Below are 70629 nucleotides of genomic sequence, written 5' to 3' on the forward strand. Positions count from 1 at the left end.
CCCCACTACGCCGGGGCCCCCACCACGCGGGCACACCTCCCACGCGGGGCGCCCCACTACGCCGGGGCCCCCACCACGCGGGCACACCTCCCCACGCGGGGCGTCCCACTACGCCGGGGCCCCCACCACGCGGGCACACCTCCCACGCGGGGCGCCCCACTATGCCGGGGCCCCACCACGAGGGCACACCTCCCCACGCGGGGCGCCCCACTACGCCGGGGCCCCCACCACGCGGGCACACCTCCCCACGCGGGGCGCCCCACTACGCCGGGGCCCCCACCACGAGGGCACACCTCCCCACGCGGGGCGCCCCACTACGCCGGGGCCCCCACCACGCGGGCACACCTCAGCGCTTGCTCACCTCAGGACACCGGCGCACCTCAGGACGCGGCCCACGGGCGTCTTTACAGAGCGCCCTCACACGCAGGCCTCAGCACGCGGGCACGCCTCACTGCGCACGCGCGCCTCACCATGCCGGGACGCCCCACGACGGGGCCACACCTCACCACGCGGGCACACCTCAACGCGCACGCGCCTCACCACGCGGGCACGCCCCACCACGCCAGGGCGCCTCACCACACGGGCACGCCTCACTGCGCACGCGCGCCTCACTAGGACGGCCGTCCCCATGACGCCGGTGCCTCACCACACGGGCACACCTGAACGCGCATGCGCCTCACCACGCGGGCACGCCTCACTGCGCACGCGCGCCTCACTAGGACGGCCGTCCTCACGACGCCGGTGCCGCACCACACGGGCACACCTGAACGCGCATGCGCCTCACCACGCGGGCACGCCCCACCACGCCGGGGTGCCCCACCATGCGGGCACGCCTCAGCGCTTGCTCACCTCAGGACACCGGCGCACCTCAGGACGCGGCCCACGGGCGTCTTTACAGAGCGCCCTCACACGCAGGCCTCAGCACGCGGGCACGCCTCACTGCGCACGCGCGCCTCACCATGCCGGGACGCCCCACGACGGGGCCACACCTCACCACGCGGGCACACCTCAACGCGCACGCGCCTCACCACGCGGGCACGCCCCACCACGCCGGGGCGCCTCACCACACGGGCACGCCTCACTGCGCACGCGCGCCTCACTAGGACAGCAGTCCCCACGACGCCGGTGCCTCACCTCGCGGGCACGCCCCACCACGCCGGGGCGCCGCACCACACGGGCACGCCTCAGCGCTTGCTCACCTCAGGACACCGGCGCACCTCAGGACGCGGCCCACGGGCGTCTTTATAGAGCGCCCTCACACGCAGGCCTCACCACGCGGGCACGCCTCCCCACGCGGGGCGCCCCACTACGCCGGGGCCCCCACCACGCGGGCACACCTCCCACGCGGGGCGCCCCACTACGCCGGGGCCCCCACCACGCGGGCACACCTCCCACGCGGGGCGCCCCACTACGCCGGGGCCCCCACCACGCGGGCACACCTCCCCACGCGGGGCGCCCCACTACGCCGGGGCCCCCACCACGCGGGCACACCTCCCACGCGGGGCGCCCCACTACGCCGGGGCCCCCACCACGCGGGCACACCTCCCACGCGGGGCGCCCCACTACGCCGGGGCCCCCACCACGCGGGCACACCTCAAAGCGCACGCACGCCTCAGCGCTTGCTCACCTCAGGACACCGGCGCACCTCAGGACGCGGCCCACGGGCGTCTACAGAGCGCCCTCACACGCAGGCCTGCACGGCAGTCAGGCTCCCGCTGCGTCCCTTCACCTCCGGCCGGCCCAGTGGCATCGCTGTCTCCGGATCCGTAGCTGGACTCCCACGTGGAGTTCACCTGTGTGTGCCTGTGTGCACTGACACGCACACGCAGTCGGCCTCTCCTGCGGACAGGCCTTGTGGCGCAGTGGTAATGCTCGCGGTGCTGCCATCACATGGGAGCCCAGGTTCACGGCCTGGCCGTTTGGTGGCTCCAGCTCCCTGTTAACACGCCTGGAAAGGCAGCCGATGAGCAGGTGGGCCCCTGCCACGCTCGTGGGAGACCGGCATGGAGTTCCTGGCTTCTGGCTTTGGCCTGGCCCAGCCCAGGTTGTTCCAGCCACCTGGGGGTGAATCAGCGATAGAAGCTCCTGATCTCTGTTTCTCCTTCGCTCCGGCACTCTGCCTTTCAAGCAAATACATTAACAACAACAACAAAAACCGGGAACTTTTCAGCACACACTCCAAGTGCCACATGCGTCTGTCTTCCCGCACCTGGGTGACCCTGGAACTCAGAGACTGACCTTCTTGTGCTTATGGGTTGGAAGCATCGTCCGGCAGGAGCTGCCGTGCGGCGCTCGAGGCCCTGTGTGTGCCATCCATCCCATGGGGGATGGCCGGTCCCCTGCGGTGGCTCCAGTTGGTAGAGCAGGCCCTGGGGAAGCTGCCAGGCAGGCGGCTTCCCACACAGGAAGTAACGCCGGGGCCTCCTGGGTGCCAAGCGCGCTTCCTGCTCTGTGCTGAGCCCAAGCTGCGGCTGCCTCCCCTACTCTGGTCCTGGGGACAGCGGAGCTGGATGTGTGTGGCCTTCACGGTCCACTGCTTCAGCTCCGGCAATGAGCGGCGGCCCCTCCTGGCTCTGCCCTCCCCACCGAGCTGCTTGCATTGTCCCGTAGAAGGAGTCAGGAGGGCGAGGGTCTTCCTCCCACCCTGAAGGGGCAGCAGCATTCAGGGTGGGCCCTGCACCACAGCACAGTGCCAACGCTCATCCTGCAAGCCAGGACCTGCGGTGCGGTCCACACTTCACGCTCCTTCCAGCCCAGCAAAGGCAGAAGTCGGTGCCCGGGACACGTGAAATCCGCTGCGCACCTCACGGGCAAAAGGGAAAGTCCTCTTCCAGGAAAGAACTCTTGGGACAGCGTGTAGTTCCTACCCATGTGGACCTTTCAGACACCAGTGTCTTTTCCCCACTTTGGGTCGATTTTTTTAAATGTCACAAAACATTGCTTGTTCCATTCATTTCTCTTCCTTGAAAACGTTCTTAAAATATGAAGAAAATGTTGGATTCGGTTTCATTTTAGAAAATGGAAACTTGGGAGCACATCAAAATGAAAAGTTTAAGGCCACTGAGAAGTGTGCGACGCTGACTCATGGGAGTTGGGATCATACGGGCAGGTGAGGAAGGCCCCTCACACCTGCTCGGACGGCCTACTGCTGTCCAACTGACCCACGTTTCCCGTGGGAGGAGCCTGCTCCCAACTGTCTGAGGAACACAAAGACTGGCTTTCCCGTTACCAAAAAAATGACCAGACTCAGCACCAGCAAGTCCAAAGTTGGCAGGCACACCCCTTGTTCATGCAACAAGCATCTATTGAGCACTTACTATTTGCCACACAGGGAGACACCTATTGAGCACCTACTATTGGCCAGTCACCGAGGATCACCTGCCCGACTCAGGGGGAGCTTGCCCTTCCTGTCCCCACCTCCACCTTTCTCATTCACTCTGTCTTGGCCTCTGCAGTGTCATGCGCCCTGCCTGTCCTCAGCCTGCCTGGCCCCTACTGTGTCCCTGGCCAGCTCCTCCTGCCCCCGAGCACCAGCTGCAGGCCCTCTGTCCTACCCTGGCCCCACGATCACCCTAAACACCATGGCTGACCGCCACACGGGAGCCAGCAGCTCTTCACCTGCACACCAGAGCACAGTGCACGCCCACCTCCTCCACGTGCGTGTCTGAGAGCACAGCCAGTGAGCGCTCCACAGGGCCTTCTCCCAGTCACACCTCTGGCACACGGCACATCAGCTTGACCGAAGATCTACACGCCAGAGACTGTGTGGCTGCGTGTAACAGAACTCGGCTCAGCTGTCATCTTTTTCATGTAACAAGGTCAGAGGCCAGCGGCCAGGGCTGGTCAATAACCAGTGCAGACTTCCTATGTCTTTTTTCCTCCACCATCCTCATGGCTGCAACACGGCTGTCCCACCTCCCGCCTTGTATCCACATCCAAAGGATGGAAAAGGCATTTACAAGGTATAAGGCACACAGCCTTCCACTATGTGGAAAGAGCAAAACATTCTGGAAATTCCTAGTAGATTTTGTGTCTCCCTCACAGTTCAGAACTGTGGTAAAAGCCTCCCCCACCCCACCCCACCCCACCCCTGCAGAGCTGGGAAATGTAGATTCTCAGCTGGGCACACTGCTACCCTGCACAATCAGGGTTCTGAGAAGCACAGAGCAGACACCGGACAGGCACACACTTCCGTGCCAGCCCTGGCAGTGCCCACTGCCTCCAAGTCCCTCCCTCCACCTCAGCTGCTTCTCGTCTCCATCGCTGGGACCCTGGTCTGGCACACCTGGACCGTCGCCGCAGGCCCCTAAGCGGTCTCCGTCCTCGGCAGTGAGAGTGGTCACGGAACAGCGTGAGTGACTCGTGCCATGCCCTTCCCTGAAATTCTCCAGACGATCTACCCTAGCTGGTTCCCCAGAAGCAGACCCTGAGACAAGGATTCACAAGCAAGTCATTTATTTGCGAGGGGCAGGAAGCAGGGGCTGTGTGGGGAGACAAGGCAGCGAAGGGGGCCCTGGGGCTGCTGAGCCTTCCAGAGGGAAGCTCCAGGTGACGGCAGGACGGCTTGTTGGGAATTCTCCTCTGCAGAAGGGAGGCTGTTCAGACCCAGGGCCCTGTGTTTCCGGCATCAGCTCCTGGCCATGAGCCTGCCCCTCCCCAGCCTGGCCCACTCCGTGACTGCTCTGCCATCCTGCGCTCAGCCGCACCCGCTGCCCCACGGGAAGGAGGACCACAGAGCGCCAGGGCACTCGGCAACAGGGCGGACGTTTAGAATATAACTTACGATGACAGCATCTGTCTCAGACATTTGCCTGGTGCCGGCCTCATTTCCAAGTAGCTAACTTCTCGTGACGCTCTCTTTCTGACAGACAAAAAGGACATGCAAGAAACATGTGTGATAATACGGGCAGATTCTAGGTGGGGCACAGGGAACCTGGAGTAGTTCTGTGAAGTCAGGACATGAAGGCACACATAACGTAACAGCACTAGCAAGCAGCGGCCTGTCTAGCGTATCTACAGGTGATTTCGCTGGTCTACAGACCTGAGCGGCCAGCCGAGGCCTTGGGCCAGGCGTGTGCCCGTGCGGAAGGTGGCCGCCTGTCTTCACTTGCCTTTCTTCTTCAGCTGCTCTACAAAGTAATCGTTACAAGCCACAGTCAGGGCTGCCACCATGACCACGAATTCGTTGAAGTCCACTTCGTTGTCCTTGTTGGCATCCAGGTCGTGCATGATCTTGTCAACCAACTGGGGGTCCTTCTGGCACTAGAAGCAGAGAGAGAGCGTCCAACAACTGCAGGTGCCTCTCCCTGTGACTGCCAGCCACGCCCACTGCAGCCGCTCATTTCCAAGAGCCTGTGTGCAGGTAGGTCTGGACCAGGCACAAAGCTCAAAGGAGCCCACCACCCTGGCCAGCGTCCACTTGATGCTGACTCACCCCGAGGAGCAGGCCAAGCCAACCGGCCACTCAGCCAAGTGAGTCTGGGAGCTAAAATTGCACTGAGAGTGGGGCCAAGACACTGGGAAGCTCCACCCTCTACAACAGAACTGAGCAAATCTCTCAACATGTGAGGTTCCGTATTTAAAAATGAGGAGCGTTGTATCTACCACACATTCTGAGGATCCCACCACACACTTTCCAAAGGCCCAGCGCCAGGGTTGCTGGACTGATCCAGGAGGAATCAGGGCCCAGGGAACTGGACTTCCAGGTCCACAGTGCAGCCTGGGCATAAGTGTGCACCTGGGACTACACAGGGCACAGAAAGAACAGGACACAGATCGCTGTATCCAGCGGCTTCCTCAGCCCACGACAGGATGAGCACAAGAGGCGGCCGACACAGAACGGGCCTGAGGTTGGGAGGCCCCCCAGGCACCCCGGCCTCTGGGGTCAGAGGCTGCCCAGAGTTTCCAGAGCATCCTCCAGGGCCTTGTCACTGGCTGCTGCCAGTCATGTCCTGCATGGAAACTTTGACTCAAATCACTGTGGGCCAACAATTACCAACAATTACCGAGTACCTGAACAGATGCAAGTATTACCCTGAACTTCCTGTTATAAGCATCACACAACAAGGCAGCCCAACCAAACCTTTAGAAATTCCTGAACCACCACCCCTACGCCCCCCAACCCCCCTCACCGGCTGCAGAGTACCAGGCCAGGACGCCTGCAGATGCCCCAAAGTCACTGCACTCTGTCCTGGTTTCCACAAGACAACGCTATGCAGATGTAGACGGCGTACGTGCACCTCGTGGTAACCCCTAATCTGAGCTGAGTCTTAGCTGTGCCTCGGTGTCCATGGCAGGTGACACAGGGCGCCCGCCTGTGTGCGGCTCTGTGCTGGCCTCCCTGTGCAGTGCATCTCGCACAACGCACCATGTTCCTGAGCGGAAGCTGCTCGTCCAGCACCCTGGACGGAACAGGGGCAGGCGGCGCGCACTCACCGACAGGAACTCCGTGAGCTCGCGCTGCAGCAGCAGCTTCAGCTCCCGCTTGCTCAGCTTGAATCTGTCTCCTTCCTTGCACGAGTACCGGTGGAAGATCCTGATCATGGTGTCCATGGCCATCTCCAGCTGGGTGGGCATCTCGGCCGCAGCACCGACCTCTCCAGGGGCAGGAGCCCAACCCAAGGCGAAGACACTGGCTTGAAGGAAGCAGACAGGAGCCCCTGGCAGCCTTGGGAACCCGCAAGGTCCCCCCCCACTGCCCCCTCCCAGGGCACGCTGCTCAGGTGCTGACACGCCCCCTTCATGGTGGTCCCCTCCTCCCCAGTCCTGGCTCCCCGGGATGCAGCAGGCAGCTCATTCCCAGGCCAGCGGACAGGCAGGCACCGGGTCCTGGGAGCGGGAAGCGAGGGTCAGGACAGGAGGAAAGGACCGACTGTACCTGCTCAGCCTGCACTCGCTCTGCCGCGCTGTTTACAGCTCGGCTGGAGCGTTTATACCCAGGTCCCACCTGGCACACCTGTTCCCAACAAGGGGAAATTGCCAGAGACAAGAGACTCCGAGGGCGGTGCCTTGGTCTGTTTTTAATCACCAGAAGGCACAGGTGTGAGCCGCTGCCCCCAGGGCTGCCAAGCGGGGCTGCCCGGGCGTGGACGTGCCAGGGGAGGGGGCTTGGCCATCCCCGGATGGAGGCTCCCACTGGGGCCCGACTGGTTGCTAGGGAGCTGATGGCTGGAAGAACTCTAAAAACAGAGGGGCCAGGAGGGAGACACTCGGCAGGGTGGCGGACTGGACAGCTATGCCGCTGGGAACCACGGAGAGAGGACGCGCAAGGGCCACTGAGAAATAAAAACCGTGCAGGTGCCTAAGGAATTACAGACAGGAGGTACTCACGGAGCAGGAGGGGTGTGTGGCCTGGGGGTGGAGGCCCGCGTCCCACATCAGTGCCTGGGGTGGGTTCCCAGCTCCAGCCTCCTGCAGACGCCAACCTGGGGGGAGGCAGCCGATGACCGGGCTCCGGCCTCCCACATGGGAGCCCTCTACTGAGGTCGAGTTCCAGGCCCTGGCCCCAGCCTGGGCCCAGCCACTGGGGCAGTGACTAGTGGATGGCCCTGCTCGCTCTCTCTCTCAAATAGGTAAATTTTTTAAAGTAATAAATTGGTAAAATAAGGAGCAGGGGCATTAACAGGTGGTTGGGAGTGCAACTTCTGAAGCTACACTTTTTAAACTGATTTTCTAACTTTTCAGTGATCGGAACATGCTACCCAGTCACAAACCTGAAATGGGGCGGCGCTGTGGTGCAGCGAGAGAGGCTGCTGCTTCCGAGGCCAGCGCCCTGTACAGGTGCCAGTCCGGTGGCTGCTCCGCAGCTCCCTGCGAATACGTCTGGGAAAGCAGCAGAAGATGGCTCAAGGTCGTGGGTCCCTGCACCCACATGGGAGACCTGGATGGGGTTCCTGGCTCCTCTTTGGCCTGGCCCAGCCCTGGCTGTTGTGGGCATTGGGAGAGTCAACAGGTGGGTGGGGGATTTCTTCCTCACTCTGTCACTCGACCTGTCAGACAAGTCAATGACTTCTGCAAACTGAAAGAGAACAAGCACAGAGCAGCTGTGTGTGCAGGAGCTCACAGCCGGGCACCTCGGGGAAGAAGACTTCGTAGAGAAAGTGCTCCCTTCTGGACAATCGAGGCCGGAGTCAGCCAGCGTATGGCTGCCACCGCCTGTCCTGCACAGGGCCTCCTCTCCATCCTCTCAGCCAGCCCGGGCACCCCCACGCCCAGGCCTGGGCTCATGGCGGTGCTGTGCTGCCACATGTGTAGAGGGCAGGGAGAATGTTCCCGATGCCAGAGAGCATGGCATACAAACAGACTCCCCTCTGCCAAACCCCAGTCCAGAGCCCATACTTGGTGTCTTCCAGAGTGAGACACGGAGCCGGGCAGGTTAAAGGTGCCTGCACGGCCTCACCCCTAACCAGTCTCCCACCACTCAAGCCTCAGTTTCCCGGGCAGGGTCAATGGGGGGAACTCCCCAGAAGGAGGGGCCAGAGGGTAAGATGTGACTGTCCTTACAGCAAGAACTCACATACGCACACGTCTGTATCATTTACAGTCACGTACAAACCACACACGCACCTGCGGGTGTACACGAACACACACACCCTCACGTGTGCGCCGTCCTCTCTCCACGTCCTGTGTCTCCGTGGTCTTCCTGCATCCACCCACCCAGACGCACCTGCCCATTATGCCACCGGAGACGGCCCCCACGCCTGCCAAGGAACGCTGCCCAGGCTCGTGTGCTCTGCCGGCCCCTGTGGGAACCCGACACGAGAATCAGCCCTTGCGGCCAATCCCACTCCTGTTTTTCTTGGGGTCGTGTCAAGTGGGCGGGAAGCAGGAGCGCAGACGTCTCTTTGGCCCTGGGGCTCCCATCCAAGCTCTCCTCTGTGCCTCCGTGGCCCCCTCGCCCCCTGGTTCTGGGTGCACTCGGGGCTGTGGCCTGGGGTGCCAATTCCGCCTTCTCCTTGACTCAGTTCCGCACCATCTCCTCTCCAGCTCCTCCCAGAGGCTCCCGGCCTTTCCTACACGTGTGACGGTGACTACCTGGGACCCATCCCCTTACCAGTGCACTTGTCATGCATCCCCACTGGGGTTGGCTGGGTGCTCCCCACTCCACGCACCTGCCCGAGCTCCGGATGTCAGGGCTGGGGTCTGCCGGACGCCCCCCACTCCGCGCACCTGCCCGAGCTCCGGATGTCAGGGCTGAGGTCTGCCGGACGCCCCCCACTCCGCGCACCTGCCCGAGCTCCGGATGTCAGGGCTGGGGTCTGCCGGGCGCTCCCCACTCCGCGCACCTGCCCGAGCTCCGGATGTCAGGGCTGGGGTCTGCCGGACGCTCCCCACTCCGCGCACCTGCCCAAGCTCCGGATGTCAGGGCTGGGGTCTGCCGGACGCCCCCCACTCCGCGCACCTGCCCGAGCTCCGGATGTCAGGGCTGGGGTCTGCCGGACGCCCCCCACTCCGCGCACCTGCCCGAGCTCCGGATGTCAGGGCTGGGGTCTGCCGGACGCCCCCCACTCCGCGCACCTGCCCGAGCTCCGGATGTCAGGGCTGGGGTCTGCCGGGCGCCCCCCACTCCGCGCACCTGCCCGAGCTCCGGATGTCAGGGCTGGGGTCTGCCGGGCGCTCCCCACTCCGCGCACCTGCCCGAGCTCCGGATGTCAGGGCTGGGGTCTGCCGGACGCCCCCCACTCCGCGTACCTGCCCGAGCTCCGGATGTCAGGGCTGGGGTCTGCCGGACGCCCCCCACTCCGCGCACCTGCCCGAGCTCCGGATGTCAGGGCTGGGGTCTGCCGGACGCCCCCCACTCCGCGCACCTGCCCGAGCTCCGGATGTCAGGGCTGGGGTCTGCCGGACGCCCCCCACTCCGCGCACCTGCCCGAGCTCCGGATGTCAGGGCTGGGGTCTGCCGGACGCCCCCCACTCCGCGCACCTGCCCGAGCTCCGGATGTCAGGGCTGGGGTCTGCCGGACGCCCCCCACTCCGCGCACCTGCCCGAGCTCCGGATGTCAGGGCTGGGGTCTGCCGGGCGCTCCCCACTCCGCGCACCTGCCCGAGCTCCTGATGTCAGGGCTGGGGTCTGCCGGACGCTCCCCACTCCGCGCACCTGCCCGAGCTCCGGATGTCAGGGCTGGGGTCTGCCGGGCGCTCCCCACTCCGCGCACCTGCCCGAGCTCCGGATGTCAGGGCTGGGGTCTGGGCCAGCTCGGCCCCACAGCGCTGGGCACAGGCCCAGGCACGCATGCCTTCTTGCTGGGGAACACGGGATGGGCTCCCAACGCTGTGGCGTTTAGCTGTCCTACCGATCACCCGACCGCCAGTATCTCACACACAGGCTGTGCATGATCACGCACAGTCAGACGAGAGCCCCGTCAGCGCACGCACAGGGGCGACAGCACAGCCAGTGCGATGCGGCCTCCAGGCTGACGCTCCGGGCGCGTGAACACGGGGGATCACCCAAAGCGCGTGGGCCTCAGTAGTGTCAGCCACAAATGGAATCACTCAGCTACGCCGACAGGGGAGACCTAACAGAGAGGACACTGAAGACGCCCACGCGTGACTGCCGAGGGAAATCAGTCTCGATTCTCCATCCCAGGCCTCGGGCGGAGGAGCAAGGTCTGGGTCCTCTGGTCCCTGCTGCCACCTAGAGCCAGGCCCCAGCACTGCACCTGGGAGCCCAAGTTCCAGAAATCGTGTTAAATAAGGCACCTACCTGGCCCTTCTTCAAGCTCTTATCTAGATTTTTTGGGGAAAAAAAAAGACATTCATTTACTTATTTTTTTTTTTGACAGGCAGAGTTAGACAGTGAGAGAGACAGAGAGAAAGGTCTTCCTTCCGTTGGTTCACTCCCCAAATGGCTGCTACGGCCGGCGTGCTTTCTCCTGGTCTCCCATGCAGGTGCGGGGCCAAAGCACTTGGGCCATCCTCCACTGCCTTCCCAGGCCACAGCAGAGAGCTGGACTGGAAGAGGGGCAACTGGGACTGAATCCGGCGCCCCGACCGGGACTAGAACCCAGGGTGCTGGCACTGCAGGCGGAGGATTAGCCTAGTGAGTGCAGTGCCGGCCCATTTACTTATTTGAAAGGCCGAGTGACAGAGGGAGAGACAAAGAGATCTTCTATCTGCTAATTCACTCCCCAGATGGCCGCAGTACCCAGAGCTGGGCCAGGCCAAAGCCATCCAGGTCTCCCACATGGGGGCAGGACCCCAGGCACTCAGCCCTCCTCTGCTGCTTTCCCAGGTGCATTAGCAGGGAGCTGGATCCAGAGTGGAGCAGCCGGGACTCAAACCAGTGATCATCTGGGTTGCCGGATGGCAGTCAGTTGCTTAACCGCTGTGCCACAGCGTGGACCTGTCTTATCTAGAAGCCAGCTGGGCCCCGCCCGGCCCCCAGGAGCCTTTCAGGAACACAGCTCAGCAGCACCGGCCAGGCTGCAGACAGGCGAATGGAGGACACAGTGGGCGTGCCCCAGTCCCGAGCACCTCGCCTCGCTCCACTCTCTGCCCCACTGCACGTTCCTGTTGTCGGCAGGGTCGACCTGAGGACGAACAGGTCGGCCTGCCCGGCCAGGACGGGGCACAGAGAAGGAGGGGAGCGGCAGGCCCAGCTCTGGAAGGTTAAGACAAGGAGGCAGAGATCTACGAGGGCGGAACAGGCAGAGGGTTGAAGGCGAAGCTGCCAGAGAGGAGCCGTGGGGAAAGGCCCCGCATTCACTGAGCCGCACGGGCACCCACCTCCAGCCGGGCTCTGCCTGTCCTAGGGGTGGCCCCGGGGCTAAGACAGAAGCCTTGGGGAGCCCAGCCCCATCGCCGCCTCCCAAGTCTCCAGGTCTCTTCTTTCCTGATCCAGGCTCGTTCCCGTGGCAGGGCCGCGGCTGGGTCTGCACAGCTACAGGGAGGGGAGAAGCGGGAAGCAGCTCGGGGGAGCCAGGGCGTGCTCCCCATCTCCACAGGAGCATGGTTCTGTCTCTCAGGCGGGGGCTGGGGTCCCCAGAGTGAATACTTCAAGGGCGTGCAGTGCACGGGTCATAGGGGAAAACTCAAAGCTACGCCAAAGAAGGAAGAAACTTTCCCAGAGTCACTCAAATACAAGCAAGCAGCCGTTTCAAATCAGAGCTACAGGCACAGGCATTTGGGCACTTAAGACCCTGCTAAGGATGCCCACGTACCTGCGGAGCGTCTGGGCGTGAGTCCGGCTCTGCTTCCATGCCAGCGTCCTCTTAACGCACCCACTGGGGGCCCCGGCTGAGTTCCTGGCTCCCAGCTTTGGCCTGGCCCCGTCCCGGCTGTTGGAGGCATTTGTCGAGTGAACTATGTCTCTGCCTTTCAAATAATTAAGTAAATAATGCTAAATGAGAACTCCAGGGGGCGGGGTGGAGCAGGATAGCGGACAGCACTTTGAGCTGGTGTCACAGAGCTGGGGGCCCCGGGAGGAGCTCACAGGGCCTGGCTGTACTGTAGTCATGGGAAATCAGGCACTGCAGACGCAGGACAGACAGACTCGGCGTCACCGCTGCTCCAGCTCCAACCTGAGCTCCATGGCTCCCGCCGTGGGGAGGGAGAAGGAACCAAGTCCAGACCGTAGGCTTGAAACCCCGAGCAGGCCGGCACCGGACCCCTCACCCCACCCCCGCCCCAACCCCCAGCCTCTGGGGACAGGGTGGGGAGTCAGTTCAGCTCTGCACTGGAGCTCAGTGCCTGGCTTGCCTGGAGAGACCCAGCACCCGACAGCGCCCAAAGCCCTCTGTCTGAGGCCAGCACTGTCTCAACAACCCACTATGGATGTGGGATGGGGCCCCCTCTGGTGCTGACACCGAGCCGACTGTGACTTGGGGCGCCCTCTAGTGCTAGAATGATGGCAGTGTCACGGGCCCGAAGGCAGGCACTAGTCCAGATCCGGAAGACTGGGAAAACGTCCTAGTCCCTCCAAGGGTGGACAATGCCACGCGGCAGCAGGCACCAAGAACGCACAGAGAACCACGACCTCACTGGTGAACAAAGTGAGGCGGCAGAATCAGGCCAGGATGTAACTGTCGGACACGAACGCTCGGAAGGGAATTTCAAACTGCGGTTTTAAGGAAACTATGAGATTCAGAAAACTGCAGAGAAGTAACTCGCTCCTCTAGCACAGAAACTGAACAGAGCGGCAGAAGTACTTTTCAGACGTCAATATAGCAATGCTTTGGTGCGGCAGGCTAGCCTGCACGGGCCAGCTGCAGCCCACACCAGAGCGCCTGGTTCAAGTCCCGGCTTCTCTGCTCTTCTGATCCAGCTTCCTGTTAACGCGCCTGGGAGGCAGCAGGTGATGGCCCAGGTGCTTGGGTTCCTGACACCCACGTAGGCATTCCTGGCTCCTGACTTCAGCCTGGCCCAGGCCCAGCTGTTGTGGGCATTTAGGGAGTGAACCAGAGGATAGAAGATCTGTGTGTGTGTCTGTGTGTCTGTGTGACTTGCTTTCAAAAAACTAAAAAAAAAAAAAAAAAAAAAAAAAAGCTTTTAAAAAAATATCAAGTAGAAGGCTTTGAGTATAAAACACATTGAGTGAAATTAAAAATGTGATAGAAGGCATCAAAAGTACAGGAGAGGAGCCAGCGATGTGACGCAGTGGGTTAATGCCCTGGCCTGAGCGCCGGCATCCCATATGGGCGCCAGTTCTGGTCCCAGCTGCTCCTCTTCTGATCCAGCTCTCTGCTGAGGCCTTGGAAAGCAGTGGAGGATGGCCCAAGTGCTTGGGCCCCTGCACCCGCGTGGGAGACCCAGAAGAAGCTCCTGGCTCCTGGATTCAAATCGGCCCAGCTCCGGCCGTTGTGGCTATTTGGAGAGTGAACCAGCAGACGGAAGACCTCTCTCTGTCTCTCCCTCTCACTGTCTGTAACTCTACCTCTCAAATAAATACATAAATAATGAATTATTATTCTTTGAGAGGCAGAGGGAGAGCGATCTGTCACCTGCTGGCTCACTCCCCAAATGCCTGCGATGACTGGGTGGGCCCGGCGGAAGCCAGGAATCCAGTCTGGCTCTCCCATGTGGGTGGAAGGGACCCCTCTACCACAGCCATCACTGCTGACTCCCTAGCCCTCGCCTCGGCAGGAGCTGGAACAGGGCGCAGGGCTGGGACGTGAACGCAGCCATTGGGATACGGAATGTGGGTGCCACAGCTGTTCCACCAAACGCGCCCCTCCCCCAACAGGGGCTTAGGAGAATGAGCACGCAGCACCTCCAAGACAGAACCGAAAACGTCCCCAAGCTACAGACAGACCCATCCAGGGCTGGGCAGGCGAGACTCAACCCAGCCCAGCCAAGTCTACCCCACGCCATGAGCCCAAGCTCGCCAAGGTCAGCCGTCACCAGCGGATCCTCACCAAGGCAGGAGACGGGAAGCGACGGCACCAGGATGTCCCAGCTGGCCAGACCGCAGGCTTCCCGGCAGCGCCGGCGGCACAGGCGGACAAACGTGGCAGCCAAGGGCGCTGTGCACCAGAGCTCCCCTTCAGCTGCAAAGGAGAAAGGCATCGCTGGCCCACAGCAGCTGAGGGGCCGGCGCAGCCTCCGCCCGAGACACCCACATTCCACACCGGAGAGCCGGTGCCCGTCTGACCCGGCTTCCTGCGGGACGCTCAGGCCACAGGCCCTGCGGCCCACAGGGAGAGCCCAGGAGTTCCCGGCTCCTGACTGCTCTGGCTCAGAGCAGGCTGCGGCAGGTATGTGGGGAGTGAGCCAGCAGCAGAGGGGAGCTGCATCTCGCTCTCGCCCTCTCCTCTATTTCTTTGTCGCTTTGCCTGTCAAATAAATGAAAAAAAACTTTAAAAAATGCACGGGAACCACGGCACTGTCAGAGGACGTGTGTGCGCAGCGCTGGCAGAAGAGGGCGCTGTTTCCCACGTCCTCAGCACCCGTGGAGGAAACGCAGGAGCCCGCAACAGCTCCCAGTGACCTCCAGGGGTCTTCAAGGACCAGACCTGGGCTTTCGACTTTTCACACCTGGCCAGGGGGCGCGGGCTCCGTTCTGACTCGGAGCCCGGGGCCACCGTGTCACCCGCGGGCACTGCAGCGAACTGGGGCTGGAGTCCTGGAGGCGCAGGCGGCGGTCTACTCCAGGCCCTCAGTGACAAGCACCCAGGGCTGGCAGCGGCGCCCTGCCCTCGGCACGGCCTCCGCTCCGGGACTGGATTTGCTGGCTCTGGGTCAGCCGCCACCCGCTTTACCCAGCCACGGTGATGTTGCTGCTCCTTCCACACACGGGGTCCCCGGGGGCCAGGGCCCCTCACTCGGGCAGAGGCAGACACGTGCTGGCCTGAGGATTCTGCACCCCTCGTTTGCCTGTGGGCTGTAGGACAGGGCGTCTCCAAATGCCCGGACCCCAGCAGACGTTCTGTTTCCTCCTGCTATCGCCTCCTTCTTGAGAGGTTTATGAAGATTCGTGGTGGCCAAAGAGGCTCAAAACCCCGCACCTAAGTCAACGCTGAATCCCAAAGTCCCTGTCACCCTAAGGGCTGCTTCTTTCATGTCATCCCTATGACTACAGTCACGAGATAAAAGTCCATCGGCGGGGCCGGCGCTGTGACGTAGCGGGTGAAGCCGCCACCTGCAGCGCTGGCGTCCATGTGGGCTCTGGTTCGAGTCCCGGCTGCTCCACTTCCGATCCAGCTCTCTGCTATGTCCTGGGAAAGCAGTGGAAGATGGCCCAAGCCCTTGGTCCCCTGTACCTGCGTGGAAGACCTGGGGGAAGCTCCTGGCTTCGGATCGGCACAGCTCCAGCTGTTGCAGCCAATCTGGGGAGTGAACCAGCAGATGGAAGCCCTCTCTCTCTCTCTTTTTAAAGATTTATTTATCTGAAAGACAGAGTTACAGAGAAAGGCAGAGACAGAGAGGGGGGTCTTCCATTCGCTGGTTCGCTCCCCAATTGGCTGCAACGGCCGGAGCTGCGCCAACCAGAGGCCAGGAGCTGGGAGCCCCCCACCCCACCCGTGCCCCTCCTCCTCCCCTCCCCCCTCTCCATCCTCCTCCTCCTGTGTCAGTGCACGTGCTACCAGACCAGGGAACGGAGGTTGGAACCGGCCCACCCCAGCAGCCTTTGGTGCAGACTTAAGGGGCCAGGATCTCTCCCGCAGCAAGGCGGCGACACAGCCGTCCTGGGGTTCCCGGCGCCGGCCCCACTCGGGGCGCCGCCCGCTGTCCATGCAGCCAGCCCGGGTGCGCTCAGCCTCCGGCGCTGTCCGTGCAGCCAGCCCGGGTGCGCTCAGGCTCCGGCGCTGTCCGTGCAGCCCGGGTGCGCTCAGGCTCCGGCGCCGTCCGTGCAGCCAGCCCGGGCGCGCTCAGCCTCGGCCCCGCGGTCCTACGAGGACGCTGAGGTCAGCTCCTGACGGCCATCCCGTGCTAACACCCTGGGCGAGGCTGCGGCTCCCTGGACCTCTGAGAGCAACACCAGGGCTCCTCCGGACCAGGCCGGCGGCCACCGCGGGGACAGCAGGCCGGCCAGGAGGGACGCGGAAGGCCCACGCGGCTCAGACTCACGCCTCGCCCCGCGGGCCGGGGTCGAGCGGCACCTGCCTGGCTCCTGGCCAGCGGCGCGGCTTGGGGTCTGCAGCGACCCCCCACCCTCAGCAAGGCCTCCAAGCTGTCCAGACCCGGAGCCAGGCCAGCCACGCCGCAGTCGCCGTCTCAGACCCCGGAAAGCACATGAGGCCGGAGGAGAGGAAGGGACCCCGGCGCTAGAGACCCTGCGCGGCCGCCATGCCGGGCCACCAGCGCCGGCTCCACGTGCGGCGGCCCCGTCAGTCACCGTGGGACCCGCAGTGCTGCCTCTGCCACCTGGGCGCCCACTCCCACGGCCACGCGCCGCTGTTTCCGCGCGGCTGCTCCCTCAGCCCGGCTCCGCCCCCTGCCCCCTGCCCTCTGCCCTCTGCCCTCTGCCCCCTGCGTGTCCGGTTTCCCGCGCTCCTGGAACGCCCCGCCCACAGAGGCCCTGCCCCGGACGTGCCAATGGAACAAATCCTACCCGACCCGGAAGTGCAGTCCTGCGGCGAGCGCGGGCTTCTGGGAGAACTTCCGGGGCGGGCGCTTGGCGCGGCCGGGACGTCTCTGCCGGAGGTGCCGGCGCCCACGGGGGAGCGTGAGTTCGAGTCCCGGCTGCTCCTCCTGAGAGAGGCCCCGACTCCTCCCCCTGGGCCCACCGTGCCACACGTGCGGGCCCCACACAGGCTGCACGACCCCATGTCACACGCCCACGTGGTGCACAGGCACCGCACACTCACCCCCTGCACACTTGAGCACCGCCACCCATGTGCACGCGGCACACGGGCACCCAGGTTTCTCAAGGCGGCTGCAGGCCACCCAGGAAGTCAGGATGGCCACGGGACGGGAGGCACAGGCACGGCAGACCCGGCAGCAGGTGCAGAGCCACAGCTCTCTCTCTCCCTGCCGTTCAGATCAAAGTTATCTTTAATTCTAGCTCTGGATGCAATCAGCGACATGCAGACTAAGGGGAAATCTACAAACTCGGGTTCTCCATCAAATAAGTTGTAAGGGAGCAGGGAGATGAATGAGGACATTAAAAGATATCAACCCATTACAGCTACAGACTGAAGCCGGGAGCAAGGAACTCCATCTCCGTGGGGGTGGAGGCACCCAGCGAGCCGAGCCGTCCCCTCTGCCTCCCGCCCAGGGAAGCTGTCGTGCTGCGACGTGAACCAGGCAGTCCAACTAGCGGGAGGTGCCCCAGGCGGTGACAGACTGCTGCACCAAAACCCAGCCCGGCCAGGCTGCCTGTGCCACCACACCACCGAGCCTGGAGGTCCTGCCAGGCCACCACCGCCCGCCGTGCTGTAAGAGCCAGCAGGCACTTCTGTGTTCTCGGCCTCCTGGTGCTACCCGGCAGGACCTCCACTTTGCCTTGACGCACGCGGCTCCCCGACAGCTGCTCCTGGACCCGCCCCGGCCCAGCGGCCCATCCTCCTCCTTGGTCTCCTTTCCTGGCCCCTTGTCTGCTCCAGAGGTCGCAGATCCCCAGGCCTCTGCCAGCCCCTCCTCTGCTTTTGCATCCTCTCCGTGACATCACTCAGTTCTTGGCTCTAGGCGCAAGTGATGTGGCAAACCTATCGCTAACCGCCACTTAAGACGCCCACGTGCAGCCAGGCAAGCGCCCCACCCAGCAGTCCCATCTGGGTGGCCAACTGGCAGCACACGCTCCAGACGCCATCCTCGACACAGATCCTGATCTTCAGCCTGCACCTTGCTCAGCCCTGACCACTCCATTATCATCTGCCAGGCGGAAGTCCTCACCGGTCCCTCCCGTCTGCCGGCATTCCTCTGTGCACCTGCTCCCACCGAGCCAGCGTCTCGGGCTCACTGCACACTGTCCTCAGTGCTCTCTGCTGTGCCTCTGGAATCCGCGCCGTGCACAGGAGCCAGTGGCTTTCTCAGGGACCAGCCAGCCAGCCCTGAGGCGTCTCACCTAGGAGGAAAGTCCGGCTCCTCACCCCCACGCCGCCCCGCCTGCCAGACTCCTCCCCACAAAGCCCCCGCCTCTGAGCAGCTCTCCTGCCCTCAACACCAGGACCGAACTCCCCCCTTCTCAGAGCCACCCCACCCCCCAGGACGCAACACTCCCAGTTCTCCCCGCTGCTGGGTGTGTCCTGTCTTCAGAAAGCAAACCCACGGGAAGCCTCGCCCACCTAACTTACACCTAGGGCTGGGAAAAGTCCTCCATCAGGAATCACCCCTGATAACAAAGTGCTGAACGGTCACACAGAGGAGCGCCTGGTAGCATGCTGGGTGCAAACCCACAACACAGCACCCCAAACGGCTGACTCAGCGCCCTGTGCAGCAGGGCTACGGAGTGGGGTCCTGCAGCTGGCTGGGGCCGCGGCCACCAAGGCCCATGCCTGAGAATCTAGTCTTACAACGCTGCTAGCCGGGACGAGATTCCAACTCCCAATCAAGCTGCAGTTTACATAGGACGCGTACAGCATCCTCGCCACAGGGAAGCCGAGAACCTGTCAGCCGGGCCGAGCCGTGGTTAAGCCAGGGACCCTGTGCAGAGTAGGCGCAGCCTCCAGCATGGCCCCCGGGGCTCCCCCACATGGAAACGAAGCTGTCCGTGTGATCTTTAGCGCGGGGGGGGCTGACCCGAGTTCTCCTGGGTCACTGGTTTGGGGGAAGCCAAAGCTTCGTGTTCTGAGGTCACTGGAGCAGCCCTGGCAAAGACCCACAGAGTGAAGCCGGGGCGTCGCGCCCACACCACCAGCACCTGGCCACCCTGTGGCCGGGCGCCTGCAGCCGGTCACGCACCCAGCCAAGCCCAGGCCTCAGCAGCTGCAGCCGACCGCCTGGCTGCCCTCCTGGGAGAGCCAACCCCAGGGCCAGGCGGCCGCCCCACCCCTGGACTCCTGACCACAGAAACCGCGCAGGGGAGCGACTGTGAATCAGTCTCATTGTGAGTCACTGCTGTACGCACACGGCGTAGCACAGCGTGGCTCTCTCCTGTGTATAAAAGCACGCGGCCGCTCACTCAGGGACACGCCTCAGACGCCCTGGGGCAGGAAGGGGGCTGTGACAGGGTGGGCACGCAGGGGCACAGGCGTCCTCCTTCTTTGCTGCCCGCCTTCAGTTTCACGTGAACCACTTACACTTTTATTTCTTTATGTTTTCATGAAGGGAGAGAGAGAATTTGCTGGTTCATTTCCCAAACATCCACACAGCCAGGGCTGGGCCAGGCTGAAGCCAGGAGCTCCAACCAGGTCTCCCCTGTGGGTGGCAGGGACCCAGGAGCCTTAGCGGGAAGCCGGACAGGAAGTGGGCATCCCCAAATGGTGACTTAACCACTGCACCCCGCCTGCCCCTGCGTCTTTTAAGCTACTTTGCAGGTGTGAGAGGCAGGCATGACGGGCGGGCGTACTCCCCCCCTTCCTGCCACTCTCAGGATGCCTGGAACAGGGCCCCTGCCGCAGGCGTGGGAGACCTCCCTCCGGAGGGTCACTGTTGTTTTCCTAATAGTCATGCGTTTCACTGTCAGGACTGGACCATGAACTTCACTGCTGCCTTTGAGGGGACGATCCGGAGGTGGCTCTCCCAGCTGTGGGTGCTGCTGGCTCAGGCCTGGGCCCCACTCCTCAGCGGCCTGTGTCACCAAGAGACAGATCTGCAGGCGGCTCTAGCCACGGACCATGCTCATCCTCAAGGGAGGCGCCTCCCAGGTGTGGCCGTGATACCAGCTCAGGACTTCACCCCCATTCCCCAAGGCCTTGTTTTTCTCTGGGCTCCTGGCCTTTGTGGCCCTTTGGGGAAGGAACCAGTGTTTGGAAGACCTTTATCTGCCCTTCAAAAACATGCCTCAAAAAAAAACCAAAAAACAAAAAACACCAGGGGGTCAGGGCGGCCTGTCCACATGCCTTTCTCTGGCGAGCAGTTTCTGTCCCGGACAAGGGCAGCGACCACAGCGGTTCCCGCGGGTCTGAGTCCGACGCCCACGTCCTCCCCAGGCTGCAGGGACGAAGGTGTCAGAGCCAAGCCATGCATGCTATGAGCTCACAGGCCAGGAATTCCTGGGGCAAACAACCAAGAACCAACCAAGTGACACAGCAGGAAACACCCAGGACACAGCCTGGGAACCCCAGGACAGCACGCACAGAGCCACAGTCAGACTTTCAGTGCTTCAGGGCTTGGTTCAGAAAATCAGAGGGCGGCAGGGCGCTTAAAACAAGTGCAACACCGGCCTCCTCCAAGGAGCCTGTGCTAGGCCCGCCCGCCCCAGCCCCCAGGGGCGCCGCTGGCTGCTGGCCTTGCTTCTAAGATGCACCTGCTCCGGGAGACGCCCGAGAGTCCACTGCTCAAATCCTTCTTCCACACCTGAACTCGCACACTCGAGGGAATAGGACCAGGTCACCCACCCAGGGTACTGCCTTGTCACTCGGAATGTGGCGCAGGAGCGGTGGTAGGGAGCGGTGGCTGGGGCGCCACGTGGGACGCCCCATCCCCTATCGGAGTGCCTGGGTTCGCGTCCTGCCCCACACCAGATCCAGCTCCTGTTAGTGCACACCCTGCAAGGCAGCAGATGGCCAAGTCGTTGGGCCCCTGCTGCCCACGTGGGAGACCCTAGAAGGAGTTCCTGGCTCCTGCTTTGGTCTGGCCCATCCCCGGCTGCTGTGGCCATTTGGGAAGTGAACCAGCAGACAGAAGATCTCTGCCACTGCTTTCGAAATCAATTAAAAAATAGACAGTGTAGTGCTCATATTCTGCACAAGCTGTTACCAATGTTAGCTCGCTCTGGGGCCGGACAACAGAAACGGGTGGCAAAGTGGAAACGGCTTCATTGCAAGCTTTGGTGCAGCTCATATCATAAACATACTCAGAAATGGCAAGGGCCAAGACCTCCCCCGCGTCAGGCCTCGGGCCTGCGGCGGCTTCCTTACCTCACATCCAGCACCTCCGATTTCCCACCTGAGAAACGGGCCCCTCCTCCCAGGATGCTGTGAGGCGCAGGGCGGGGCAGGCCAGAAAGCAAAGCCTGGAGTGGCGGCGGCAGGCAGGCGGCAGTCACGGCACAGCAGCACCCTCGCAGGGAGGCCCCAGTCCACGGGCACGCTGTGCCCTGTCTGTGCCGGCACTTCCTGTGCGCCGGGAGGCAGCCTGGCTGGAACGACACCATAGGATGATGTTCTGTGGGGCCAGGGCAGCAGACGAAGCCACCACTTAGGACGCACACATCCCCTACCCCTATCCCTGCGCTCGCTCAAGTTCCCACTGTTCTGCTTCTCACCTGGCTCCTGGCCAATGTGCCTGGGGCCTGGCAGACGATGGCTCAAGTGCCTGAGTCCCTGCCACTCACATGGGAGACCTGGCTGGAGCTCCAGGTTCCTGGGAGTCAATCAGCAGACGGAAGACTTCTGTCTCTCCTCCTCCCCCCACCACCTTTCAAATAAATACATTTACAATCTTGAAAAACAAGAATAAGGGGGTGGGATCTACTTAGTAAAAGAGTAACATGAACTGGGGCGGGCGCTGTGGCACAGCGGGGAAAAACTCTGGCCTGCGGCACCGGTGTCCCATGTGGGCACCAGTTGGAGTCCCGGCCGCTCCACTTCCGATCCAGCACCCTGCTAATGCACCTGGGAAAGTAGAGGATAGCCCAGGTGCTTGGGCCCCGGTACCCACGTGAGAGATCCAGAGGAGGCTCCGGGCTCCTGGCTTTGGATCGGTGCAGCTCCGGCCATTGCAGCCATTTGGGAAGTGAGCCAGCAGATGGAAGACCTCTCTGTCTCTACCACTCTCTAATAAAAAAAAAAAAAGAAAGAAAAAAAAATCAAAGAAAAAAAAGAGTAATGTGAACTATGGCCTCTCTCGCCCCACACTGCCCAGCTTCTCCTTGGCACAACTGAATCGCGCACAGTGGGGCTCGCTGGAGTCCCTGCTCATACACACAGTGGGACTGCGGACTGGGGTACCAAGGGGCCCCTGAGCACAGGCGCTGTGACCCCGCCAGACCACCGCCAGGCACCGGGCTCAGAGACAGCAGGATGACTCACAGCAGTGCAATCTGCCTCTCGCCACTCAGGACACTGCCCAGGTCACAGCATGTGAGCTGCTGGCCTCTGGACTTTTCCATCAACACTTCTGGAGGGGAGCTAGAACCATGGAGCTGTAACCACAGCTGAGGCGGGACAACCGTGATAGCAACAGCGCTCCACGTGCTTAGGGTGCACAAACACACTGCTACTGACCCCGCAACGTCACGAGGAAGGTACTGCCACCTGCCTCGTAAAACCAGGAAGCACCTTCCCCGTGGTGGCGGGATCAGAACCTGGCCTGGCTCGGGACCTGCGCTCAGAGCCGGCTCACCATCCCCTCACAACTCCGGGGAGGCAGCCCCGGGCAGAGGCGGTGCTCCGGCAGAGACATGACTTGGCGAGCACTATGAAAACTCAAAACCCGCATGTAACTTTTGACCTGGCCACTCCACTTCCAGAACCTTCCCTGCCACTCTCTCCACGAAGCCTGCACACAAGCGTTCGAGGCAGCACCAGCTTAGCAGCCAGAGAGGCGGGGACGGCCTGCAGCACGCCGGACACATTCAACAGTCTGCCTCCCTGAACACAGAGGTCCCCCACACACCCTGAGAACCAACAACCCTTCCCCCACCCCATGCCTCCCTCAGAACAAAAGGAAATAGCACAGAGACGATTTGTAAAAAATCCACTTGTTTTTATAAATCAGTAGCACAATGAAATAATCATTCTCAAACTGTCAAGACCACAGCGGTGCAGTCGGTCTGGAGTCCAGCGCCCTCAAAACGCGCAGCAAACCCATCATCTCTGGTGCCATTTTCCAAACAGACGGGGTGCAAACCCAGACACCCCCTCCCCTACAGCTAGTGAACAACACTGACAACATACATCCCAACAACTTTTCACAACACTAAACAGCGAAGGATACTGCCAGTTGTATACTGCCAGCTCTGTAACTCAGACCAGCGTCACAAGTCCAACAGAAGGGGAGTATACAATGTTTAAAATCCTCCAATAGCCAGACATAAACAAAGCCCAGAGGACTTACAAGGAAACAACGTATCAAAAAGGCAACAGATTTCATTATGGGGTGAACATAAAAGACACAGAAAGTTCTTGGCTTTCAAAAACCGTAGCGCACCGGGAGGAGAGGATGGTTCTCCAACCTTCGGCGGCACCGATCGGCACAGCCTTCCAGACACAGATCCGGGCGCTGCTCCAGTCTGGGCTCGCCACGGTGACTTCTGATGGAGCGGAGAGAGCACCCGGCACCGCAGCTCACAGACACGGCCTGGACTCTGGCGCTGGGCGGCTCGTGCACCTGTCCGGGGCTTAAAGGCTCTGTGATCGGAGGGTTCACTGCGGGGGCCCTCGGAGCCGAGGAGGCTGCGGCCGACCTTTGATGAGAGAAATGGCGGCTGGGCCGGGAGCGTGGTCTTCACACTTCTGGTCTCTGCAGCTGCCTGGTTTCTCCCTCTTCCAACTTCCTGAGAAGCCTGCAGCTGGCCACTCAGCACCAGGGAGTGTCTGGGCACACGGCCCCTGAGGCCGACACTGACCTCGCGTCCACACGGCCCCTGAGGCCGACACTGACCTCGCGTCCACACGGCCCCTGAGGCCGACACTGACCTCGCGTCCCCGCCATGCAGAGGGGGACGCACTGGGCCGTGCTGAGCATCAGGGGCCGGGACCGGAGACGGGGACGCACTGGGCCGTGCTGAGCGGCAGGGGCCGGGACTGGAGATGGGGACGCACTGGGCCGTGCTGAGCGGCAGGGGCCAGGACCTGAGCAGTCAGTGGATGCTTGTGCCTGAGCTCTGGGAGCTCAGTAGGAGGTTTTGACGCTGGTGGAGCTCGAGGAGTAGGAGCTGGACTTCCGGGAGACCTTCTGGGAGCTGAGGGACACCTGCATCCGCTTCACGGTCCGCACGCTGCGACACAGGAGCGCGTTCTTGGCGTGGTCCCGGAAGTCCTGCGACACGAAGTAGTAGACGAAGGGGTCGATGCAGCTGTTGAGGGTGGACAGGCAGAGGGCGCCCAGGTAGAGGGCGTACACGTGGCTCTGGCCCCGGGAGCGGATGAGGAAGTAGTGTACCACCAGCAGGAGGTTGCTGGGCGTGAAGCAGACGAGGTACATGGCCAGCACGGTGATGACCAGCCGCACGGCTCTGCGCCGCTTCTTCCCCGAGGTCTCGTCCATGGCCGAGGAGCGGAGCGTCCTGATCATGAGCACGTAGGCGGAGGCCGTGAGGCAGGCCGGGAAGAGGAAGACCCCGATGGCCAGCGAGAGGAAGTAGCTGAACATGTCTCCCACCAGCACGTCCTCGGGCAGCACGTCGTGGCAGGTGGTGATGTTCAGGGCCGGGATGTGGACGGTCTGCCGCACGACGTACAAGGGGATGGTGACCAGCAGGATGAGCAGCCATATCCCCAGGGACACGCCGAGGGCCAGCCTGGCCGCCCTGCCGGGGTGCGCCATGGGGTTCACGATGACCCAGTAGCGCTGCACACTGAGGCAGGTCATGAAGAGGATGGAGCAGTACATGTTGCCGTAGAAGAAGCCCACCAGCACCTTGCACAGGGCCTCCCCGTACACCCAGTGGTTGCCGTGCACGTGGTAGGCGATCTTCAGGGGGAACCAGAGCACCGAGAGGAGGTCGGCCACGGCCAGGTTGGCCATGTAGATCACGGCGGCGTGCTTCTTCTTGCTGCGGAAGATGAAGACCCACAGGGCCATGGCGTTGCTCGGCAAGCCGACCACGAACACCAGCGTGTAGACCACGGGGAGGAAGACGGTGGTCAGCTTCCCCCTGAGCACGGACTCGGAGAACTCGTCCACGGAGAGCCCCGGCTGCACCGGGACGCCCTTCCCGGTGACGGCCGAGGAGCCAGTGTTCCTGCCGATCAGACTCCGCCCCTTAGAGGTCTTGTTGGTCCCTGCGAGAGACAGACAAGGTCACTGCCACGAAGACGCTGGCTCCTGGCTCCTCTAGACACAGCGCTGGCTGCAGCTACAGGGTCACAACAAACACTCAGGGGCTCGCTTTGGGGGATGGCGCGACCGGGATGTTCTCATCTGCCTTGGTGCTTCTTTATAATACGTGATTTCTTTTTACAACTTATTTATTTGAAAGGCAGAATTAGAGACAGACAGACATATCTTCCATCTGCTGGTTCACTCCCCAAATGGCTGCAATGGCCAGGGTTGGGCCGGGCCAAAGCCAAGAGCTTCTTCCAAGTCTCCCACATGGGTGCAGGGGCCCAAGCACTTGGGCCATCTTCTGCTGCTCTCCCAGGCCATTGGCAGGGAGCTGGATCAGAAGTGGAGCAGCCGGGACTAGGACCGGCACCCGTAGCACTGCAGACGCCAACTTAAACCACTGCACCACAGCGTGGGCGCCGACAAGTGCTTTCTTTCTTTTCTCTTTTCTTTCTTTCTTTTTTTTTTTTTTTTTTTTTTGACAGGCAGAGTGGACAGTGAGAGAGACAGAGAGAAAGGTCTTCCTTTTTGCCGTTGGTTCACCCTCCAATGGCCACCGCAGCCGGCACATCGCACTGATCCGAAGCCAGGAGCCAGGTGCTTATCCTGGTCTCCCATGCGGGTGCAGGGCCCAAGCACTTGGGCCATCCTCCACTGCACTCCCGGGCCACAGCAGAGAGCTGGCCTGGAAGAGGGGCTACTGGGACAGAATCCGGTGCCCCGACCGGGACTAGAACCCAGTGTGCCAGCGCCGCAGGTGGAGGATTAGCCTAGTGAGCCGCGACACCGGCCACAAGTGCTTTCTTACTGGAAGTTCTTGTGGAGCCCCCAAAACACCGATTTCTGGAAATCACAAAAAGACCGGTCGTAGCTCAGTATTTTTTTCTAACAAACTGCACCCACCTATTGGCTCTCAACTTCTTGGTAGAAATCCTTCCGGGCTGAGTGGGAACTGCTTCCCAAGCCCTCGAGTACGTCCCGCCCAGCCCCTGTCCCACCTGTGCTGGCCACCTGTCCCACGGCATCCTACGGCCACACCTGTCCCGGAGTTCCACCAGCGTACGGGACGGCCCCTCCGCGCCCAGGACAGGCAGGGGTTCCCCTCCTCTGTGCTCAGGCAGACAAGCCCTTTGGCCCCCTGGTCGCCGGGCAGGAGGGGACGCTGACAACCAAGTCACACTCTGCCTTCCAGCACAGCTTCCCCAGCTCACCCTCCCTCCCCACCGGATGAGCTTAACCCCAAAACCACAGAGGAACCCACGGGCACACTACCCAAGCAAGCATCCGCAGACCGCCGGGCAGAGGGAGCGAGAGCGTGGGGAGGAGTCAGCAACTCACTTTACTGCCCGAGACCCCGGGACTTCCTGTGCACGGACTCCAGCTCTGCAGCTACCACCAGAGAGGACAGCCAACCCCTCCCGCATTCCCCCAAGCCCCCCAACCACCCTCCCCGCCGCCACCCTCCGGATCCCCTGGGGACCAAGGGTGCTCACCCTGGGTGGGGCGCTGGACGGTGATGGGAGCCATGACTCACTTTCCACTTGTGCAGTCTTGGCAGGTGGCCCCCAAAAAGAGCAGCCCAAGTCTCACTTCCCATAACGAACCTGGCCTTGCTTGGGCAAGGGGCTCCGCAGGAGTCACTAGGAGCCCTGAGACCACCCAGGGGAGTCTAGCCCAGGACAAGGGTCTCTGAGAAAAACGCAGAGGGAGGTAGGAGACATAGGACAAAGTGGCATGAGAACAGACTGATGCCAAGGTCCGGCCAAGGAATTCCAGGAAGGAATTCCAGGAAAGACCAGGCTATTTCTAGGAAGGCCAAGGGAATGCAGAGAGCCGCCAGGAGCCGGAAGCATCAGGTGCAGACTGTCCGGGAGCCTCGGAGGGAGTGATTTCAGACTGGCCTCCAGCAGGGGGAGGGAACCGGTCCCTGCGGCAGGAAACTCACACGCTAGGGACAGACCAATCGCTACTGCTCCAACTGCATTTGTCAGTTTTCAGATAGAACCCATCACGTTCAAGTGCGCCATGGTCCACGACCACCCGACCACCACGCCACAGAAAACCGGAAGCGGAGCTGCTGTGCCTCGAGGGCGGGAGGAAGCAGGAAAGTGACCTTGGCAGAAAGAGGACCTGAATCCAGAGTCACTGACTCTGAGGCCGCCACACCCCCCACTCAGTGGCTGAACCCAGAATCCACTTCCCACAGCCTGGGGGCTGGGGGAGGTCAGGGTGCAGCCTGCAGGGTCTGTGCCGGCCCCATGGGTCGGCCTGCAGACTTGTCTGTGTGCAGAAGGGACGCCAACCCCAATCTGGAGGACTCCACCCCATGACCTAATCACCCCCAGGGCCCTGCCATCCAGTCCATGGCACAGGCAAGCACCCGGACCCCAGCACCCAGTCAACAGGAACAGTGGGTGACAGACGCACTGACACCCCCAGCACGCCAAGCCCAGGGCCCAGCTTCTCAACGTGTGAGCCACAAAGCGGGAAGTAAAGTGGGGGGGCAGCTCACAGACCCACAGCCTTAAAGGAGCCACGAGATGACGTCTGACTTCTCGTGGATCGGCCAGGAACACAGCATTGAAATGACAACGAGACATTTAGATACCGAGTGTTCGAACGCGTTAAGGAACTGCTCTCAGTAGGTACTGCAATGGTGCCTGGTTGTGCTTAAGCGAGACCACAGCTGTGGGCACTGCGGTGCGGCCGGTTAAGCGGCTCAGGATGCCGCGGCCCCCACCTGCGTGCCCATTTGTGTCCCAGCTACTTGGCTTCCAATCCAGCCCCTGGGAAGCAGCAGGGGATGGCCCAAGTGCTTGAGTCCCCGCCTCCCGTGTGGCAGATCCGGGTGGAATTCCTGGCTCCTGGCTTGGGATTGGCCCAGCCTGGGCTGTTGCAGGCATTTGGAGAGTGAGCCAAGGGATGGACCATTTGTCACCCAGCCTCTCAAATAAGCAACCTTTTTAAAAATAAATAAATGCCTCATGTGAGTTCACTCTGAAATGTTTTAGGATGAAACTCCGTGGGACGTGTGTCAGGCTCACAGGAGCGGGGTGAACAGGGCTGGTGGGGCCACAGAGGGGCGTGCCAGGACAGACGAAGGCCAGAGGCCCTCAGAAGGCTACAGTGGCCGGCGCCATGGCTCGACAGGCTAATCCTCCGCCTTGCGGCGCCGGCACACTGGGTTCTAGTCCCGGTTGGGGCACCAGATTCTGTCCCGGTTGCCCCTCTTCCAGGCCAGCTCTCTGCTATGGCCCGGGAAGGCAGTGGAGGATGGCCCAAGTGCTTGGGCCCTGCACCCGCATGGGAGACCAGGAGAAGCACCTGGCTCCTGGCTTCGGATCAGCGAGAGGCGCCGGCCGCAGCGGCCATTGGAGGGTGAACCAACGGCAAAAAGGAAGACCTTTCTCTCTGTCTCTCTCTCACTATCCACTCTGCCTGTTAAAAAAAAAAAAAAAAAAAAAAAAAAAAAAAAAAAAAAGGCTACAGTGGCATCCAGCTGAGCAACCTCACTCCCAGCAGAGACCCCAAAGAAGCGAAAATAGGCCAGGCAGAAACAGGCACACGAAGCATCACCCTGACAGTGGACAGCCACAAACACCCTCCTATTCAGACAGGTGGCCAGACCCACACACTGGGCCAGTATCGGGCAGTACTGACAATCCGCTCTGGCCTGGGACATCCAGGAAGCCGCCGGCGAGGACACACGCAGTGCACGGAGTGTGCAGCCCAGGCTGACCCCTGCAGGGAGGCAGGGTGGGCGCAGGGGCCGGGCTGGCGACCATGGAGGCCTTTCCTTGGGGGACGTGGTATGGGAACCCTGTGAAGGCAGCACAGGGTGCAGGGGTGGGAGCGGGCTGGGCATCCTGGAGCGCTGGGGCCAGGGAGGCGCGCGCGCTCACTTCCACGTGGCCAACTCCTCCAGGAAGCAAGCCAGAGAGATCTCAAAACGCATTTTAAATAAGAACGCCAAAGCAGAGAGAAAAGGAGGAGACAAAGGGAATGTGGCTTTGGGTTAGGAATAAGTCACACAAGGAAATGTCAATGAAATAGCTCGCGAATCAGATAACTCAGTGGCGTAGCAGGTACAGCCACTGCCTGCAACACCGGCCTCCCGTATGGACACCGGTTCAAGTCCCGCTGCTCCACTTCTATGCAGCTCCCTGCTAACACGCCTGGGAAAGCAGAAGACGACGGCCAGCTATGACTCTGGTGGGTGCAGCACTGGGACCCGCGCACACCCCCAAGGGGGTGCCTATGCTTCCCAGAGATGAGCCGTGCCTCTCCACTGGCCATCTCCTTCACCTTACCCTCAATTCCTGCTTAAACTGCAGTCCCCAGACCCAGCCACCCCACGACTTCCACGGCTGCCTCACAATTCCTGTGGGAGTACGTGAGGGTCCCTGCCTTGCCGCCAGACGCACAGGAAGCAGGCACCTCCATCAGCCACTTCCCCAGGACAGTCCCTGACCCCTAGAGTCCATCCACGCTGCACTGAAGTGACAGGGCAGCCCTACGGACTGCTGACGGGAACAAGGAATCGGCGGGACGACAAGCTCTGTGGGTGTCATAAAGCACGCTTGTGCTTATGTGCAGAGTCAAACCCAGGAGGGTGCACCCCACGCGTCCACACACGGAGGGCAGGGCTGACCCCGACACCTCTCAGAGGCATCTTACAACGGAAGAGCTCTTGCCATGGGACCCAGGGACTCACTTCAGCCCCAGGGCACAAAACCAGTGTTGGTACAAGAACACGGACTGGGACGAGGACTGGCTCAATACCTTGGCATGCACAGTCCTTGGTATGGACAATTTCTACACACTGACCGTCGAGGAACAGCTGAAGCCAACACAGGGCTGTGCACGCATCACAGTCCTTTGCTCTAAGGTGTTCCACCCATGGAGGACAGAGTGCAGCATCCTCACTCTTAGATCCCGGCCACACAACTCCAGGACACAGAGGCAGGGGAAGCTGGGGAGAGCCATGTGCACCCCTCTGGCCCTGCCCTGCCCAGGGAGCCAGGTGCGCCCCTCCCAAGTGCCCTGCTGCCTGGGTTCCCCCACCCCAGACTCCTCCCCCTACCTTCCCCCACCGTGTTTGGAGCCTTCCCCAGGGAGCACAGGCTGAGACACCCCACCCCCCGGCTCTGGGTCAATGTCTTCAGTGGGCTCTCACCAGGAGCTGTGTTCTCAGCGCTGGAGCATTGGCGTGGCTCTAAAACCCCAAGCAAGTCAGGCGCAGACCCCTCTGAGACACAGGGGCTTGGGGACGCTGTGCTCCCCGGAAGCACCCAGATGCCTGCTCCCATGACTTGCCCCAGGTCCCAGACAGTGCTGTGCAGGTGCAGGCGTGCCACTCACCTGCTCTGTCTCCCGCCTGTGCGGGAAGATCTTCCTGTGGGAGCTCCCGGCTTACACACCACCCTCAGCAGCGCCTACCTCGGCCGCTGAGCCTGCGATGACTTAATTCAAACCCTCTCCTTGTCTGTGTGACCACTCAAAGCCCTTTCACAAAGAGAGCTAATGTCCTCCTCCCTCCACGTGGGTGGGTTCTGGGCACCTCCAGGCCCAGGCACGGTAGGTGGGCTGGGTCCAGGCCACCTGCCTGCCAGCAGCGGTTCAGCCCGACTGTCCCTCACCTGTCACCTGGGGGCCTCTAGGTAAGCAGCCCCCGTGCTGGAGCCGGCGCGGGAGCCCATGGTGGCCCCTGGGCCGGGGAGAGTCGCTGGCCGCCCCTCGGGAGCCAGACTAGGCTCAGGACACAGCGCGGCCGAGGTCCTCGTGCGCTGGGACCCGTTGGGCTTCTCGTCCCCGCAGCGCCCCGCCGAGGAGCGCCATGTGCGGAGGGGAAAGCCCAGGGCCGATGATGACCGGCTCAGGTTAACAAGTAACCCGGGGACGTCAAGCTCAACGCAAGCTCCCGTGACCGCGGGCCCCAGCCTCCTGCTGCGCCGACAGCACCATCAGGGCGCGCTCCCCGCACCGTCCCAGACCTGCCGCTTCCACACCCACGCATGAAAGTAAAACCAAACCCTGCGCACAGAACCTCTGCCCCGAGTCTAAGAGTCCGACGCAGGCGGAGAAGGGAGAGGGACCGACGCGGCCGCGCGCTTGGGGCGTTCCCCTCGAAACCCCCCGGGGGCAGGAACCGCGCCCTCCGACCCGGCCCGCACCCGCGCCTCCCGGAGCGGTCGGAAAGCGACAGGCACCTCCTTCCCAACTCGCCCGGGCCGCGCAGGAAGCTCCGCCCGCACTCCCGCGAGGTCCCGGTCCGCCCGGGAGTCGGGCCCCGACTTCGCCCACGCCCCGCTCCGCGCTCCCGGCCCTCGAGACCAGCTCGGGGCGGCCCCTCGAGAGCGCGGAGGGCGCCCGAGGACTCGGTGTTTGCAAAGAGACCGGCCCGGGGGACCCAGAGTCCGCTCGGGGCGGACGGGCGGGCGGGCAGGGGCGGCGGCCGAGCACCTGGGCGCACGCACCGGCCCCTCGTGCCGGAGCCTCCCCGGCCGGGCCGAGCCTCACCTGGGTCCGTGCCGCTGCAGGAGGTCGAGGCCGCCAGCAGGAGCGCGCCCCCCAGCAGCCACGCCGCACTCCGGACGCGCATCGTCCCCGGCGCTGCGGGCGCAGACTCGAACACGAGTCCTCGCCGCGCAGGAGGAAGCCAGGCCCCGACGGCCGCGGTGCGACACTGCGTGCCTGCCCGGGCCGGAGTCGTTTCCGCGAAACCCGAGCCGCGGGCCGCACCTGCGGGAGACTCCGCCCCCTCGCGCCGGCCCCGCCCCGCGCCGGGCCCCGCCTGGTCGCCCGCGGTGCGGGTCCGGGCTGGGCGGCGAGGTGGCTGCATTGGAATGCAAATGGCTGGCAGCCCAGAGAGCGGGCTCTCCGGACCTGGACAGTGCCTAGGCCGCCACTGCGCCACGGGTCAAGGCTTGGAGCCGGGGTTGCCCGCGCCGAGCGCCGCGGGGCGGCAGCGGAGTCCGAGCGGTCGCCGGGGCGTCGGGTCCCGCTCTGCGGTCCCCAAGCGGCGGCCTGAGCAACCTCGCACCCCTTCCAGGCCCGCCGGCTCCTTTAAGCTCGGGTGCTGGAGAGGGAACAGGGGAACCAGCTCGTTTTTTCCATCCTCTGGTTCACTCCCCAAATGCCTGCGACCACCGGGTGGGGCCAAGCCAAAGCCTGGAACCAGGATCGCCATCCACGGGGGCGGCAGGCACCCGAGTACTTGAGCCATCTCTACTGCCCAGGGTTCTTTTAGCAGGGGGCTGGACTACAGCCAGGAACTCAGACCCCGGACAGGGACGGGGCCCCTCAGCCCACCCTGAGCAGCTGTGGCCTAGGTCTGGCGCCACACTGCAGGAGCTCTGTCTTCTTGAACCCTGATGATTCTACAGACCGTTTTACAGCCCCAGACTGGGCGCTCAGAGAGACGCACTGGGGCTCAGAGCTGTCCGTCGTGTCTGGACTGTGGCCCCTGCGTGTGACTGCGCTCTGGGGACTGCTGCCCCGGGGATGTCCCATTAGGGGCCCCTCCGTCCTGGAAGCCCCAAGCCCAGCGGGCGGCAGCCTCTGCCCTGGCAGGCAAAGGCCCCCAGAGCCGGTGGGAGTGGGGGTGGGGGTGGGGTGGGGGCGTGCACAGGGCCGGCCTCACAGCTCATGTGTCTCTTGGTGTGCTTCCAAAGCAGCAGAATAAAACAAGCCTCCTGTTACACAGCCCGCAGGTGGGCAGGAACGGGGAAAGAGGGGCGTGGGTGGTGGCGAGAGGAGACAGGTTTTGGTAGCTCAGAGCAGAAACTGGCAGCAGTGGCCGTGAGATTCTGACCTCAGCTTCGTGGGGGAGGCATTTCCCAACATCCTGCTGGGCCCAGCCGGCCCCCCCTCCACTGCCTGAGCTGAGAGCCACGCCACCACCAGGCTCCCCTGGCCTCTGGAGAGCCAGCCCAAGAGTGACCCTGCAGGAGCAAGGTCAGTCAGCTGCGGTGGCCACGATGAAGCCAGAGTCACCACGGCCCCCTGCCCGCGACGGCCTGCTCGGAGCTCACCTGTGCGCATGACCCCAGCCCCGAAGGAGCTCATCTGTGAGAAGGCCCGTGAGTTCTGTGTGGCCAGTGAACTGGTCGCAGTGGGCCCCAGCGAGCTCAGGGAGATGCGCTGTGCACAGCATCTCGGGAGCAGGCCGGGAGCAGGCCGGCTCAGCCGCATCCCCAAGGACACCCACGTGGACGGCTGGTTTTGCCCTGTCCTCGACCCAACAGAGGGGCTCGCAAGAGCGGGGAGGGAAGAGGAGCAGGGTCCCGGGAGGCAAGTGCTCCCCAGGTAGCAGTAATGGAGGGGCTCACCCCGCCTTCTGACACAGTGGCCAAGGCAGGACAGCGACAGCCATGGCGCTGTCTTAGGCGAGTGCTTGGGGGAGCACCCAACCGAGCCTGAGCCTGGCCTTTGAAATCCAGCAGCCCCGAGGCGGCTCTGGCTTCTGCCCTGGCTTCTCTGGCCGACATCCGGCCCAACACCCGTCGTCGCGGCTGCCTTCCCCTCTCCAAGGAGACTTCCCCACAGTCCACCTGCAGCCCAGTGCTCAGGCTGCTGGCGCCAGAGGAGCCGGCTCTCCCAGCAGCTCGGCAGCCTGACGGAGCGGGCCCAGGGCCTCCCGAAGCCCCTCCCCGGAGACACCACCTGTGCCGTGTCCCTCAGCCTCCCAAGTCTCAGGCGCTTCTGTCCCTTCCACAGTGTGGGGCTGACAGGTGACCCCGAGTGTCCTGTTAGCAGGGCTCCTCGCAAACGCCGTCTGGTCCTTGCGGGGCAGTCGTCCCCTCAGAGCGCGGAGAGCAGGCTGCAGCCACCCCCCCAAATCTTGCCCTGGGCTTCCTTGGAGTCTGCTCTGAGTCACCCAGACTCCCAGGGGAGCTTCTGTACGCAATTATCCCAAGAATGCGGTCTCGCCCAGCAGCCCCGTGCAAGGCAAGGCCTACCCTGTTCCTCTGTGGCTCTGAGAGGGCAGCTGGTGCTTTTCCTGCTGGCTCATTCGCCCGCCCGGAGCGCTTGGCAGCCGCATAGCCCAGAGCAACGGGAACTCTGTGCAGCTCCCCACCCGGCAGCTCCACGAGGACTGTGGAGGCAGAGGGAACGGCGTTCGATTCAGACATTCTGGAACCACCCATCGGACTCCTCACTCTTCCTGGAGGGACCAACTCTGGCTCTTGGTCCTGATCACGCACAGAGCGAGCGAAGGTCACACATGTGCTCACGCGTGCCCTGGGCCGAGGTCAGCAGACCCTCTCTGCGTGCCACATCACACACAGGGGCAAATTCGGCCTGGGAAATGGACGCACAATGTCGTTCTGGTACAACCAGCTGATTACCGTGGCCTTGGCACTTGTCTGTCCTGTGTCCAGAACCATCCACGTGGCCTTCTCTCGATGGGCACCCAGAGAGACCCTGTTAAGGTGGTGACACCAGCACCCCGTGTCAGAGTGCTTGCTTCAGTTCTGACTGCTCCTCTTCCGGTCCAACATGCACCCTGGGAAAGCAGCAGAACACGGCCCAAGTACTGGGGCCACTACCACCCACGTGGGAGACACACACGGAGTTCCCGGTCCTTCAACCTGACCCAACACGGGATCTTATGTCCATCTGGGGAGCAAACCAGATTGAAGATCTCTCTCCTGCCTCTTCCTCTTCCTGTCGCTTTGCTGGCCGAATAATAAATAAATTTTAAAAATAAAATGTCCATAAGATCACCTTCTTACTTAAAATAGTATTGTGCTCCCCAAACTCCAAGAGAACACTGAAGTCTGTCACAGCTTTCCCATCCTGTCCCCTCTTCCCTGTGCAAACGCACACACACACATACACACACATGCACACAGGACCCCACGCACAAGCAAACACCCATGCGCACACACACACATGCACACAGGACCCCAAGCACACAGACAGGAACCCATGCACACACATGCATACACACACATGCACACAGGACCCCATGCACAGAGGACCCCAAGCACACACATGCAAACACACATGCACATAGGACCCCATGCACACACACACAAGGAACCCATGCACAGAGGACCCCAAGCACACACCTGTGAACACACATGCACACACACAGGAACCCATGCACACACACGCATACACACATGCACACAGGAACCCATGCACACACATGCACATACACACACGCACACAGGACCCCATGCACGTGCACACGCACACATACAGGACTCCATGTGCGTGCACACACACACACATACACCCGGTCCCCTGGGCCACCGTACTCCCTCCCTGTGTGTCCCTGCCCCCCCCCCCCGCACTTGTTCCTACACCTAGGATGCTTTTCTCCCCAATGCCTCTGCACCCGTCTCTCTGGGGCCTTGGTTTACTTGGACTTGGGGTGCTCACTCACCTGGCACCTCTCGGCATGGCACCACAGGGCAGGGGTCTGGCCAAGAGCCAGACTGGACTGGCAACGGTATCTCCTGACTACATAGGGGCTTTCTAGCACAAAGATAAGCTCTGGTGTTGACCCCTGCGGCCATCCGTGGCCAACCCAGGAAGGACCCAGTGCCAGCTCCCGTGCCTGTGATGACTTCGTGAGCTGAGTGTAGGACAGGCTGGGGTGCGGGCCTGGTCACTGCACCTGCTGGCCGAGGGGGGGGGGATGTGCTGAGGGCACAACGCCCACGAGGGCAGCAAGTGCAGGGCTGGCTCCCTCTTCCCTTCCCGTTCCTCTCCCGTTCTTCCACCTGCTCCTAGCGGCCATCCTGCCCGCTCTGTGGTGGAGACAGGGTGCAGAATGCCCGTGCCCGCATGCCCACGGGAGACATACACCTCCCCAGGCACAGAGCGGGGAGGCTGGGGCAGCCCCCCATGGGGGAGGCCAACGAGGGGTCCAACTCCATCCACACCTGCTCCACCCCCTGTTATATATTAATGTTAGCCATCGCAAAACACACCTAACGCTGGAGTAAGGGGAAGGGTTCATTGGGGAAGACCCAACAGACCGGAGTGAAGGGGCGGCGAAGGGAAAGAGAGAAAGAGAGAGGAGAGGAGCTAGCAAGGAGAGAAGATAGAGCAGAGGAGAGGAGAGGAGAGCAGAGCGCAGGTGAGGAGAGCTAAGAGAGCACGTGTTCAGGAACAGGCCCTTTTAAAACTCTGCCGGAGGGCGGGCCAAGCCCGTGGTGAGGGCCCCCAGCCTGTCTCAAAGAGGCCTCGGCGCTGGCCCTTCCAGCACTGCCCCTCACAGTGCCTTCTCAGTGGGGGGCAAGCACGGGGTGTTCCCTCGTCCCCACGTCACTTCAGCCCCTGTCGACGGCGCCACCCCCCTCAAGGCAGCACTGCGCATTGTTCACCGGGTGCTGGCATCACTCCGCCCTGGTGGGGGCCGTGTGCGCTGGGCACAGCTGCAGAGATGCAGGCCTGTGAGAGGCCACAGTGACAGGGGCTGGTGTGGTCTGAACAAACCCTGGGCCAAGGTGGCCAGGCAGCAGCTGTGACCCCGACAGTGGGGGGTTGGGGTGAGGTGGCCAGGCAGCAGCTGTGACCCCGACAGTGGGGGGTTGGGGTGAGACCCGGGAACGGGGTTCTGTGAGGAGGAGGGTGAGGCTGCAATCAGTTCCCAGCCACTCAGGGCAGCAGAAACTAGTTTGGTCCGGTCTGGAGCTTTTGTGAGCGGCTCATTAGCATGTGAAGGAGGTGCTGGTCTCTGGGGCCTGCTGTGCTGCTGGGCCGGCTGGGCGGGAGGGACGTCAGCCTGGCCGCCCGTCCCAGACTCTCAGAAGGGGCGACCTCAGTCCCTGCACCCCCGCTCGGCTCTCCATTGCTTCCCTGCTCCAATGCACAAAGCCTAATTGGAATTCTGGAAACAAATCCTCGTAGCCGGACTGCACGGCACGGCAGCCGTGTTAACTGGGGCTTCGCCGCGTCCCCTGGGACGAGGCAGCACCAGGTGCACTGTTCACAGGGGCCCCGACTGTGTCTTGGTTTCTTCAAGGCTTCGCAGGCAGGTGTCCCCGGGCACTGGGAAGTGGGTCCTGGGACAGGCACGGCAGGGACTGGCACACCCACCCGCGCAAGCGGCAGAACCTGCGGTAAGGAACAAGGTGGTTAAGGCACACGACCCTGCGCTCTGCTGCCGGCTCCAGGCTTGTTCCCACGGGGCCAGCCATCCTGAAAGGAAGCTCTTGCACAGTGCAGCAGTCTGGCGCCCGGCCCTGGCTTTGAAGACCCTGGGGGAGGCCCAGGCTCCCCCAGGGCTCCCCCAGGCCTGACAGACCGGGCTAGAATGTGTGGCATCCTGGGGAGCTGGCACCGGAAGGGAAGACAGGTTTGGGGAGGATCTGTCAGTCCTGGACCCCATCTGCTACAGGAAAAGCCCCAAGGTCAGCGTGGAGGGGGAGGGGTGGCACTGAGAGGTCCCTGCATTGTCTGCCCACCCCCCAGAGCTTCCACTGGCCTCTGAGATGCTAAAATCCTGCCTTCAGAGAGAGAGCCGATTGCACCTCCAAGGGAGACTTGTTCCCCTGTGGCGGAGCGCTAACAGCTGGGAACAAGCCCTGGGGGTCCCGGTCTCAGTCCCTGGGCTAAGGAGCTGTGTGGCCCTGGCAGGGCGATCCAGGCTGTGCTCAGCTGTCACTAAGGGGTGACGGCAGCCAGACCAGCAGCTGCCTTGCAGTGGACTTGCTTTTTAAGCTGTTGGGATTCTATCAGCGCCTCCCCAGGATCGGACTCAGCGCTGAGAGCAGAGGCGGGCCTGGGTCTGCGCAGGCTGCGCAGGCCCCGCCTAGCACAGCCCTGGCCACACCCAACTTCCTGTTGTGTGAGCCAAGGGACACGGGGACCCTCCCAAGCACGCTGGGGCTGACTCCAGAAAACAGGATGGAGCCCCAGAAAGTAACAGGCACACCCGCTGCCCAGGCGTGGTCTGGGCTCCTGCACTCCCACGAAGAACAGCAGGGGCAGAGGGTCAGCCGCTCCGGGCAGCGGTCGGCCAGGGCTGGGCTGGGCTGGCTGCACACGTGCCCAGCGTTCCTGGCTCAGATGTGGCCGCCTCCCTCCCCTGCCATCTTCACCCGTCCACCACGCCACCTCTGACAGTGTCTCCTGTGCCTGTGGAGCCTGGACAAAGGAGGCAACCACAGTCACGCCCACCGCCCCTGAGGGTACGCCCACCGCCCCTGAGGGTCCTTTGCCCCAAGCTGCCGGGTGTTACAGGTGAAAAGGGCGCATCCTGGACCTGACCTGCCCGGACGGGCACCCAGCCGGCTCCCACGGCCCTCACAGGGGCAGGGACCGCCTGCCGCAGCAGCCGGGAGGGGCCTCCGGAGAGGAGCTGGCACACTGTGACAGTGTCCAGTCTCCTGAGCATAATGTCGGGGGTAGAACCGAACGGCAGCTAACAGTCAGAGGCTGGGGACAAAACCTACCCAAAGGCCAGCATCGATCCCGTCTGTCCTGTCCTGCCTGCTCGGATGGCAAGGTGTGACGGGCAACTGCTCCCTCCCACTCAGGGTAAATCCCCACGCAGCAGGGGGGTCCCTGCCTCCTGCTCATCCTGAGATTCCGTGCTGGGGACCTGCACCCACGACACACCTCTTACAGAGCCGCACTTCACACCTCTTACAGAGCCGCACTTCACACCTCGTACAGAGCTGCACTTCACACCTCTTACAGAGCTGCACTTCACACCTCGTACAGAGCCGTCCCTCCTGCTCTCACGGGACTAACCCACCTGGTGCATCTAACACCTCACAGTGCACTCACACGTGCACAGATGTATATATGACACACATAGCACACGCACACACAACATGCTGCACTCGCAGAGATACACACTGCACACACATACAACATACTGCACACACAGGCATACACACACTGCACACACACAACATGCTGCACACACAGGTATGCACACACTGCACACACATGCAACATACTGCACACACAGGTATACACACACTGCACACACAACATGCTGCACACACATACACCCACTACACAGATGTATACATGGCACACACACAGCACATGCACATACAACATACTGCACACACACAGGTACACACAGATGTATACTGCATATACACAGATACAACACACTGCACACAGATGCATACTGCACACACACAAACATACAATATACTGCACACAGATGCACACACACTGAATACAAACACAAAACATACTGCACATACACAGGGACACACACAGGTACACACACTGCATATATACACTCAATACACATAGACACACATACAACATACTGCACACACAGATGATATGCACAGTCATATACCCACCACACCACACAGATGTACACACAGCACATGCACATACAACATACTGCACACACACAGGTACACACAGATGTATACTGCATATACACAGATACAACACACTGCACACAGATGCATACTGCACACACACAAACATACAACATACTGCACACAGATACACACTGAATACAAACACAAAACATACTGCACATACACAGGTACACACACAGGTACACACACACTGCACATACACACACAATACACAGACACACATACAACACACTGCACACGATGACATGCACACACCACACACAGATGCATACATGGCACACATACACCACACACACACTGCACACACACACACCATGGCCATTCCTCAACAGCTGACTCCGGGAGGCGTTCTGTATCTACATGCAGCACCCCAGGACTACAGGCCACATTTGGTATCGACAAGTCAGTGCGTGACTCACTGGTTCAAGGCCACCAAACACCGGGCTCCTGGCACAGCCTCCCTGTATGGCTCCCAACATCTTGTCTTACAGAGGCCACAAAGGGCTGTGCAGGGACACTGTCCTGCCTGGGGGCTGTGCTCAGAGTGCCGGCCAGGCCACGCGTTCCTGCTCCCCAGTGCCTGCCCGGCGGGCGCCTCGCACAGGTGCCCCGCGGCCACGATGCCTCCTCCACAGGCTGCTGATGAAGTGAGCTCTCGCTCGATGAGCCACTGCACCCCACTTCCTGATCTGTCCCAGGCGTACGTTACCTTTGTTTTTTTTTAAGGGTTTTATTTATTTATTTGAGAGGCAGCGATACAGGCAGAGAGAGTGATAGACAGAGAGAAACGCCTTCCACCCGCTGGTTCACTCCCCAGATGGCCGCAACGCCTCTGACGTGGTGGGGCTGGAAGTGCTAGGCAGGAAGTTAGAAGTCAGCGTGTGTGTGTGTGTGTGTGTGTGTGTGAGAGAGAGAGACAGAGAGAGAGAGAGAGCCGAGGGGGTGGCTGAGGAGAACACGGCACCTGCAGCCCAGGATCCCACACTGCAAGGTCCTGCCCAGACCCGGCTGACTTTCCAGGTGGTCCCGGTCCTTCCCCCAGGGAAAGCTCCCAGAATCCTCTCAGCACCCAAAGGGCTCCCTGGCCTGACACCACTGAGCAATAAAACCATTCTTCCTCCCTCCTCTGCCGGCCCAGGTAGCCCCAGTCTGACAGCACTGGGAGGAACTTCACCGAACTCACACCGCAAGCCCTTTGTTCTGGGGGGGGGGGGAGAACTGGGCCCCTTTCCTTCGAAGCCCCCTCTGATTGCACACTGGGCTCAGCACTCAGCTCTCCCCTGGCCTGCCAGGTGCCTCTCTCCATGTAACCATGCAGCCTTGCTCCCCCAGCCTCTGACTGGGCTCTCCGATCCTGCCCCAGCCGTCCTGACGGATGCCCTGCCCACGACACCTCCTGCCTTGCCTCCCAGGGCTCTCAGACTCACACCAGAACCCAGCCTGCCCCCTGCTGCTCACAGAAGCAGCATGGGGGAGTGGAGTTCTCCAGCCCAGCACACGTGGCTAGCGGGGCCTCCTGTCCACTACCAGGGGGTCTGCTCCAGAGCAGGCTGGGAGGCGGCCAGGCTGTGTGCACCCCACTGCCATCCCCTTTCCTGGGAGTGGGTGTGACGCACTCGAGCCGTGGCACGTGGGGCCCAGCTCTGTCTCTCCCTGGCTGCTGCTCAGGTCAGTTAAGGAGCCTCGGCTTCTGTATCTGCTGCGGGGAGACACGTCACAGCCCCTCTCCTGGGGAGACACGTCACAGCCCCTCCCCTGGGGAGACACGTCACGGCCCCTCTCCTGGGGAGACACGTCACGGCCCCTCCCCTGGGGAGACACGTCACGGCCCCTCCCCTGGGGAAGACACGTCACGGCCCCACTCCTGGGGAGACACGTCACGGCCCCTCCCCTGGGGAGACACGTCACAGCCCCTCCCCTGGGGAAGACACGTCACGGCCCCTCTCCTGGGGAGACACGTCACGGCCCCTCCCCTGGGGAGACACGTCACGGCCCCTCCCCTGGGGAGACATGTCACGGCCCCTCCCCTGGGGAGACACGTCACGGCCCCTCCCCTGGGGAGACACGTCACGGCCCCTCCCCTGGGGAAGACACGTCACGGCCCCTCTCCTGGGGAGACACGTCACGGCCCCTCCCCTGGGGAGATATGTCACGGCCCCACTCCTGGGGAGACACGTCACGGCCCCTCCCCTGGGGAGACACGTCACGGCCCCTCCCCTGGGGAGACACGTCACGGCCCCTCCCCTGGGGAAGACACGTCACGGCCCCTCTCCTGGGGAGACACGTCACGGCCCCTCCCCTGGGGAGATATGTCACGGCCCCACTCCTGGGGAGACACGTCACGGCCCCTCCCCTGGGGAGACACGTCACGGCCCCACTCCTGGGGAGACACGTCACGGCCCCTCCCCTGGGGAGACACGTCACGGCCCCACTCCTGGGAAGACACGTCACGGCCCCTCCCCTGGGGAGATACGTCACGGCCCCACTCCTGCGGAGACACGTCCGGCCCCACTCCTGGGGAGACACGTCACGGCCCCACTCCCGGGGAGATACGTCACGGCCCCAATCCTGGGGAGATACGTCACGGCCCCTCTCCTGGGGAGATACGTCACAGCCCCACTCCTGGGGAGACACGTCCGGCCCCACTCCTGGGGAGACAGGCCACAGCCCCACTCCTGGGGAGACACGTCACAGCCCCACTCCTGGGGAGACAGGCCACAGCCCCTCTCCTGGGGAGATAGGTCACGGCCCCACTCCTGGGGAGATAGGTCATGGCCCCTCCCCTGGGGAGACACGTCACAGCCCCACTCCTGGGGAGATAGGTCACGGCCCCTCTCCCGGGGAGATACATCATGGCCCCACTCCCGGGGAGATACGCCACGGCCCCACTCCTGGGGAGATAGGTCACGGTCCCTCTCCTGGGGAGACACGTCACAGCCCCACTCCTGGGGAGATAGGTCACGGTCCCTCTCCTGGGGAGATAGGTCACAGCCCCTCCCCTGGGGAGATACGTCATGGCCCCACTCCTCACAGCCCCACTCCTCACAGCTCCTCTCCTTGGGAGATACGTCACGGCCCCACTCCCGGGCTGTAAAACCCAGGTGCCCAGCACAGGGCTCAGGGCTCGTGTGGCGAGAATTCAGACGCCAGCTCTGCCATCATCCCTTCACTCTGGGGAGCAGTGGGTCTGTGTGAACACCCCCGGCCAGGGAGGGGACTCTGCCGAGTGTCCCAGCGGGCCTGCTCCTGCCTGACCTCAGACAGCCCCAAAGACTGCTCTGCGGGGAGGGACTGGGCAACCCCAGGCCTCCCACCCTGGGCGTTTCATTTGCATTTCTCAAATCCGGAAGTTGGGGTTGGGGGGCGGGGTCTTGGAGCAGGGTTCCCCACAGATGATGGAAGTGCAGGCTCAGTCAGGCGGCAGTGGGTGGGAACCCCAGTGCTGACCGTGACCCGCGGGGTGACCCTGGCTGCTACCAGCAGGAGCCTATCAGTCGTCCCGGCTGCCTTCCCCTGGAAGAGCTATGATCTGTCCGTCTTCTGGTCTGTCAGCCGCTGAACAGTGCAAGGAGACCTCAGCATGGCAGCCGTCTCTTTCCGTGGCACCCACTGATCCCCCGCCTAGCACACCGGGCGAGCTGTCAGCTCCCGGGCTCCGGGGGCTCCTTGACACTGTGTTCACTGCTGCACTCCCAGCGCCCGCAACGAAGCGTCACACAGGCGCGAGGCTGTGTCCAGGCCACTTTCCTACCTACCGTTCCCCCCGGTTCGCCACACTGCTCAGTGAACAAGGCGTCACCCAAGCAGTCGCTTCTGAGAATCAGGTCATCGAATGCTTCGCCGGACACCCACCCTACAGGTTAGCAACCTGCAGGCCCCAACTCGGGCACCTCTATTTGTAAGGCCCCCTGCATCACCGCTGGCCAGCAGAGGGTGCTTCTGGATGGGGGTGCACCTGCCGCCTTCGCCTTCCAGAGCTGTTTCCCACGAAGGGCTGTGTCCCAGATCTGAGCCCTGGCTTGAGTCCCAGCTGCTCGGCTTCTGACCCAGCTCCTGCTGATACACCTGGGAAGGCAGTGCTTGGGGCCCAGCCATGTGGGAGACCAGGATGGAGCTCCGGGCTCCTGGCTTCAGCCTGGCCCAGACCTGGGCCCTGCAGCCACCTGGGGAGTGAACCAGCGGATGGAGGGCCTCTCTCTCTCTCTCTCCCTCTCTCTCTCTCTCCCTCTCCCTCTCTCTCCCTCCCTCCCTCCCTCCCTCCTTCCCTGTCACTCTGCTTTACTGAGTAAATCAAGTGTGCCTTCCCCTTATTTCTGCACTTACCCTCCAGAGCTTCGCGTCCCGTGGGAGAGCGCTGCTGCTCTGAGGATCCGTTGGTGCAAACACTATCAGCGCTTCCTCCTAACTTCCCTGTCTCCAGCGTGACCCACTGGCCCGCAGGGCACTTCCTCACATTCTAGTCAATTTTATTTGAAAGGCAGAAATACACACACACACACACAATCTCCCACTCAGCGGTTCGCTCCCCAAGTACCTGCAACAGCCAGGGCTGAGCCAGGCTGAGGCCAGAGCAGGGAGCTCCTTCCTGGTCTCCCGGAGGGTGGCAGGGGCCCAAGCCCTTGAGCCACCACCTGCTGCTCCCAGGGTGAGCAGGAGCAGGACGCTGGATCAGGAATGGAGTGGGGACTGCGACCCGGGCCCCTGCGGCAGACGTGGGCGTCCCTGGCCGATCTGCCGAGGCAGCCAGGGAGGGAAGGCGGCCGGTGTGAGGCGTGACGGGGTCTCAGGCTACTTGGCCGTGTGATTTTTTTTCTTTTACAATTTTTTTAAGAAACATTTGCCACATTTACTTCAAATACAGACATGTGTACTACCTGATCTTGAAACCAGATATTAATGCCACAGAGTGAGATCCGTGGCAACGACCACAGCACGGGGAAGGAAGACGGTACTGTCACTCACACGGCACAGGGAGGGGAGAGAGAGGGAGAGGGAGAGGGAGTGGGAGAGGGACGGGGAGGGAGGGAGAGGGAGGGAGGGAGAGGGAGGGAGGGAGAGAGGGAGAGGGAGGGAGGGGGAGAGGGACACAGGGAGAGGGAGAGGGAGAGGGACACTGGGAGAGGGAGAGGGAGAGGGACACAGGGAGAGGGAGAGGGAGACAGGGAGACAGGGAGACAGGGAGACAGGGAGAGGGAGAGGGAGAGAGACAGAATGAATCTTCCGGCACTGGCGTGGACTGCACTCTGCCTGTCCCGCCATGGGCACTGGGCTGTCCTCCCACTGGGCAGTTGCCTGTCAGTCTCTGCTCTCTTGGTTCCTGTGGGATTGTTGGGACATAACGATGATTCTGGCTTGTTTTCAAGATTGATTGATTGATTTGAAAGAGTTACAGAGGGAGAGGGAGAGGCACAGAGGCTTCCGTTTGCTGGTTCACTCCCCAAATAGCTGGCCACAGTGTGTCCAGTACAGCTGACCTCACTCCCACCCTGGCCACAGTGCGTCCAGCACAGCCGACCTCACTCCCGCCCTGGTCTCAGTGTGTCCAGTTAAGCTGACCTCACTCCCACCCTGCCCACGGTCACCAGAACACGATTTCCAGCCTGCGTTGCTACACAGACCTCGCCACCACGTCCCTGCGGGTCTCACACAGGCTGACGGCTTGTGAGACAGTGGAGAACGGGGCTCCCCTTCTCCCCCCCAGGCGAGGATCCCTTCCCGCATCGTTTGAAGCTGTCACAGGCGACTATCAGTGGACACTTCCACGGCCTCACACCATCAGGGTGACTCCCACAAAACCAACACATTCTGGAGAGGATGCCGTGGCTGGAATCCTCCATCAGGCCGGCAGCAACGTAAAAGGAGGGAGAGGGGGAGGGGGAGGGGGAGGGAGACGGGGAGAGGGGGAGAGGGGGAGAGGGAGACGGGGAGAGGGAGAGAGGGAGAGAGGGAGAGAGGGAGAGAGGGAGAGAATGACTCTTCCACCTGCTGGTTCACTCCAACTGCCCTCGGCAGCCAAGGCTGGGCCAGGGCCAAGCCAGGAGCCGGGGGCTCCGTGTGGGTTTCCCGCATGACTCCCACGTGCTGTCTCCTGGGCACATTAGCAGGAAGCTCCGTGGGAAGTGGAGCAGCCGGGGCTTGAATCAGCTGCTCCAACACAGCTGCCGATGTCCCGAGCAGCAGCTGAACCCGCTGCGTGTGATGCGGCCCCTTGGCGTGGTGTAACCACGCACAGCACGCGTGAGGAAGGTGAGCACTGTGCATGTTCTCCTGGTGGGCGTGGCTGGGGACGGGAGCAGAAAGCCCGGGTCACCAACACGGGGAGGCCCTGAGGGACGTCCTGTTATCCCACCACCCTGGCGCATTCCTGAGATCTTTCGGGAGAAAAAGGATCTCCCAGCAAGTGCAGTTCGGGGAGAAAGAGGCGGCCCACAGACCCGGCCCACCGCGCCCACAGAGCCCGGGGCCTCAGGACAGAAAATGCACTTGTGCCGCGAGCTGAGACTTCCAAGTCCTTGGGCAGTGCCCCCGGCCGCCCGGCAGCCTCTCAGACGCCTCCGAGTGCTTTGCTTCCACTGCTTCCCTGCTGCTTTCCCAGAGCCCTGAGCCTGAGAGGATGAGACAGGCAGTGTGCACCCACAGGGCCTGTGCCTTGCTGACCAGAGGCTGTGGCTGCGCGGCTGCCCCAGCGGCCCAGGGCCTCGGCGTCTCCCCTCCTCTCCCTCCCTGGCGCTCACGTTTCTTCTGCCTTCACCTGCACTGTGTGTGCAGAAAGAGCAGTTCCTGGGGCTGGGGGCAGGGGCGGCATTGAGGTGCAGAGTTAAGCTTCTGCCTGGGGCGCCCGCATCCCACATCAGGGTGCCTGGGTCAAGTCCAGGTCGCTCCACTTCCTGTCCAGCTCCTGCTGTGTGCACCAGGGAGGCAGCAGTGACTCAAGTACTTGGCTACCACCTGGGAGACCCAGATGGAGGTCCTGGTTCCTGGCTCCCGCCTGGCCAGCCCTGGCCACTGTGGGCATCTGGGGAGTGACCCAGCGGATGGAAGATCTTTTACTTTCTTGCCTTCACTCTGGCTCTGCCTAAAAAAGTAAATAAACAAACATATAAGAAGAGCACAGAGACCCTCTCTCTGGCTTTGCTTTAGGACTTGGGGCCTGGGGCCTTCACCCAGCTTGTGAGATAGCACCCAGTGAATTCACGGCCAGGGTCCCTTCTCTAAGGACCCCTCTTGGCGTAGGGTCCCTGGGCCAGAGGAACTGCTTTGTTTTACTAGTTTTTCTCATAACGAGGTGGGAATAAAATACAGGAAGCAGGAGAGGAACCGGGGGAGGGAGGGAGAGAGGGCAGGTGAGAAAGAGGAAGATGGGTGGGAGGGAAGAGAACTGACCCGAGAGAGGAAGTGGTGAAGGGAGAGGTGGGAAAGAGGCCTGTGCTGCCGAGGGCCAGGGCTCCCAGAGGCCAAGGATCGGGGCTCTGGGGGAGGCCGAGGGCCTGGGCTCCGGGAGGCTGAGCCACCACTCTCCTGCGGCTGTGGCTACAACACAGCCCTCGGAGCTGCTGGGCGAGGTGTTCCCAGCCCACAGGGCTTTCCCTTCCCTGAACCCTGAACTCTGGCCCAGCTCTCTCCCCTGAGCGCCAGCCTGCAGGTGTGGGTAGGTCCCCCTGGCTCTGTCCCCGGGGGTCTGGGGCCTCTGCTCCTCCCGTCACCCATGAGCTCAGAGCACCACCCGCACACACGTGTACATGTGCAGCCCCTGCCTGCTGGGGTGGGCAGGTCCCCCTGGCTCTGTCCCTGGGGGTCTGGGGCCTCTGCTCCTCCCGTCACCCACGAGCTCAGAGCGCCACCCGCACACACGCGCACATGTGCAGCCCATGCCTGCCGGGGTGGGCAGGTCCCCCTGGCTCTGTCCCCGGGGGTCTGGGGCCTCTGCTCCTCCCGTCACCCACGAGCTCAGAGCACCACCCGCACACACGCGCACATGTGCAGCCCATGCCTGCTGGGGTGGGCAGGTCCCCCTGGCTCTGTCCCCGGGGGTCTGGGGCCTCTGCTCCTCCCGTCACCCACGAGCCCAGAGCACCACCCGCACACACGCGCACATGTGCAGCCCATGCCTGCTGGGGTGGGCAGGTCCCCCTGGCTCTGTCCCCGGGGGTCTGGGGCCTCTGCTCCTCCCGTCACCCACGAGCTCAGAGCCCGTCACCCACGAGCTCAGAGCGCCACCCGCACACATGCGCACATGTGCAGCCCATGCCTGCCGGGGTGGGCAGGTCCCCCTGGCTCTGTCCCCGGGGGTCTGGGGCCTCTGCTCCTCCCGTCATCCACGAGCTCAGAGCACCACCCGCACACACGCGCACATGTGCAGCCCATGCCTGCTGGGGTGGGTGGGGCTTCCCCTCTGACTGCAGACCCAGGCCAGGAGGCCACACGCACTTCCCGCCCTGCTGGAAGCTGCCACTGGCCAGTCACCACACGTGTCTGCAGTGCCCTGCCAGCCCCACTCCAGGGAGCAGCCAGGCTGCAGGAAGCAGGCCTGAGGAGCCGCTCAGGGGGCCTCCCCCAGGCGTCTGTCCCAGCTTCCTCCGGACGGGCTGAGTGACTAAGGCGGGCGTCACCCCAGCCAGGAAGCAATTACCCAGGCCAATTCACCTGCTGAGTCATCTGGACTTTTCCTCCCTCCTGGCAGTCAGACACCTGCCGGTCTGTACCTGCACGGTCTGTACCGCAGGGCACGGACCACAGGCCGCCAGCTGCTCAGCTCCCCCCCACCCGCCCGCCTTCAAGGTGCAAATGCGCCCCCATCTTCTTCATACACCCTGTGAGGGGTCTTCACAAAGCTCATGGAAAATGCGTATGATGAATACGCATGGATTTCCAACATTTTCTGCACCAAGATGAACTTCTCTTTCAATTCCTCTCTCATGGACTTTTTTTGTCCTGTTTATTTTTGCAAGTGCTTTTATTGTTTTATGGTGGGGTGAGTCTTTGGAGGTCCTTTGTAATTTCTTACCATCAATTCACCCATACAATGGCACGGATACCATGTTGGAAAGATTTGTCCCAGGACAGAAGACACAACTACAAAGAGAGTAGAGATTTCACAATACAGGCAGGCAGGGGGGGTCAAACAGACTAGATGTGTGAACTGGAGACCACGCCTTCACCCCATGCCCCTACCTGACCCCACCTGTGCACCCCCCTGCCCATCAGACTATGTAACCACACCCCTTCAGGAGTAAATAAAAGGCCTGGAGCACGGTGGGCCCCTCTCACTGCCCCATGCCTATGGACCCTCGGACTTCTTATCTGAATAGACGGCAAGAACCCACAGGATTAACATCTAAAATTGTCAATAAGGCTGGCTGATATCAACGTGAGGTATTTCCATGGACTTTTTGAAGCCGCCTCATCTCCGTGCCCATGGCTGCTGTAGCGAACCCCACAAAACCCATGGTGTGAGAAGCTGGCGCAGGCTCGCGGTCCCCAGGCAGGGAGCTGGAAGCCAGCATCATGGGTGTCAGCGGGGCTGCCCCTCCCCCACCAGCTCCTGAAGGTCACAGGAACCCCCTGCTCTCTGTGCGAGTCTCCTGGGGCCCCGTAACCTGGGCTCCTTCCCCCACGGCAATCCTGCCCCATCACCACTGCACAGGCTGTTCTCCCTCAAAGGTAACACTCACAGGCTCGGGGCCAGGGCCGCCGGGGCCTGTCACTCAGCCAAGGACACGTCCCGCCCCGGGCTGCCCACAGGTGCAGGGCGTTTTGAGTCTGGGTGATGGGGCTGGCGGAGAACAAAGGAAGAAAGGATGGACGGAGAGAATGCTGGCGACAGGGTCTCCTCGCACTGCCCGGTGCCGGCCGTGGCCTCCTGTTGCAGCCTGGGTCCCCGACAAGCCAGGCTCGGCAGCTACCCCCCCCCCACCCCCGCCGGGGCTCGCCGAGTCCTCTCTCTGCCCACTGGCCTCCTGCCCACGTCCCCACCCCGGCTCTACATTCCTCTGGGTCTGTGGGCTGCTGAGCGCCCTGCCAGCTCATTCCTGATCCCTCAAGCTAGCCCAGGCGGCCCCTGGTGTTTGTAACCCAAACCCCGGCTAGGGAACTGCCCGCCCAGCTCACACCAGGACCCCTACCCAGAGGGCCCAGCCAGGAGGGACTGGTCTGCTGGTGTCCACAGAAACACCCAGGCGTGTGTCACAGCCGCGCCTCGTCACAGATCACCGGGCCGCAGCTGGAAAGCCTTGGGGTTCTCGGCTTCCCCCCAACATGGACTGCGGGCGCCCCTTCCCGTCCGGAGGAGCAGCACACCCAGGGCGGCTCTGACCCCACCTCTGTACGTGACCGCGAAAGGTCAGTGAGACATAGAGGAAGCAGGAAACCTCTGTCCCCAAAACAGCAGTGCCGTGAAGGAGAGAACTCGGACATCGCACGTGGACCGCCACGCGTGAATACACACCCCTGACCCCATGAGAGGGCCCACAAACACGCATCCTGCACGCCAAGAGCCAGGCCCCACGGAAGGAAACTGCAGGCCTGGGACACAGGGGCAGCAGGTGTGCGTCCGCCTCGCACGGACACCTGCAGGGGACACGGGCGAGCGAGGAGCTCTGTCTCCATCTACCTCGGGATCTCTCTGGAAGACACCCCACGTGTTTGCTCCCCACATTCAGGAGACGCGAAGCTGCTCACGGGCGGCGAGTTTCGGGGCCCTCATAGCCTGGCGGCTTCACCCAGACCACCCCCTGCAGCCCCTAAGGGCCGGCTCCCCCAGCCACCTGGCCGGCAGGGGAGCAGGGGGCAGTGGGCAGAGCAAGTCTGCCTATGCCTGGAGCCTGCCCCGGTCCCCGCCTTGCCTGGGCATTCCGAGGGGTTTGCAAAGCCCCTGGCAGCCAGGCTACCCTGGGGCCACGGCACCTCCTTACAGGTACTCACACCGGCTGCCCACCTGGGACAGCCTGGCCTGTGGAGCCGTCGGCTGTCTCAGGGCCAGGCAGCCGGGGTCCTGTCCTTACCACCCAGGGCTCCCAGGCTGTCATCCGGTTGCCGGGAAGCATTTCCTCTGGGTTGTCCCGCCGGCGTCAGTGGGCTCCACATGCCCGCCCTACGATCTGCCAACTGTCTGCGCTCTGGCTCCCCGTCTGCAATGCAGGGATGACGCCCCTGCCTGCCTGGGGTCTTCCAGAGTGATAAGTGAGGTCCAGCATGGAGGGCAGTGGCCAGCTGCCGCGCCGGCCCAGCCTGAGCCGTCCCAGCCTGGGCCAGGCCGGGGCAGCAGCACCGCAGACCCCAGCGCAGCAACCAAGACTCAAAGTCCCCTGCTCACGCAGACCCTCTGGGGGTGAGGGTCCCAGCAGATGAACTTGGAGGAGAAGGGGCCGTCTGGTTCATAGCATCAGCTCCTGGGCATGGGTTGACCTGTGGCCCATGTGGTTGGAAGGCCTCACCCAGGCCCCGGGGTCACGGCCTGGGCCTGGGCCTGCGGTACAAGAAGTGGAGAGCAAGGCCCTAGCGCCAGTGTGTCCTAACTGGGGACGTCTGTCCCTGGTTGGCGCAGCTGGGGACGGTGCTACTGGCTGTGACCACAGAGGCCGAACACACGACAGGTGCAAAGCCCCTGCCGAACCGGCATTTTCAGACGGAGGCTTCCTCCGATGGCCACGCCGAGACCCTCGGCAGACACGGACCAGGTACGACGCCCTGGGAACCACTGCCGGCCGGGTCTGTCTTTCTCAAAGACCCGGAGGCTGAGCACTGAGCACCAGAGGAATCTGCTGTGCCCGGTCCTTCTCAAACCCCGTGGCGTGGTGCAGAGAAGGGTGCACAGGAGACGTGTCGCCACCACTTCCGCGTGCTTCACCCCGGGAGCCGGAGTGCACTGGCTCCCAGCCCATGGCCCCTTGGGCCTCGGCCACGTCTCTGCCAGGACAACGTGGCTCTCTGCCCGGGTCTCTGCTGACCCCAATTGTGCAAGCTGGGTGTGGGGGGTGTGCTTTGAGCAGTGCAGGGGACAGGACCCGGACTCTAGCTGCCACCCATCACCGGGAGCCAGGCCACGCCATTCAGCTAGTGTATGGCACCAAACCAGAACTCAGAGACCGTGGGAGGCACCCAGCGGGAATCCCCCCTCTCTTCAACGGGCCACACATGACCGTGTTAGGTGAGTTCTCAGACAGACCAGGCAGGGCGCCGTCTGTCCTGTCTCCTACAAGCCGGCTGGCCTCTCTCTCCTCCATGGAGGCAGACAGAAGTGCCGTCCCCAGTGGGGAGCAGGGGGGCAGGTGCCGGGGCAGTTGGAGGCCAAGGGCCAGAGAGGCTGGTCCCAGCGCAGAGGTGGCACAGAGAGAGCTGTGCCCAAGGCGCTGTGTGCAGCCCTTTCCCTGTGGCCAGGCCTCTGGAGGACGGGAGGAGAGCCGTGCACCCAGCACCCACGCACACGCCCCAGGCCCAGAAGGGAGCTGAAACAAGTCTGCACAGGACCTGCGGGATGACATCCAGGATCTGTGTCAGACGGGGTGGTGGGTGTCAGGAAGCCCCAGCCAGGCCGGTAGGTGAGAGGTCAGCACGGTCGAAGGCTTGTCCTTGCCCCATCAGTGGGCAGGGGAAGTTGCTGGGGGTGTGCTGGCGCCATGGTGCAGGGGGTTCAGCTGCCCTTGCTAGGCCGGCCTGGGACATCAGAGCGCCAGATCCAGGCCCGGCTTGCTCTGCTTCCGCTCCAGCTCCCTGCTCACGCCTGGCAAAGCGCAGGAGACGGCCCGAGTACTTGGAACTCTGCTACCCACATGGGAGACCGGATGGAGGTCCAGGCTCCTGGTTCCTGCCTGGCGCCCCCCTGGCTGTTACAGGCATTTGGGGAGTGAACCGACGGATAAAAGATCTGTGTGTGCGTGCGTCTATGTGTGCATCTCCCTGTCACTGCCTTTCAAATCCACAAATCTTTTTAAAAAATGAAGATGGGCTCCATCCATTACACCTGAATCAGAAGAAATGTGCTTCTACAAAGTTCCCCAAAGAGTCCTTCTTCACATCCTAGGGACAGCCTGCTAGCCCTCCGCGGACCCGGCCACACGGACACAGCAGGTCACAGAAGGGCCTTGGTGTCCTTGTCCAAGTGGGAGGGGCCTTGTCTCATGCTGAGGGGACTGGGCCTGGGACACACCCTCATTGCTCCACACCCCAGAACAATCCCACCATTCAGACACACCCTCACTGTTCCACACCCCAGAACAACCCCACCTCCCCAGGACACACCCTCACTGCTGCACCCCCCAGAACAATCCCACCTCCCCAGGACACACCCTCACCACTCCACCCCCCAGAACAACCCCACCTCCCCAGGACACACCCTCACCGCTCCACACCCCAGAACAATCCCACCTCCCCAGGACACACCCTCACTGCTCCACCCCCCAGAACAACCCCACCTCCCCAGGACACACCCTCACTGCTCCACCCCCCAGAACAACCCCACCTCCCCAGGACACACCCTCACTGTTCCACACCCCAGAACAACCCCACCTCCCCAGGACACACCCTCACCACTCCACACCACAGAACAACCCCACCTCCCCAGACACACCCTCAACACTCCACACCCCAGAACAACCCCAACTCCCCAGGACACACCCTCACTGCTGCACACCCCAGAACAATCCCACCTCCCCAGGACACACCCTCAACACTCCACACCCAACAACCCCACCTCCCCAGGACACACCCTCACCGCTCCACTCCCCAGAACAACCCCACCTCCCCAGGACACACTCTCACTGCTGCACACCCCAGAACAACCCCACCTCCCCAGGACACACCCTCACCGCTCCACACCCCAGAACAACCCCACCTCCCCAGGACACACTCTCACTGCTGCACACCCCAGAACAACCCCACCTCCCCAGGACACACCCTCACCGCTCCACCCCCCAGAACAACCCCACCTCCCCAGGACACACTCTCACTGCTGCACCCCCCAGAACAACCCCACCTCCCCAGGACACACCCTCACTGCTCCACACCCCAGAACAATCCCACCTCCCCAGGACACACTCTCACTGCTGCACCCCCCAGAACAACCCCACCTCCCCAGACACACCCTCAACACTCCACACCCCAGAACAATCCCACCTCCCCAGACACACCCTCACCACTCCACACCCCAGAACAATCCCACCACCCAGACACATCCTCACTGTGCCGGCCTGCGGCACAACCGGGTTTCCTGAACGTGGGGACAAGGACCCAAAGAATGGAGCCAAGACAAATCCTGATCAAGGCTCGTTATTCAACAAATCCAGCAGTATTTAAACATGACCAGTTGTACACAAGAAGGCACACAAGATTTACATATCCAAAAGACTTTTGGGGTTACAAAGAGTTCCCGATAAGGTTCTTCCACTTAACAGATCGTAAAATGTTAACAATCATTGATTACAAGGGTATAATAAAACACCTGGGTGATAAATGCAGGTTTCAGGAGTGACTGACTATCTACATCCTCTCTTGGGAGAAGTCTAGCAGTGAGATAGGGTTCTTCCTGCCTCTTCCTGGAACCTCCTTAGCCTTTTGCCTGTGCCAGGATGTCTCCATCCATATGTTTAAGCGTAAACAAAAGGGGCCACTGCCTGTGACTGCCCACGCCTCACCAATCCACACCCCAGAACAACCCCACCTCCCCAGGACACACCCTCACTGCTCCACACCCCAGAACAACCCCACCTCCCCAGGACACACCCTCACCATTCCACACCCCAGAACAACCCCACCTCCCCAGGACACACCCTCACCACTCCACACCCCAGAACAACCCCACCTCTCCAGGACACACCCTCACCGCTCCACACCCCAGAACAACTCCACCTCCCCAGGACACACCCTCACCACTCCACACCCCAGAACAACCCCACCTCCCCAGGACACACCCTCACTGCTCCACCCCCCAGAACAACCCCACCTCCCCAGACACACCCTCACTGCTCCACACCCCAGAACAACCCCACCTCCCCAGGACACACCCTCACCACTCCACACCCCAGAACAACCCCACCTCTCCAGGACACACCCTCACCGCTCCACACCCCAGAACAACTCCACCTCCCCAGGACACACCCTCACCACTCCACACCCCAGAACAACCCCACCTCCCCAGGACACACCCTCACTGCTCCACCCCCCAGAACAACCCCACCTCCCCAGACACACCCTCACTGCTCCACACCCCAGAACAACCCCACCTCCCCAGGACACACCCTCACCACTCCACACCCCAGAACAACCCCACCTCCCCAGGACACACCCTCACCACTCCACACCCCAGAACAACCCCACCTCTCCAGGACACACCCTCACCGCTCCACACCCCAGAACAACTCCACCTCCCCAGACACACCCTCACTGCTCCACACCCCAGAACAACCCCACCTCCCCAGGACATAATCTCACCACTCCACACCCCAGAACAACCCCACCTCCCCAGGACACACTCACTGCTCCACACCCAACAACCCCGCCTCCCCAGACACACCCTTACCACTCCACACCCCAGAACAATCCCACCTCCCCAGGACATAATCTCACCACTCCACACCCCAGAACAATCCCACCTCCCCAGGACACACTCACTGCTCCACACCCCAGAACAATCCCACCTCCCCAGGACACACTCACCGCTCCACACCCCAGAACAATCCCACCTCCCCAGGACACACCCTCACCACTCCACACCCCAGAACAACCCCACCTCCCCAGGACACCCTCACCACTCCACACCCCAGAACAACCCCACCTCCCCAGGACACCCTCACCACTCCACACCCCAGAACAACCCCACCTCCCCAGGACACACCCTCACCGCTCCACACCCCAGAACAACCCCACCTCCCCAGGACACACCCTCACCACTCCACACCCCAGAACAATCCCACCTCCCCAGGACACACCCTCACCGCTCCACACCCCAGAACAACCCCACCTCCCCAGGACACACCCTCACCGCTCCACACCCCAGAACAACTCCACCTCCCCAGGACACACTCACTGCTCCACACCCCAGAACAACCCCACCTCCCCAGGACACACCCTCACCGCTCCACACCCAACAACCCCACCTCCCCAGGACACACCCTCACTGCTCCACACCCCAGAACAACCCCACCTCTCAGGACACACACTTACCACTCCAAACCCAACAACCCCACCTCCCCAGGACACACCCTCACCGCTCCACTCCCCAGAACAATACCACCTCCCCAGGACACACCCTCACCGCTCCACACCCCAGAACAATCCCACCTCCCCAGGACACAATCTCACCACTCCACACCCCAGAACAACCCCACCTCCCCAGGACACACTCACTGCTCCACACCCCAGAACAACCCCACCTCCCCAGGACACACCCTCACCGCTCCACACCCCAGAACAACCCCACCTCCCCAGGACACACCCTCACTGTTCCACAACCCAGAACAACCCCACCTCCCCAGGACACAATCTCACCACTCCACACCCCAGAACAATCCCACCTCCCCAGGACACACTCACTGCTCCACACCCCAGAACAATCCCACCTCCCCAGGACACACCCTCACCGTTCCACACCCCAGAACAACCCCACCTCCCCAGGACACACCCTCACCACTCCACACCCCAGAACAACCCCACCTCCCCAGACACACCCTCACTGCTCCACCCCCCAGAACAACCCCACCTCCCCAGGACACACCCTCACCGCTCCACACCCCAGAACAACCCCACCTCCCCAGACACACCCTCACCGCTCCACACCCCAGAACAACCCCACCTCCCCAGGACACACCCTCACCGCTCCACACCCCAGAACAACCCCACCTCCCCAGGACACACCCTCACCGCTCCACATCCCAGAACAACCCCACCTCCCCAGGACACACCCTCACCACTCCACACCCCAGAACAACCCCACCTCCCCAGGACACACCCTCACCGCTCCACACCCCAGAACAACCCCACCTCCCCAGGACACACCCTCACCACTCCACACCCAACAACCCCACCTCCCCAGGACACACCCTCACCACTCCACACCCAACAACCCCACCTCCCCAGGACACACCCTCACCACTCCACACCCAACAACCCCACCTCCCCAGGACACACCCTCACTGCTCCACACCCCAGAACAACCCCACCTCTCAGGACACACCCTCACCGCTCCACACCCCAGAACAATCCCACCTCCCCAGACACACCCTCACTGTTCCACACCCCAGAACAACCCCACCTCCCCAGGACACACCCTCACCGCTCCACACCCCAGAACAACCCCACCTCCCCAGGACACACCCTCACCACTCCACACCCAACAACCCCACCTCCCCAGGACACACCCTCACTGCTCCACACCCCAGAACAACCCCACCTCTCAGGACACACACTTACCACTCCAAACCCAACAACCCCACCTCCCCAGGACACACCCTCACCGCTCCACTCCCCAGAACAATACCACCTCCCCAGGACACACCCTCACCGCTCCACACCCCAGAACAATCCCACCTCCCCAGACACACCCTCACTGTTCCACACCCCAGAACAACCCCACCTCCCCAGGACACACCCTCACCGCTCCACACCCCAGAACAACCCCACCTCCCCAGGACACACTCACTGCTCCACACCCCAGAACAACCCCACCTCCCCAGGACACACCCTCACCGCTCCACACCCCAGAACAACCCCACCTCCCCAGGACACACCCTCACTGTTCCACAACCCAGAACAACCCCACCTCCCCAGGACACAATCTCACCACTCCACACCCCAGAACAATCCCACCTCCCCAGGACACACCCTCACCGTTCCACACCCCAGAACAACCCCACCTCCCCAGGACACACCCTCACCACTCCACACCCCAGAACAACCCCACCTCCCCAGACACACCCTCACTGCTCCACCCCCCAGAACAACCCCACCTCCCCAGGACACACCCTCACCGCTCCACACCCCAGAACAACCCCACCTCCCCAGACACACCCTCACCGCTCCACACCCCAGAACAACCCCACCTCCCCAGGACACACCCTCACCGCTCCACACCCCAGAACAACCCTACCTCCCCAGGACACACCCTCACCGCTCCACACCCCAGAACAACCCCACCTCCCTAGGACACACCCTCACCGCTCCACACCCAACAACCCCACCTCCCCAGGACACACCCTCACCGCTCCACACCCAACAACCCCACCTCCCCAGGACACACCCTCACCACTCCACACCCCAGAACAGTTCCACCTCCTCCAGGTTCAGAGTCCAAGCCGCAGAGGACTCTGGGCTGCGGGGCTCCGGTGAGTCACGTGCTACCCGCCACTCCACTGCACAGCCTGCTCCGTCCCCTCCCGGGGCTGCGGGTTGGGTTTTGCCTGTTCAAGCCGCGCTCTACAAACTGGAGCCATTTTCCTGTGACAGCACCAGGACCCCCCCCCCCCAAGCCTGTGTGTGTGGCACATGTGTGGTGCGTGCACACACGTGTGTGGTGTTCCTGAACCCGGCAAGGGTTTTGTGACATTCTCGTGTCTTTGCACGGGGAGGTCCAGTTTCAGGGTCTGCGTTTTCTAACATCCGTACAACTGGCCTCCACGTAGATGTCGCAGGCACGCATCTCCACGCGTGTTCACAGCCCAGTGAGGGCCTCGGGAGCGCCGGCCTCTCCTGGGCCAGCAGAAATGTGCACTGGGAGGGGCCCGGGGGCCCTGCGTGCATGGAGACTGAGGATGAGTTAGACTGCGGGATTTCCATATCACATGAACCTGCCCCTCTGCTCCACTTCCCAGAACGTCCTGAGAAGTCAGCACAGATGGGGAGGCCGGGCGCCCCGGGGCCTCGGAGCTCGGGTCCAGGTCGCGGGTACCCGGGCAGAGCTGGTGCTGCGTCAGAGTCCCCAGGTCAGCAGCCCTGCCCCTGTGCGCTTCCCTTCCCTGGGCCGTGTGCTCGCTCACACACCCCTGCATGCTTCCCTTCCCTGGGCCGTGTGCTCGCTCACACACCCCTGCAGTCTTCCCTTCCCTGGGCCGTGTGCTCGCTCACGCACCCCTGCAGTCTTCCCTTCCCTGGGCCGTGTGCTCGCTCACACACCCCTGCGCGCTTCCCTTCCCTGGGCCGTGTGCTCGCTCACGCACCCCTGCGTGCTTTCCTTCACTGGGCCGCGTGCTCACTCCTCCCGCACTCCTGTAGTCTTCCCTTCCCTGGGCCGTGTGCTCACTCACGCACCCCTGCAGTCTTCCCTTCCCTGGGCCGTGTGCTCGCTCAGGCACCCCTGCACACTTCCCTTCACTGGGCTGTGTGCTCGCTCATGCACCCCTGCAGTCTTCCCTTCCCTGGGCCGTGTGCTCGCTCACACACCCCTGCAGTCTTCCCTTCCCTGGGCCGTGTGCTCGCTCACACACCCCTGCGTGCTTCCCTTCCCTGGGCCGCGTGCTCGCTCACACACCCCTGCGTGCTTCCCTTCCCTGGGCCGTGTGCTCGCTCACACACCCCTGCAGTCTTCCCTTCCCTGGGCCGTGTGCTCGCTCACACACCCCTGCAGTCTTCCCTTCCCTGGGCCGTGTGCTCGCTCACACACCCCTGCAGTCTTCCCTTCCCTGGGCCGTGTGCTCGCTCACACACCCCTGCGTGCTTCCCTTCCCTGGGCCGTGTGCTCGCTCACACACCCCTGCAGTCTTCCCTTCCCTGGGCCGTGTGCTCGCTCACACACCCCTGCAGTCTTCCCTTCCCTGGGCCGTGTGCTCGCTCACACACCCCTGCGTGCTTCCCTTCCCTGGGCCGCGTGCTCGCTCACACACCCCTGCGTGCTTCCCTTCCCTGGGCCGTGTGCTCGCTCACACACCCCTGCAGTCTTCCCTTCCCTGGGCCGTGTGCTCGCTCACACACCCCTGCAGTCTTCCCTTCCCTGGGCCGTGTGCTCGCTCACACACCCCTGCAGTCTTCCCTTCCCTGGGCCGTGTGCTCGCTCACGCACCCCTGCGTGCTTTCCTTCACTGGGCCGCGTGCTCACTCCTCCCGCACTCCTGTAGTCTTCCCTTCCCTGGGCCGTGTGCTCACTCACGCACCCCTGCAGTCTTCCCTTCCCTGGGCCGTGTGCTCGCTCAGGCACCCCTGCACACTTCCCTTCACTGGGCTGTGTGCTCGCTCATGCACCCCTGCAGTCTTCCCTTCCCTGGGCCGTGTGCTCGCTCACACACCCCTGCAGTCTTCCCTTCCCTGGGCCGCGTGCTCGCTCACACACCCCTGCGTGCTTCCCTTCCCTGGGCCGTGTGCTCGCTCACACACCCCTGCAGTCTTCCCTTCCCTGGGCCGTGTGCTCGCTCACACACCCCTGCAGTCTTCCCTTCCCTGGGCCGTGTGCTCGCTCACACACCCCTGCAGTCTTCCCTTCCCTGGGCCGTGTGCTCGCTCACACACCCCTGCAGTCTTCCCTTCCCTGGGCCGTGTGCTCGCTCACACACCCCTGCGTGCTTCCCTTCCCTGGGCCGCGTGCTCGCTCACACACCCCTGCGTGCTTCCCTTCCCTGGGCCGTGTGCTCGCTCACACACCCCTGCGTGCTTCCCTTCCCTGGGCCGCGTGCTCGCTCACACACCCCTGCGTGCTTCCCTTCCCTGGGCCGTGTGCTCGCTCACGCACCCCTGCAGTCTTCCCTTCCCTGGGCCGCGTGCTCGCTCACGCACCCCTGCGCGGTGCTCCCCTGTGACGCTGGCTGCTCTCCCCACCTTCCACACTGGCTCCGGTTGCGATGTTGCTGCCCCCAGGATGCCTTTGCCCTTCTCTTTCCTCTTGCAGCCTGCATGGTACAACCACCGGTGACTGTGGCTGCAGAGGGCCTGGGCAGGAGGCGGGACGCCAGGGACGCCTGTGCAGGGTCCCTGGGTAACTCGCGGTCTTCCAGGAACAATAAGGAGCGAGTGCTTTGCAAGGCTCTGCAGCCTCGGGCATGCACACGGGCTCGCACCGTGAGACGAACATTCCAGAACCGTGTTGTCTGCTGCTCTCACAATGTGCATGTCCATGCATAAGTACACAGAAAGAAAAGCCCAAGAGAATACGAGTGTCAACATTTTATGGTTGACGGAATTACAGGAAATTATTTTTGAAGATTTATTTATTTATTTGATAGGCAGAGTGACAGAGATGGTGGGGAGAGAGAATCTTCTGGTTTACTCCCCGAATGGCCACATGAGCTGAGACTGCTCCAGGCTCATGCCAGGACCCTGGAACGCCATCTGGGTCTCCGACGTGGGTGCAGGGCCCAAGCACTTGGGCCGTCTTCCACTGCTTTCCCAGGCCACAGCAGAGAGCTGGATTGGAAGTGGAGCAGCAGGAACTCAAACCAGCGCTCACATGGGATGCCGGCACTGCAGGCAGTGTCTCTACCCCTACGCCACAGCACCTGCCCCATGGATGCAGGACTTGCCTGCATAGGATGCTAGTGTCACAAGTGACGTTTTAACCCGCTGTACCACAACACTGGCCCCGATGTGTGGATCTTTTATTACCTAAGATTCTCTCACTTTGGACCCGGTGCCGTGGCTCACTTGGCTAATCCTCCGCCTGCGGCGCCGGCATCCCATATGGGCGCCAGGTTCTAATCCTGGTTGCTCCTCTTCCAGTCCAGCTCTCTGCTGTGGCCTGGGGAGGCAGTGGAGGATGGTCCAGCTCTCTGCTGTGGCCCGGGAAGACAGTGGAGGATGGCCCAAGTGCTTGGGCCCTGCACCCACATGGGAGACCAGGAGGAAGCACCTGGCTACTGGCTTCGGATCAGCGCAGTGCGCCGGCCGCAGCGGCTATTGGGGGGTGAACCAACGGCAAAGGAAGACCTTTCTCTCTGTCTCTCTCTCTCACTGTCTGTAACTCTACCTGTCAAATAAATAAAATAATTAAAAAAAAAAGATTCTCTCATTTTTAAGAATCAGCTAAAAACACAGCCCTCTTGTCCTGCTGCGTGTCTCTCTGAGATAACGAGCTCCCACGTCACCCGCCAGGAGGCAGGCTAGGCAGAGACTCAGGCACGGGAACAGAGGAAGGGGTTCACGGCGGGCGGCTCGGAGCCCAACTCCACGCTCGCTCTTCCTATGTCCTACGGCACTGGCACAGGAATCAGCAACACCCCCCCCCCCCGGCCCCTGGAGCCGCAGAACCCACACAGCGACCACGCAGGGAGAGAGAGGAGAGGGGTCCGGGACCCCTGGAAGTCCTGCTCTTCCCAGAGCAAGATGAATTCCCACCGGACAGGAACGCAAATAGGGCTGCACTGTCAGGGCAGCTGCTGCTCCTTGTGGCCGCCATCCCTTGCCTCTGGGGGCGACGGGTTCCTGTCTCACCCCAGCCAAGGACATAGGACGAGCGAGCCAGGAGTTGGGCTCGGAGCGCCTAGCCCGCCTCCTGGGGGGTGACAAGGGAGCTCGCTGCCCGTTATCTCAGCAGGAGTCCCAGCTGCATTGTAGTCATCTTCTCAGAGTAGCTTAAGGAAGGAAAATCAATAAGGGTGGGCGTCCGACACCCACTGAGACGCTGCCTGGGACGCCCACGCCCCACATGGCAGTGTCTGGATCGGAGTCGCAGCTCCTCTCCCCACTCCAGCTTCTGCCAACGTGCACCCTGGGAGGCAGCAGGTGCTGGCTCAAGGGCTGGGCCCCTGCCCCCACGTGGGAGGCCTGGACAGAGTCCGGCTGCAGCCCGGCAGCTGCAGGCATTTGGGGAAAGGACCAGCAAACCTCAGAGTTCTCTCTCTCTCTCTCTCCCCACCCTCCCTCTCTTTCTCTCTCTCTCTCTCTTTAGGTGTGTGTATGTCTGTCTTTCAACAAATAAGTAACCCGCAGTCTCCACATCAGGATGTGACATCCAGGGACAGTGGCTGGGGGTGCAATGCTAGCGGCCACTGTGACAAAACAGAAGCCGCGAACAATGCAGAATGGGCTGTGGACAGCGTGGCCTCCTGCCTGTCTGGCCGGGACAGGAATCATACCCCGGATGTGCAGGGAGCAGGCTCAGCAGAGGCCCCTGCTGTGAGGGCCCTGGCCACAGGACCACTTCCTTAGGCAGCGGGGTTCATCCTGCATGGGTTCACCACGGACCCGGCACAAGGCGCAGAGCTACAGGGCTCAGGGAGGCTTCCGTGAGGAAAGCAGCGCCGAGGTCCGGCAGACGACCCCGGGGCCCCGCTGTCCTCGGCCCCTGTTCCTTTCTCTGCCTTTCTTTGTGGTGAGACTGATCCACTCGGAAGTTAGAGGAAGAGAGAGATCGTTCTTCCATCTGCTGGCTCACTGCCCAGTCTGAGCCAGGTCAAAGCCAGGAGCCAGGAGCTCCATCCAGGTCTCCCACTGGACGGCAGGGACCCATGTCCCCGAGCCATCACCTGTGCCCTCCCAGGGGCAGGGAGCTGGATGAGAAATGGAGCCGCCAGGACACAGACCCAGGCTCTGATACGGGCGGCAGGGTGCAAGGGGCAGTGGGACTGCTGAGCCGCCACACCGGGCCCTGTCTCCCTCCGGCAAAAGCTGTGTTAAGTAAACCAGGTTTTGTAAACAATCGTTCTTCCAATTCCAGACTTATAAAGTCGGTTATGTAGTCATTCACAACACGAACGCTTCAAACTCAAAGCAGGCATTTGGAATAGCTGCTGCAACAGGCTCCTGTTTGGCTTTGTAAAACTTAAATATCTGAAAGGCGCAGGGGGAGAGGAGCGAGAGCCAACTCCCACCTGCAAGTTCATTCCCCAAATGTGTGCAACAGCTTGTGCTGGGCTGGGCGCTCAAGCCGGGTCTCCCACGCAGGTGGACAGGGACCCAAGTGCCTGAGCCCCTGTGCCTCCCCGCAGGACGCTGGAGTCGGGAGCAGAGCCTGGGGTGCAGCTGCCAGGCGGCGTCTTAGAGGCCGTCCCAGGGGCCTGCTCCTGGTGCGGGATTTTTCTTCTGAAGTTGCTTTATTCAGCGCAGGCCTCGACTCACTGCAGTTGGCTCTGTTCCTGTGCCCACGAGGAGCCTGCGAATCACGAAGACGGTGCGCCCAGAGATGCCCAGGCAAGTCCGACGGTGCCGACGGCAGTGGGTGGAGCAGCCGGGGGGCTGGGGAGGTGGTCAGGCTGCAGTAATACCCGGGGCGGGGTGGGGGGGGGGGCTCACAGCTGAATAGCGGAAGTCTAAGTCATAAAGCCTCGGTGCACACAGCCTCACCGGGAACTCTGAAACCGGGGCTGGGTGATGTGAATGACTTCGCTGAGTGCCTCCAGGCACTCGCCTTTGCGCTCCTGGAAGCCACAGCCGTTCTGTGCCGGAACATTCTGCACCCACACGGCCGACTCCACTCTGGCGCCGGCGGCCCCGGCGGCCCCGTGTGGTCACTGTGGCTCCCTGTGGCAGCCCCGGCGCCGACAGCTCACGCGTGTTCCCGCTCGCTCCGCTGCCTCCTCTGTGGGTGACAGCACATCTGCTGTTTTGCACATTCCCAACCATTTCTCTTAAATGGGACACTTCGGGATTTTTAGATGAGCACCAGAGAGCGAAGGCACATTTCTATCCAGTCCAATAGAGCAGGGCAGGCTACCCTGCAGTGCTGTGCTACACATCTCCCCGCTGTAACCACCTCTCTGGGGCAACAGTCCCCACAGTCACCCACAGTCACCCACAGCTCAGCTGCTAACAATCATGGAGTGGACAGGCCCCCGGGCATCTCTGCTCGTGAGAGGTTAACCGAGTGGGAGGCAGCGTGAGCAGAGCAGGCGGGGGCTGTGGGCGCCACGCACCACTGCCTGGGAGACGCCTTCCGGGGAGCAAAGCCCACCCCCACGGCTGTCCACAGAGACTTGCTGTTAGAGATGGCGCACGGTGGGTTACTGAGGAGGAGGGACAGACCAGGCCGCTCTCACACCTCACGTGCACACACAGGTCCACCTGCAGGGGGCGCCAGTGGGCACCTCCAGCCTCTGCACCACCCTGACAAAGGCAGCTCCAACAGGTTGAGGGCTCAGTGCCCAGGACCCAGCTCCCACTGCTGCCCCCACTGCTGCCCAGGTCCTGAGCCTGGCTCCCAGCTGAGGTCCCCACGGTGCTGTCCTCGGCTCCTGCAGATTGGCTGGGCGGCCCTTGGAGGTCAGGGCCACGCTGCCCTCCCCCCGCCAGGCCGCTGCTGCAGGAGGATGGACAGAGCTGGGAGGTCCTGCCGGGGCTGAGTGGACACTGCACAGGCACGGACGTCCCGTGTGGGGGCAGCGTGCAGAAACGGGACTGGACACAGGGCGCGGCCCCACAGCGTCCGTCCAGCTCCTTCCAGGAGGCTGGGGCAGGCTGCTAATGAGTCGGGGTCTTGTCATCCGCTCTCAGAGGAGAGGAGCAGAGGGCATGGGCAGCTCCAGGACAGGAGGGCGGGAGATCAGAGATGCCTCTACGGCTGGGGAGAGAAATCCTGGTTTGGTGGCCTTGGGAGGGGTTGGGAGCAGGGACCTCTGAGTAAAATCATCCCCATTTGCACCCCCACATCCGACTTCCCATCCAGCTCCCTGCTAGGGCCTGGGGAGGCAGTGGAGGATGGCCCAAGTGCTTGGGCCCCTGCACCCACATGGGAGACCAGGAGAAGCACCTGGCTCCTGGCTTCGGATCAGCGCAGCTCCAGCCGTTGTGGCCATCTGGGGAGTGAACCAACAGATGGAAGACCTCTCTCTCTCTGTAACTCTGCCTCTCAAATAATTTTTTTTTTTTTTAAACCTTAAGGGCGAGTATTTCACAAAGGAATAATCACCAGCATGAAACTGCGCCTGTCTTCGCTGGTGTTCCTGAACGCCACGGTAAACTGTCAACTGAGTTTGTGCTTCCATGGCTGAGAAACACGAACGGTACACGAACCCCTGCGCGGCCAAACGCACAGGCTGCCGGTCAGTAGGCACCCAGGGCCGGCCCGCACAGGGGACACAGGCGGGCAGACACCCCGGCCCAGGGTCCCCGTGCGGAGGGCTTATGCCGAGGGTGCTGTGGGCACCTTCTGTGCCCCTGGCCTGTGGGGGTTGGTGGAGCCCCCAGGAGGCCCTGCGGCAGGTGCGCGTCTCCTCCAGCGCCGGCCGCACCCCCTCCAGGCTCCGGCTCAGCTCCACCATCTCGAGCTCCGCCTGCCCCGTCCAGCTTGCACCTGCTGAGACCTGCACGGAGCCTCACTGCGCCCCTCCGCGCAGCACCTGGGTCCCTGTGACCGCGGCCGCCGCCAGTGGAGCCTCACGGCCGGCCCCATGCCAGGGCCCAGGGGCACTGCGTGCAGCCGGGCTCCCATGCAGAGTGCTGCCCACCGCGAAGCCCCGGCATGCAGGCACGGCGGGAGGGAGCCCCGGGCGCTCCAGCCTCGGAACGGCTTCGCCCTGGACGTGCGCACGCATATTGGCAGGAGCAAGCCACCGTGCGCCACCACTGCCAGGAGCCTGGTGTGAGCGTCCACAGGTTCTCACAGCTCCGTGCCCAGACGCTGAGCGCCTTCCAGCCAGGCCTTGTGACCTTTAACCCCACAGCTTGTCTGACCTGCGCACTATCCTAGGTGGCACCGAGTCCCGGCCCTACAGGCATCTCCAGGTCACCCTGATGGCACGGGCAGCCCTGACGCCAGCCCAGCTCCTCCTCCTATGGCCGCGTCTGTTCCACACAGCGTGTGTATGTAAAGATGGGCAGATGCCACCATCGCCTGGTAACCTAGCCCACACCGGTAACATCCCCAAGTCACCCAGTATCCATCCGGGGTCCAGTTCCCAGCACTGTTAGGTCATTAACCGGGGGAACAGGCGGGAGCCGTCCGCCGTCAGGACGGCAGGGGGCGCCCGTGCGCACGAGGGAGCCTAACCACACTGGAGCAAGGCCGGGAGGGCGCAGTTCATCGTCGGGACGGCAGGGGGCGCCGCAAGCCCACGCGCGATCCTGGGCTCTGGGGGGTGCAGGGTGGCCCGCCCCCGGATTTTAGGGCGCGCTTGCAACCCGCCCCGTCGTCTACTCACGGCAGGCGACACGAGCAGTGGCGGCTGTCCAGTCGGGCGGGGCGGCAGGGATGGCGTGAGCTGCACGAGGGCCCTCGGCTCCCGTCTGTCTTCACCTCGGTCCCGCAGGGTCCAGGCGCGTGGCCGGGCCCTCCCACTCCCCCTGCGGGAAGGGTGCTCTGACGGGGTGACCGGCCCTGCGGGGGAGCCCGCTGGGACCCCGCCGCGCTGGGCTGTTCCACCACACTAAGACGGCTGCGTGCGGGGCTCCGAGCCCCGGGCCTCGTCTTGTGGGTGCCCCCGGGCGCCGGGCGCGAAACGGACATGGGCCTCGTCCTGTGGGTGCCCCCGGGCGCCGGGCGCAAAACGGACACGGACACGGCTGGGGGCAGCCGCACAGCCCCGCAGGGAGCCGCGGGCCAGCTCTGCGCTCACCCGCACCTGCTCCTGGCGTTGGCACAGGCACAGAGGTCCCCGTGCGTGTGCTACCCCTTCTCAGAAAAGACTCGCCCAGGTGGTCTGTGTCCCCCGTTCCTTACTTCATACAGTGTCTGGAATTCAACGTGTTACTGATTTATAAATAAATATATAAATCGCGCTACTGATTTATAAATAAATATATAAATAAACAGAGCGTTCCCCGGCACTGGCTCACCCCGCAAAGACCCCTAACATTCTTTTTTTTTTTTGGACAGGCAGAGTGGACAGTGAAAGAGAGAGATAGAGAGAAAGGTCTTCCTTTTGCCGTTGGTTCACCCTCCAATGGCCACTGCGGCCAGCGCACTGCGCTGATCCGAAGCCAAGCGCCAGGTGCTTCTCCTGGTCTCCCATGTGGGTGCAGGGCCCAAGGACTTGGGCCATCCTCCACTGCCTTCCCGGACCACAGCAGAGAGCTGGACTGGAAGAGGGGCAACCAGCACAGAATCCAGTGCCCCGACCGGGACTAGAACCTGGTATGCCAGCGCCGCAAGGCGGAGGATTAGCCTATTGAGCCATGGTGCCGGCCCGACCCCTAACATTCTGAGGCTGGGCCAGGCTGAAGCCAGGAACCTGGGACTCCCCTGGGTGTTCCGTGGGGGTGCAGGGACCTAAGGACACAGGGACTTGACCACCCCTGCTGCCCCCCGGGTGCCCGTTAGCTCCAGAGCAGAGCCAGCACCGGGACCCAGGCGCTTGGATGGGGACACGGGTGTTCCCACAGCATCCTCAGGGCCAGGACTCCGCTTCCCGGCTTGAGAGCTGGACACAGACGGACCCAGACCTCGGCCAGAGTGCACCGGGCTTCCCTAGCGACAGCAGCGGCCCACGGGGGGCTGTTTAGGAGCTGCGACTTTGAAGCTGTTTTCTCCATCTTATTTGGAAGGCAGATGTACACGCACACACAGAGGGGTGGAGGGATCTTCCACCGCTGGTTAGCTCTCCAAATGCCCACAGGAATCAGGGCTGGGCCAGCCTGAAGCCAGCTGCCAGGAATCCAGTCCGGATCTCCCACGTGGGTGGCGGGGACCCGGGCACTTGGGCCATTACGCTGCCTCCTAAGGAGCCCGTTAGCAGGACGCTGGACCAGATGCAGAGCCGGGACTCACACTCAGGCGCCGACACAGGACGCCAGCGCCCCAAGCGGCAACTTAGCTGCCCTGCCAGACGGCCACCCACAAAGACTCCACCCACAAGGACTCCACCCACAGACTCCACCCACAGACTCCACCCACAGACTCTACCCACAGACTCCACCCACAAAGACTCCACCCACAGACTCCACCCACAGACTCCACCCACAGACTCCACCCACAGACTCCACCCACAGACTCCACCCACAAAGACTCCACCCACAAAGACTCCACCCACAAAGACTCCACCCACAAGGACTCCACCCACAGACTCCACCCACAGACTCCACCCACAGACTCCACCCACAAGGACTCCACCCACAGACTCCACCCACAGACTCCACCCACAGACTCCACCCACAAGGACTCCACCCACAGACTCCACCCACAAAGACTCCACCCACAAGGACTCCACCCACAAGGACTCCACCCACAGACTCCACCCACAGACTCCACCCACAAGGACTCCACCCACAAGGACTCCACCCACAAAGACTCCACCCACAAGGACTCCACCCACAAAGACCCCACCCACAGACTCCACCCACAAAGACTCCACCCACAAGGACTCCACCCACAAAGACCCCACCCACAGACTCCACCCACAAAGACTCCACCCACAAGGACTCCACCCACAAGGACTCCACCCACAAAGACCCCACCCACAGACTCCACCCACAAAGACTCCACCCACAAGGACTCCACCCACAGACTCCACCCACAGACTCCACCCACAAGGACTCCACCCACAAGGACTCCACCCACAGACTCCACCCACAAGGACTCCACCCACAAGGACTCCACCCACAGACTCCACCCACAGACTCCACCCACAAGGACTCCACCCACAAGGACTCCACCCACAGACTCCACCCACAGACTCCACCCACAAGGACTCCACCCACAAGGACTCCACCCACAGACTCCACCCACAAAGACTCCACCCACAGACTCCAATCATCAACACCAACAACACGAGGTCGTCTTGCCGAACACTGGCCACCTGGGTGGGCGTTCGGATCAGCGGTTCAGCTGCTTCTCGGGACCCTGGTACAAGTCTCAGCTCGGCTCTGTAGCCAGGGTCCCGCCAGGGTGCGACGGAGGGAGGCCAGGTGCAGCCTGGGGCGCCTGCTGCCGTGGACGTGTGGGGAGTCAATCAGCAGGTGGAAGATTCCCTTTCTGCTTCTGCTTTGTCCCACGCAGAAGGCGGAGGACGGAGCCCACGTGCCGTGGTGACACCCACCTGCTAACACCAAGGACCCACCTGCCCCAGGGCGGTCAGCGCCCCGAGCAGTGCAGGTGGGCAGAGGCGGATGGGAACTGAACTTCTCTGTGTCCATCCATCGTCTCCTGCAGAAACACAGGAACAGCCGAGGCATTTGCTGCGGGTGGTGCTGGGAGGTCCCTCGAATCTCCTCCTTGCCCAGAAAAGCTATTTCTATAATCAGTGCAGGAAGCAGCAACTCCACGCCCATGCGTCTGATGTTAGGTCAGACGCCCCAGGCCGCCTTGTCTGTTTCCTGAATTTGCTGGTTTATTTCTGTACTTGTGGAAGCACAGCGTATTCACTCCTGCGGGTGTCCTGGGAGAGGAGGGATGGCTGCCCCACTCAGGGTTCTCTGGAAACCCTTTGATCTACGGTATCCTCTTCCTTGAACACGTTCGAGGGCCGTGTGCGGGCCAGGCAGCTGGCTGAGCCAGGATCTGGGACCCGGCTTCCCCTGTCGGAACGCTGGTTTCAGTCCTGGCTGCCCCGCTTCCGATCCAGCTCCCTGCTAGTGCACCTGGGAAGGCAGCAGAGGATGGCGCAAGTACCTGAGTCCCAGCACCCACGAGGGAGAGCCGGGTGGAGTGCCAGCCCCCGGCTTCAGCCTGGCCCGGCTCCTCTGTCCCCATGCCACCAATCACTCTCCTTTCAAATAAATAAAAACAAATAAATCAAAGAAACCTTTGGTAATGGGACTGGCATTTGGCACAACAGTTAAAACGCTGTGTGGGACCTCCACCTCCTGCATCGGAGCCCTGGACCCAGTCCTGGTTCCAACTCCACTCCAGCTGCCCGAGAGCACCCATGCCGGGGGGCAGACCAGATGGGGGATCAAGTACTCGGGCCCTGGCCATGCGTCGGGGAGGCCTGGGTGGAGTTCCTGGCTCCTGGCTCCTGGCTCCTGCCCGGGCCAGTCCTGGTGAGTAAATCAGCGAATGGAAGAGCTCTGATCTCTGCCTTTCAAATAAAACATGAAAACAAATAAAAAATAATAAACCATATAG

At 62.3% G+C, this 70629-nt stretch overlaps 1 protein-coding gene across 11 annotated transcripts; it reads right to left on the bottom strand.

Moving 5' to 3' along the window:
• Positions 1–4419: 4419 nt before the first annotated feature.
• LOC133774657 (protein S100-Z) lies at positions 4420–32164 on the bottom strand. 11 transcript variants are annotated; one of them, XM_062212552.1, is made up of 8 exons: positions 31990–32159; positions 22141–22256; positions 21399–21619; positions 7330–7424; positions 6436–6635; positions 5112–5262; positions 4784–4861; positions 4420–4581 (listed from the first exon to the last, which is right to left on the bottom strand). In XM_062212552.1, exons 1-7 carry the CDS (start codon positions 32069–32071, stop codon positions 4824–4826), a joined length of 903 nt encoding a protein of 300 aa, XP_062068536.1. In that variant the 5' UTR covers positions 32072–32159; the 3' UTR covers positions 4420–4581; positions 4784–4823. The 11 variants fall into 11 exon arrangements, 10 of the variants coding, with proteins under 10 accessions (XP_062068536.1, XP_062068535.1, XP_062068538.1 ...); XR_009868110.1 differs by having other exon boundaries at positions 4420–4861; positions 5042–5262; positions 31990–32158; XM_062212551.1 differs by having other exon boundaries at positions 4420–4861.
• Between the last annotated feature and the right edge of the window lie 38465 nt (positions 32165–70629).

The sequence above is a fragment of the Lepus europaeus genome, chromosome 15 (assembly GCF_033115175.1).
Source record: "Lepus europaeus isolate LE1 chromosome 15, mLepTim1.pri, whole genome shotgun sequence".
NCBI classification, from domain to species: Eukaryota; Metazoa; Chordata; class Mammalia; order Lagomorpha; family Leporidae; genus Lepus; species Lepus europaeus.

Excerpts from the sequence above, each read along its gene's own strand:
- LOC133774657 (XM_062212548.1), bottom strand. The coding sequence starts at position 32,071 with ATGCGCGTCCGGAGTGCGGCGTGGCTGCTGGGGGGCGCGCTCCTGCTG. Across the intron at positions 25,428-31,989 it reads CTGCAGCGGCACGGACCCAG|GGACCAACAAGACCTCTAAG; the intron begins GTGAGGCTCGGC and ends TGTCTCTCGCAG.